Source organism: Lygodium microphyllum, chromosome 1 (assembly GCF_053477565.2).
Source record: "Lygodium microphyllum isolate KBCC chromosome 1, Lygodium_microphyllum_v1.1.10, whole genome shotgun sequence".
Lineage (NCBI taxonomy): Eukaryota > Viridiplantae > Streptophyta > Polypodiopsida > Schizaeales > Lygodiaceae > Lygodium > Lygodium microphyllum.
The window spans coordinates 53244117-53316205 of NC_141135.1; the positions used below are offsets into that span (position 1 = coordinate 53244117).

The 72089-nt window shown below is 41.0% G+C and overlaps 3 pseudogenes across 1 annotated transcript; all 3 read right to left on the reverse strand.

Annotated features, from left to right (window-relative positions):
* The window catches only part of LOC148041117 (asparagine--tRNA ligase, cytoplasmic 1-like), a 4264-nt pseudogene extending 511 nt beyond the window's left edge, over positions 1–3753 (reverse strand).
* A 19107-nt stretch (positions 3754–22860) lies between these two features.
* LOC148041118 (uncharacterized) lies at positions 22861–37311 on the reverse strand (annotated as a pseudogene). Its single transcript, XR_015690669.1, has 3 exons — positions 37300–37311; positions 37189–37195; positions 22861–23533 (listed from the first exon to the last, which is right to left on the reverse strand). The product of XR_015690669.1 is annotated as an uncharacterized LOC148041118 (transcript).
* LOC148041119 (uncharacterized) lies at positions 37202–37984 on the reverse strand (annotated as a pseudogene).
* Positions 37985–72089: the final 34105 nt, after the last annotated feature.

Consider the following 72089-nt stretch of genomic DNA (forward strand, 5'->3'; position numbering starts at 1 on the left):
GTGAAATTACTTCTTCACTGCAGTGCCTATTAACTGTACATAGCCTCCATCTAGAATCCATCTCTATGAAGGCACTTTATGCAATCCCATCCAGAAATAAGATCACCATGATTCATCCCAATTTGTTCTTCTAGTTCATCACTGTCTATCACTATTTCTTTTGAGTTAAACAATTGTTACACCACATACCTTTGGCACAAGAACATCCATTACAGCCACTGTTCGTCCATCATCATTGAGATGCATGTAAAATGCCTTTATCTCCTTGAGATAATTGTATACTATAACAAGTTTCTTGTATATTTCCTTAGTCAAATACCTACAAATAAAGATGTTAAAGGCACACAATAGTCAAATGAACCTAATAGGACCATCGAGCATGACAACCCATACATTATAGGTGCACCAACCACAAGATAACAATAGTTGTAGACTTGAAACGCCTCTTCAAAGTTCCTATTGACAGACCGCACTATAAAGCTTCTAAGGACTAAGGCCTCAGCCCTTAAAACCCTTATTATTTTTTGTAAGTGGGTATATTGTTGATGGTTGGTCACTTTCATGGATCAGGCAAGGTGTTTCAAATTGGTATCTTCATGCTGCAAAGCAGAAGAAATTTTCAAACCATGTTTAAGAGCATTAGGCTTGATTCACTTTTTTCATTTATGTCTCTACATTTGTGTGCCCAGTGTGAGTGTGTCTTTGTAATAAAACACTAGCCTTTTTCCCTTTTTCTTATATGTAAGTGTGTGTGCATGCATCTAGGAGCTTCCAACAAGATTGTTTGGTAGAAAAGGTTTACAGATATATTTACCTCCTGTCTTACTATTAATCAAATTGTCCAAGCCATAACACCATTCCATAGACAGCACTTATAAACCACCCACAAATACAAGAAAATACTAGGCTGGCAAAATACAATCCTGCCTTTAGGAAATTAAACATAACCAAGAATAAAAATAGCTATTCTATAGTAGCAAGAAATGGGTACCTTTCGTGCTCAGAGGCTAGATCCATTCCCCATTTCACTTTGTTTTCAAACTTCTTACCCGTCACCTATCAACAAGCAAAGGTAGGGTCACATACACTTGACAAGCAGTCATTGCCATCCACATAAAAAGATATTTGTGGATCTCTCCACACAAACATAGCAATATTCCACCTTTTCAAGGATCTCAATTGCATCAGTGTACGTAATTCTTACAACAGGTGTAGCCGCAACAAGTCGAAGTCGGTCAATTGCTGTCTTATCAAACATCTTTGCCATGAACTCCATATCATCTAAGCAATGGTCAAGCAACCACTTGCATAAAAACCTCACACAATCTTCTGCACAGTTCATATCATCCTGGAATACCAAAACATTATCTAAGTTCATCAAAGAGGAACTTGTAGATGTATTAGACCCCCTACATCAAACACAAAGCAATATATAATAATGGTTATTTTGCATGACAGCATGTCTAGATAGAACACAAAAAGCCTCTATAAGAAGCACATATACTCCTCAACAACAAAAAGCTTCAATTTATCATGCATAGTACACACAATAACTTGCACAAAGACCATTTGTTGAATCGAAATGTTTCTTGATGACCAGATCTCTCTTGATGCCATTCAATAGTAGGTGTTAATTATGATAACTCAGAATCCAAATTCGGACCACTAAAGTCATAAAATCTATGTTTTTGCTAGAATTATAATTAGATGAACAAAATCTATTCTTAAAGTCAAATAAAATAAGGCATTAGATGCACACCACATAGTGGAAGGTGTCAGTGTTGTATTATTACCACCCAAGTCAGTCCGAATCCATAATTATAGCAGATGAACAAAATCTGTTCACAAGGTCAAACATAATAAGGTATTAGTTTAGATGCAGACCATGTAGTTGAAGGTTCCAGTGTGCTAGTATTATTACCACCCAAGTCAGGCCAGATACATGCGCCGTTCATTGAGTCATGCCAGATCCAGCATGATGGTATTATTATCACCCAAGTCATGCGAGATCCATGCACCATTCATTCACTCACAAGATTTGGCCTGTCACCTTTTACCTTCCGACTATTTCTCTTTCCTCCAGGTTATTTGGAAACTTAAATCAAAGTGCATTCAATTCAACGTAGTTTTATTATCTGGTCATCCCCTGGACATTCAAGAGCAGTTTGTCACAGATTGTGTGCTGAGTGCCACATGGCAATGCAGGACAGTTTTGCACGTACAACAGTCGGGCAGGCTGCATTAGTAGTCACATGTCGTAAAATAAGAGCACTTGGCTTTGCTCATATACAAGGACATCATTTTACAAAATTATGATATTGGCGTTTATTGCAGACCAGATCACAATGATGATGTGGTAGCTTGCCATTTTCAGCAGTGATAAGATGGTAATTTTTTTCCTTTTTTTGGTAGGTTTTTATGCAATTAGCTAAATCTGGCATAGGTTGGCGAGATTTGGTAGGCCAACTGCTATTTTGGCTGGCCCATATTTTGTGCTATAAGTAGTAGATGTTCAGCACACATTCAAATACATCTGATCGCAGATTACAGGGCTGAGACCATGCACAGATCATGGTAACTGTTGCAGACTTGGAGGTGTACAATAGGGTGGCATCATTGAAGTGGAGATACGCTGACATACGCACTACACCCATGTACATATCTATATTCCTTATTCAGCATTCTTCATATTGCAGATCTATGTTCTTCTGTCTCTTTCTCTCTCTCTCTCTCTTTCCTCTCCGTGTTCACTTTATCTCTCAATCTCAGTCATAAGCCTCTCACCGCTGCAATGTGACATGGTATCAGGGCAGCACAAAGACTAATTGATTGTGGGCAGACCTAAAGAGGAGTTTTCAACGCGACACAAGATTGCGTTTTTAGCATTTGAGGGCGAGCAAGAAGGTTGCACATCAGAACAAGGCTGAGGCGAGCATGGGTATGCAGGAAAGGAGCAATGTTGCTGATTCTACTACAAATTTTTGCTGTTCGAGAAGGAGGAAGGCTATTTTTTTGAGCCTTCAAGTGCAGATTTTACCTTTCATCACCTCCAGTGGGTGAAGAAGGTGTGGGATGAGCTATACTCAAAGGGGTTTGCTTGTGTTTTTTACAAGCATAGTAGGTGAAGATGTATTCTAAGGCCGATATATAGTTTAGGGAGATTATGGATTGGAAGATGCCCGTCCAACTGGCTCTTCCATCAAATCAAAAACTCCATGGCGAGAACTATCGCACTTGGCACATTATGATGCTTGCCATCTTGGGAGTCCTATGATTCGGCAGAGCTTGTTACGAAGGCCATTGACCGTCCTACATTGAGAGACAAGTCCAAACTTTTTGCAGACAATCATGCAAATTTGGCAAAGGCTCAAGTGCATTGGGACAAACTAAATGCCCTCATCTGCTCATTTCTCTTCTTCTCATGTACTACATCATGATTGTCCATATTGAGCACTTGACAATGGTTGAGGACATATGGTTGGAGCTCAATCAATTGTACAACCAAATGATCACTTTGAAACGGGTGTCTTTGAAGGTGCATATGGATGTTGGACCCTAACAAGTCATCTTCTATGTGGGAGCATGTGAATAAGCTGTCAAGGACATGCCATGATCAAGTGTATGGATTAGTTCTTGCTTATGCCATATGAATCCACACCCCATACAAACACACCCTTAACAGGATATCCTCAAGCCAACCATATGAACCCACCCTTTCCACATCATCATAGAACCTTCTAGAAGATACGCCATGTCTTGGTATCTAGTCTTGACTTGTCTTTCATTATACTCCCGTTGTCTAGTCGCCTTGTAGTCTCATAGTATGAGATCTTGTCTATCACTGTCTTGTATCTTGTTTATCCCTGTTGAGGGAGATTTTGTAATTCTGATATCTTGTATCCATACCTATGGTCTCGGGTTGTGGGATTCTTCATATCCTATCGAGTCCTATTGTCTATACCTACAGTCCTGAGTTATGGGATTTTTTGTATCTTGTTATCACTGTATCTTGTGCCCCTACGTGGGATTATCTTGTAATAAGAATTCTTGTAACAAATCTTGCACTAGTCTAGTCTCTCGAGCACAGTCTAGTACTCGCATAACAGTTTGGCAAGACTACTTTCTAGCCCTATTGAGCACCATGGACTTGCCCTTGAAAGAATCATGGCCTCCCTTCAAAACCTCCAACAACAAATTCAAGACTTGAATGAATGACAAGTGCAACATCAAATAGAACACCCTATGCATCTAGGCCTTGCGCTTTAAGAGATGCAAAACCAAATCCAAGACACTTAGAACAACAGAGAAAGTGATGAGATGATTCTGCATGTTTATCTGTTAGCCTGCCCTATTTTGTATGTCAATCTATCATCTCCTAATTGTGAGCTCTTGTTAGAGGATGGCAGAAGACAAAGGAGCTCTGTCAGTTTGTTCAACATTTATGTGTTAGTGCATTTCATTTTTGAGTGGCCATTGGCCCATTTTTAGGTTGCATTTTCGGTCGGCCCATTTTAGGGCAGTCGGCCAATTTTGACAGGCTGTCAGTTGGTTGGCCAAATTTAGGAGAGGGCTATTTATAGCAACCCTCTCTTGGTCACTCTCACTCACTCTTTTCTGCAGATTCAACACACACTACTCCCGTTCCTCTCCAACATTGGTGCTACCACTCATTTTAGCCTGATCTAGTGCCCTCACTAACACTCGTGGGCTACGTGCAAGGACTGATCAGTCCACATCCTTGTATTCGGCATACATTTCAGTCAGTGCAGTATTTCTTCCTTCATTCTCTGCTTTCTGTCTTTGTATTCATGTTCCTTCTTCCATTGTACACTCTCACATGGTATCATCGCCTATGTGAGAATACAAATTTGAGATCTTCTTCTGTGGTGACCGCCCCGGCTGCCCCAAAATGCAAGCAAAATCACATGTGTTTTTTGCACCTATGTAGAGGCGACGCTCTCTAGAGGCAAGGAAGTAGCATCCACAACTAGGGGACCTCATTTTGAGGCTTGGTGGCCACATTCAAGTGGCACTTGTCATAATCTAGGGCTCTTTCAGCCTCTCCATCAAGCGACTGTCCCTTTTCCTTGGCTTTTGTTCCTTTGCTCCAGTCGTCCTCTTATGTGGAGCAATCGTCACCTTCACAGTCCTTTCCCTTTGCAAACACAATATTTCTTGGGTGTGTGCAAGATGTCTTACCAATTTTGAGGCTTTGATGACTCGAAGGAGGAGCTTCTTTCTTGACACTCCTTTGAGCAGAGATGTGACTATTGGGAGTTTCGTGATTGACTACAGGAGGACTCTCCTCAAACCCGTCCCTCTTTTGTCCATGTATCTCAAAGGGCAGGTACCCATTCTCCCTTCCTTTCCCAAGGATGACAAGTTGGATGGTTCCAACTATTCTCTATGGTCATGCAAGGTGGAGTGTATTCTCGACACTTTCGATCTATGGGCGCTTGTTTCTTCACCTATTGTGCATCCTGTGGAGGACCCTAATGATGGGGTCTCCATGGACCGTGCAACCTTATAGGATCGGCTCAACTCTCAAGCCGGTTCCTTTCTCTTTATGAGTCTACAAGATTCTGTTCTTGTGCATGTTCGTAGGTTGTAGACTGCAGCACAAGTGTGGAAAAAGCTTGTGTCTTTGTATCAACATAAGACATTTTCCCACAAGATCTCCCTTGAGAAGAAGTTGCAATTGCTCAATCTTGATGATTATCGAGGATGCAAGGTGTGTTCAAAGTCAGAGACAGAGACGGAGGTAACAATGTAGAGTAGTGTGCTCTCTCTCACTTCCATTATCCATTCTCACACATAACTAAAGTGAATAGTACAACCTAAGGTCTCAAGGACCATTCACACCAAAGACTACTAAGTCCTAAAACACCGACTTATTCAATGTCCGCATAGTGTGGTATAACTGGACATCCTAAGTGTCAGGTACAGTCATAACTGAAGACAGATAGATGAGCTTGAAGTCTAACACTCCCCCTCAAGCTCAAGACAGCATTTGGACACCAAGCAGCTGTCTAAAAACACTAAACTTATCTTTACCTAGAGACTTGGTAAAGACATCTGCAACTTGCTCATAAGTCTTCACATGGTATGCTTTGGAAAAAGTAGCAGTGGTATACTTGGATACATAGAAGTGGACTATGTAGGAAATATTGACAACAAAAAGGTTAACCATAGAATATGTATTTACCTTGTATGGTGGTGCAATCACATGGATATCTCACTTGCAAAAATATGTGGCATTATCTGCACTCAAGCTAAGTATACTGCAACAATAGAGGCATGCCAAGGAGCCATATGTCTTATTCATCTAGTGGGAGACTTGGGTCTTGGTGAAAACATGCAATTGTTTCACAATGATAGTCAAAGTGTCATCATGTTAACAAAGAATCATATATTTCACACAAAAACCAAGTGCATAGAAGTGATTTATCACTTCATTCATTAAGTGCTTGAGAATAAGTGGGTGGGGCTTATCAAAGTGCACACTTATGATAGCCCTATAGACTCTCTCACACCAAGAGTTTTCCCTCTAAAAAGTTTGCAGATTGCAAGGAGTTGATGGGCATTGGGTAACTCATATATATTATATCTCACACATTCTCTCATTCTTTTGTCTCCCATCAAGGCACATTGGCCTTTAAGGTAAGAGGTTGTTGGGGTAAAGGCCAATGTGGCCAATTGCCATCTTATTCACTAATCCTAACTATATATGTACATACTCCATTTGGATCTAGCAAGGGGCTTGCTTAAGATTAGGCTTTGCTTATTTGAAACAAGAGGTCTAGTTGTGTCTAAGATGACACCTTATAATCCACATGCAAATGGGTAGGTTGGAAGTACCAATAAAAAGCTTGTGGGTATTCTATCGAAGATAGTATTAGAGAAGAAACGAGATTGGGATAAGAAGTTATATGTGGCAGTGTGGGCATATAATACGACCTTTAAGCAAGCTACCGGCCACACCCCATTCAAGTTAGTTGATGGTGAAGAGTGTGTACTACCCCTAGAGATCTAGTTATCGACTATAAGATTTGCAATTAACCATTATTTGGGGAACAAAGATGCACTCTTTGAGTGCTCTACAACTTTAGCACACCTTCATGAGCTCAAATTGCGAAGTTTGTTACATCAAGAGGTAGCTAATAAGCAGCTTCATGATTTAAAAGCAAAGAACTATACCTTCAAGAAAGGACAATTAGTTTTATACTATGATGCCCGTAGGGAGGTGTTTTTTGGGAAACTAGAACCTAAGTGGGATGGTCCCTACAAAATAGTTAGAATTGGAAAAAATAAGTCCATAGCATTACGAGTAGATTTGCAGGGAGTGGAGTTTAGAAACAAGGTTAATCTAAATAACGTTAAACCTTATTATTTTTAGGCATACTAATGAGATAATTGTCTTGCAAGTTAAGGTTGGACCGATTCAAACTTCGAACATCCATATTTGGAAACTCGCAAGAGAGGCTGAAAGTTGGTTGATGGGGTGGCTAATTCCCTACTTTAGAACACTCATATTTGGAACGAAGATACCATTAGGGAAGATTTGTTTGGTGGAGGAAAGTTTATAAAGTGCAGATTGAGCAAGAGGACGGGACATTTGTTTGGTAGATCAAAGTCTTCTGCCATTATTGCTTAAGGATTTTGACAACGTCCCTATTGGATTCAATGAAGAAGGTGGGATAGAGGCCTTGGTTCATGAATCCTATGAATACACTAAATTTTGACCATCACATTACAAATGCAGGAGCGGATGATGGCTGGATGCGTAAACCCTTTATGGACATACACGTTATATTTTAATGGACCATCCAGGGGTCCCAAGAAGAAAGGGAGTATTGGGGTAGTCATTAGAGATCCCCAACATAGAATCATGATGAAATTAGCTACCTACCTTAGGGCAAGATTTACTAATAATAAGACAAAATATAAAACCTTGATCACATGGGATTGAATATTGCTAAAAAAGGTGGTATTTACTAGCTACTAGTAAAAGGGGATTCCCAATTAGTTATGAATTAATTGAATGGGATGTACATACTACGAAATCCCATTCTTCGTATGTATTATCACACTGCTATGAACCTGATTGACGAGTTTGAAAGAGTGTCTCTTGAGCTAGTTCCACGATATTGGAATCAATTTGCCAATTCATTAACAAATTATACTTATGAAGAGGACCTCTTTCTCAATTGCGGTCCTTATTTAGATCTCTTCATTGATAATGAGATAGGACCTAGTCGAATATGGGGACTTTTATTAGACCATGCTTTATATGGTAGGCGATGGTTAGTATGGGTAATGCAAAGAGTAGTCCGGACCCATCTACTATTGTTATCTTGGAACCATAGTGTGACTAAACGACATTTTATGCATACACCTATCTTGTTGTATAGGAGGGATATGTATAAGATGTTTTTTTTTTTAAACTTTAGACTAAGAGGGCTCATTGTTTTGGATGCATAATGCTATATTTCATTAGGCCAAGAGGACCAACTCGTTTGTTGTGAATGTTATATTTCATTAGGCCAAGAGGGCCATGTATCTGTTTGGTGCGAGTAGGTTTAATGGTTTTCGATTTTAATGTTGTACCAAATAGATCTAATGGAGTACTTGGAGCGAGCCTTTTGCTGTGCCAAAGCTTCTGGTGGCCAAGTCTAGGTGATCTTCTTCCTTTATGAGTTCTTTCCCTTTATGCTGAGTGGTTATATGTATGTGGAGATTTTCATTTTCTTGGGGGGCGGTGATCAAGGCATGAAGCCCCAAAGTTTAGGTTATGTATGTTTGGGGAGGTCTAAGGAGTTGTTTACCTCCCATTAAGACATTGTGTCGAGCACTCTAAGAACTATTTTAGAAGCTAATCCTAGTAACCTTGTTCTGCTAGCCTACTAGGCGACTATTTCTAGTGTGTTTCTACTAGTTGTGAGGCAGCTAGAGAAGCTTGCTTAAGTAAAGAAAGAGAAAGAAACAATGAATATATCTGAAGACTATAGTATATGGAGGTGTGTAAAAAGGAGTTCTAACCCCTGAACAAAAGAAAAAAAAATGAAGAAAAAGAAAAATGAGAGAGTAAATAATCATCGCCTTGCGAAGGCTTGGTAGGTCACTGGGGATGAGTTAGCAAACTTGGGGGACCAATGCCTTGTTTTCCTGGGGGTGATATCTAGCCGAATAAAATAAATAAGGATGGTTGGAGTAAAAATAAAAGTGAGTGCAAGAAAAGGATTAAGTATCACCTTGCGAGTGCTTCGTAGGTTCTTGGGTGCAGAGTTAGGACCTGAGGTCGATGCCCATTTTCCTTGGGTCTTAACACTTAGCTTCCTCCTTTTTACACGCCCGAGTATAAAGACTAGAATTACATAAAAATTGATGAATCATAAGTATCTAAAAATGCAAGACCAAGCTATAGGAGACCTTGCCTAATAGGAGTTCCTGGTCATGTTCTCTTAGGGTAGGTAGCTAGTTCAAACGATCACTCAAGATGATCTCTTTTGGATAGTTCTTTTTAGCTATCTGTGTTGGAGCAATTGGTTAGCGACTAGATTTGGATATCTGTTAGATTATACTTGGCCTATCCCTTGAGGATTTTCATGCCTCAATTTTGTCAAGGGGGGTAGGGTGAGAGCTATTTGTCCTTTTGCTATGTATTCTACTTTATGGCAGCTTGATGATTTTTATGGTTGTTGTTTGTGCAAATCAGTTCATGGATTGGACCGACTGAGTCACCCTATCACCAATATGAGAGCGGGATTTAAACACCCAAAAAATGCCGAATAAATGTGGAATGATGCAAATTTAAAGTGGAAGATGCAAATCCGATAATTTTAAGTGGTCGTGGAAGAGGAGAATGCAAATGACTTCAAAAGACCGATCTTTGCAGTGGTTGTAGATTTCTCATAATTTTTTTGAGTACCGAATTGAAGCATGATAAGTTCCTGGCCATTCAGGACTTCAAGACAGATGTGTAGGATTTTTAAGATGTGAAATCAGTCTTCGCGGAATGCGGGAGAAGGGGGAGGCCAGATGGGTTGAATTTGACCAAGATTTGATGATTCATGGACCAAAGGAGCCTCTTAGCCCAAATTTTTCACGTGATGGGGAGGGGGGGGGGCATTTCTTTGATGATGTGAACCAGGATGATGAAGGGCCCCATGATGTTTTGGAGATGAGGGGCATTATAGGCTGCAAAACAACTGATAGAATTGAAGATATCAGCCTTTTCCATTTTCTTTCTCACCATCACTTATCTTCACATGGAGAATGGCTACTTTGATGAAGAGAATAGAAATCAATAGTTCTCTCTCCTCCCTCTCTCTCCTCTAAGAGGCAATTCATATGGGTGGAAGGAAGAGGAGAATGGGATGAAGAATGCTTGTCCGACGACATGTACCGGATTGTTACAAGATATTGAGAATTGATCTTTAATGTTGTGTAGAGATTGATGGCAGGTCCGATGGCCATCCATGCATTCAATTTCCATGACCAGAAATACACAATTTAACGGTAAGTCTATTTTATAAAGAAAAATTGCTTGTTTTTTACCGTTTATGATCCAAATGAAGTGCATACGGAATGAAAATTTGTACGAACCTTTTCTGACATGTCTTTGAGGGCTATGAGTAATAATCTATAGAACCCATAATTATATGCAATCATTATTAATAATTGAAGGCCCAAAATGCAGTATTTAAGTGGAAAAATAAGGGTTTTTATTGTTTTGGGTCAGAAAATCATGTTCTTATAGAATGGAATGAAATATAGTGATGAATCTCGATTATCCTAATCAGGTTGAATCAAAAAATAAAAAACAATAGTAATTTATTAACAAATAAATAGATAAAATTCAAAGAACATGGAGAAAAATAGGATTTATATGCTTAAAAATTATGAAAAATTTATACATGTATCCGTGGATGTATGATAGGGATGAAGCATAGGGTTTGGCCTCAATTTATCCCTATTTCTATAATAGAGTGTATATTTATTGCTTTCCATGCAAAACAATACATTGAAATACTCTCTAAACCTACAACCACATGCACAATACTTAACAGTAAGAAGAGGGAGATTTATGAGTGTTGAATATAGGCTGAAATATGATTTCTATTATGTGCTTTACATATAGGGTGTGTTTATTTTGAATGTTAAAGGGTTCAGTAGCATGAGGATACTTGTTCCCTATGCGACAAGCAAATACGTTAGTATGAAAAGCATAAAGAGAACTACTTGCACATTATCACAATGATGTTTCAAATAAATAAAATGGTTAAGCACAATAGATAATCTACTCTTGCATTGCATTCATTACATGGTATTGGAAATACATATCATGGATGCATAACACTTGCTTTTATGAATGTTGACCTACATTGAGAGAGTAACAAGTCATGAGCTATAGGAATAGTGATTTTTTCCTTTCGGGACTTATTCAATGAGAATTATACTTTATCTCCTAGAATGATTGATAAAAAGAGAGGACTATGTATCGTGTGTGTTATAAGTTTGAATGAAACATCTTGGGGCCAATCTTGGAGGTGTAGGAGAGCTGAAGTGAGCCATAGAAGTAAGCCGAGGGGTGCTCCTTATGTATCTGATATGATTCTTTTTGGGTACTCCCAGTGAGGAGTTAGGAAGGGATTTATTGAAGTATAAACGATACAAACATGTATTTAATTTAGATTAGTGTGTGTAGCCTCTAGATGCTCCTAGGCCGTGAGACCGTGGGGTGTTTTGGTTTAGCATAGAAGCCCCATGGCGGCTAGAGCCTTAGAGCTAGTGTTGGGTGGCCCATTTTTAGTCCTGATAGAAAAAGAGCTAGAACTCAGAGCCTGATTGAGTTTAACAAGCGATTGCTTCACTGTCCAATGGACATCTTAGATACTCATGACAACTTGCTTCAATTTGTGCATGTTCTTACTTCAAAATCTTGCCTTTGATTCATGAAATCTTGCTAAATTGACCCCTCGGATACTACATGACAGCATACTACAATGTATGCAAACTCTTTTTCCACAATTCTTGCTAGGTGTGTAGAGTGTATCTGAATGAAAATATTGACACAATAAGTCTAGCACCCTTAGTTTAGTATTCAAGTGCTCGAATTATTTGGTTTTAAGCTACAGGAGTGGTTCACCCTTTGCATTCACCCTGGGTGTACTATCTACTAATTTAGATTTGGATCCAATGAAGGGTTGGTGCCCTTTAACAATGTAGAATTTATCTTGTAGATGTTTTTTAAAATTTGAAATAGATATTAGAGATTCCACTCAGTTCTTTTGAAATATCCAACTTCTTTCCAACATTTGGGTGAATGATTTGCAAGCTACTACTTCCTTTGCATACAATATTAAAAAACACATTGCCAGACAATATCATCCAATATCTAGAAGCCAATAGGTGCACTACCACTTTGTGAGAGAGAAGATACTTACAGGAGAGATTGACTTGGTATATGTCAGCACACAAGATCAGATAGCTGATATTTTCACAAAGGCATTGGGTGTAGAGATGCTTCGAAAGTTCTGAAGATTACTTGGAGTTGCAGAGATAGAGTTGAGCTTGAGGGGAGTGTTGAGATGGCAAGCTCAACACATGCAGAAATTGATAATGGACTGCTTGGCTAGATGGGTCCGCACATCTACACTTAGCACATTGGTGGTCATTATGATACTCACATGGCCAATGACTTACCACTTATTATATTTAGTTTGTTACACCTGCCTATAGCTGGCAAAGACATAGCACCAGTTGATTAGTGTAGTCTGTTATGCACTGTTTGACTTAGTAGGCCACTTTCCTTTATGTGGTATCTTATCTATACTTTGTGTACATTGTATGGTGTGTAAAAGAAGAAGAAAAAAATCAGCAAAAAAATGTTTTGCCCTCCATCTCTCTTCTTCTGTTCTTGAGTGAGCTTCCTCTTTTTTATACAGTGTGTGTTTGGTGCAACAGCTCAAGCAAGTCCCCCTATCATGCGATTCTTGAAAAGTGGCAAGGTGGCCGTGTGGATTTTTGGGCAAAACTTAAGTCTTTATGAACCTATGAATTGTTCCAGCAAGGGCAGTGTCATCAGCGCGAAGAGTAATAGGTCTCTTCAAGATTAGTCCTTGATTCTCACTCAAGGCCTATTCAAGTTTATATTATAGAGTCAACACATCTTTTCCCAAGCACTAAGTATCCAAAGGCTAGATATATGTCATGATATTGTATCTCATCAAAACGTTCCTTAGATTATGATCATGTGCTCTTGTTCAATATGGGTGGTACTTTTCTTGCATTGGTAAATACTTGTGATGAAGCAAGCTTGAACAAGCTTTGTGTTCCTGAACTATATTGGACATCCACTGTTCTTTTGAAAAGGGCTTGTATCCTCAAATGGCTACTAGCTATAGACTATTGCTATCTAGCGGACTTGAGCATGGCACACTTAATTTCATCTCTGTTTTTTCCTAGCTCAAGTAATATTTCATCTTCATGTGTCCTTCCCTCTGAACCAGCAATAACTAGATCAACACAAGTTCTGGCATATTGCTTTCAAGTGTTGTTGTGCAGCGAATCTTCTACTACTGTAAGGGGCAGAAGAGGCAGGGACAATGGCTCTTGAGATGACAGCTACTACTTAGCATGGAGATGATCTCTTTGGGCTATGAGCTATGCATTGTAAAGCTATGGCAAGTTGTTTTCTTTGATGTTCTTGCTCTCATGCTTGAAGGGTGACCTACAGTTCTAGAAACTATCCTTTCAATGCCAATGGAAGGTCCTATGGCAATCTTTAGAGTAGAATTGGTAGGCAATTGCCTTTCCCTCTATCCATATAACCCATTTGAGCATTTAGGGGTTTGTCTTCCTTATGCATGACATTGTCTTCTTGATATTGGATAATGTTGTCCGGCAATGTGTGTTTTTATATTGTATGCAAAGGGAGCAGTAGCTTGCAAATAATTCACCCAAATGTGGGAAACAAGTTGGATATTTCAAAAGAACTAGGTGGACTCTCTAATATCTATTTCAAATTTGAAAAACATCTACAATAGCAATTCTACATTGTTAAAGGGCATCAACCCTTCATTGGATCCAAAGTTAAATCAGTAGATACTACACCTAGGGTGAATGCCGAGAGTGAACCACTCCTGTAGCTTCTAACCAAGGAATTGGAGCACTTGAATGCAAAACTAAGGGTGCTAGACTTACTGTGTCAATATTTTCATTCAGATCCACTCTACACACCGAGCAAGAATTATGGAAAAAAAATTGCATTTATGGTAGTATGCTGTCATGTAGTATCTGAGGGGTCAATTTAGCAAGCTTTCATGAATCAAAGGTAAGATTTTGAAGCAAGAACATGCACAAATTGAAGCAAGTTGTCATGAGTATCTAAGATGTCCATTGGACAATGAAGCAACCACTTGTTAAACTCAATCAAGCTCCTAGTTCTAGCTCCTTTTCTATCAAGACTGAAAATGGGCCACCCAACACTAGCTCTAAGGCTCTAGCCACCATGGGGCCTCTATGCTCAACCAAAACACCCCATGGTCTCACGGCTCAGGAGCATCTAGAGGGCTACACACACTAATCTAACTTAAATACATGTTTGTATCATTTATAGTCCAATAGATCCCTTCCTAACTCCTCATAGGGAGTACCCAAAAAGAATCATATCACATACATAAGGAGCACCCCTCGGCTTCCTTCTGTGGCTCACTTTGGCTCTCCTACACCTCGAGGATTGGCCCCAAGTTGTTTCGTTTAAACATATAACACACATGATACATAGTCCTCTATTTTAATCAATTGTTCTAGGAGATAAAGTATTATCCTCATTGAATAAGTCCCAAAAGGAAATAAATCACTAATCCTATAGCTCAGGATTTGTTACTCTCTCAACATAGGTCAACATTCATAAAAGCAAGTGTTATGCATCCATGCTATGTATTTCCAATACCATGTAATGAATGCAATGCAAGAGTAGATTATCTATTGTGCTTAACCATTTTATTTATCTGAAACATCATTGTGATAATGTGCAAGTAGTTCTCTTTATGCTTTTCATACTAATGTATTTGCTTGTCACATAGGGAACAAGTGTCCTCATGCTATTGAACCCTTTAACTTTCAAAATAAGCACAGCCTATATGTAAAGTACATAATAGAAATCATAATTTCAACCTATATTCAACACTTATAAATCCCCCTCTCCTAACTGTTAAGTATTGTACATGTGGTTGTAGGTTTAGAGAGTATTTCAATGTATTATAGAAATAGCAATATATACACACTCTATTATAGAAATAGGGATAAACTAAGGCTAAACCTTATGCTTCATCCCTATCATACAACCAAGGATACATGTATAAAATTTTCATAAATTTTTAGCATATAAATCCTATTTTTGTCCATGTTCTTTAAATTTTCTCTATTTATTTATTAAAACATTGCTATTGTTTTTGATTTTTTGATCCAACCGTATTAGGATAACCGTGATTCATCACTATATTTCATTCTATTTCATGAGAACATGATTTTTCAACCCGAAACAACAAAAACCCCTATTTTTCCTCTTTATTTCTGCATTTGGGCCTTCAATTATTAATAATGATTGCATTTAATTATGGGCTCTATATATTATTACTCACAGCCCTCAAAGACATGTCAAAAAAAGGTTCATATATTTCTTCATTTCGTATGCACTTCATTTGGATCATAAACGGTAAAAAACAAGTACATTTTCTTCATAAAATAGACATACCGTTAAATTGTGTGTTTCTGGTCATGGAACTTGAATGCATGGATGGCTATCAGACTTGCCATCTATCTCTACACATCACAAAACATCAATTCTCAACATCTTGTAACAATCTGGTACATGTCGAACAAGCATTCTTCATCCCATTCTCCTCTTTCTTCCACCCATATGAATTGCCTCTTAGAGGAAAGAGAGGGAGGAGAGAGAATGACTAATTTCTAAACTCTTCATCCAGGTAGCCATTCTCCACATAAAGACAAGTGATGGTGAGCAAAAAAATGGAGAAGGCTAGTATCTTCAATTCTATCAGTTATTTTGCAGCCCACAATGCCCCTCATCTCCAAAGCATCATGGGACCCTTCATCATCATGGTTGACGTTGTTTAAAAAATGCCCCCCCCCCCTTCCCCATCATGTGAAAATTTTGGGCTAAGGGGCCCCTTTGGTCCATCACTCTTCAAATCTTAGTCAAATTTGACCCATCTAGCCTCCCACTTCTCTCGCGTTCGGTGAAGATTGATTTCACATCTGAAAAATCCTACGCATTTGTCTTGAACTCCTAAATGGCCAGGAACTTACCATGCTTCAATTTGGTATTCGAAAAAATTATGAAAAATCTACAACCACTGCAAAGATCAGTCTTTTGAAGTCATTTGAATTCTCCTCTTCCACGACCACTTAAAATTATCGGATTTGCATCTTTCGCTTCAAATTTGCATCATTCCGCATTATTTGGCATTTCTTGGGTGTTTAAATCCTACTCTCATATTGGTGATAGGGCAACTCAGTCGGTCCAATCCAAGAACTAATTTGCACAAAACAACAACCATAAAAAGCATCAAGCTGCCATAAAGTAGAATACACAACAAAACCACAAACAACTCTCACCCTACCTACCCCCCCGACAAAATCGAGGCATGAAAATCCTCAAGGGATAGGCCAAGTATAATCTGAAAGATATCCAAAGGTAGACGCTAACCAATTTCTCCAACATATATAGCTAAAAAGAACTTTCCAAAAGAGGTCATCTTGAGTGGTCGTCTAAACTAGCTACCTACCTAGGAGAACAGGACTAGGAACTCCTACTAGGCGAGGTCTCCTATAGCATGTTCTTGCATTTTTAGGTACTTGTGATTCATTACTTGTTATGTAATTCTAGTCTTTATACTCGGGTGTGTAAAAAGGAGGAAGCTAAGCATAGTGACCCAAGGAGAATAGGGCATCGGCCTCAGGTCCTAACTCCACACCCAAGAACCTACCAAGCACTCGCAAGGTGACACTTAATCCTTTTCTTGCGCTCACTTTTATTTTTTCTCCAACCATCCTTATTTATTTTATTCAGCTAGATATCACCCTAGGTAAACAAGGAACTGGCCCCCAAGGTTTGCTAACTCATCCCTAGGGACCTACCAAGCCTTCGCAAGGCTATGATTATTTGCTCTTTGATTTTTCTTTTTCTTCATTTCTTTTTCTTTTGTTCAGGGGTTAGAACTCCTTTTTACACACCTCCATATACTATAGTCTTCAAATATATTCATTGTTTCTTTCTCTTTCTTTACTTAACCAAGCTTCTCTAGTTGCCCCACAACTAGTAGAAACACACTAGAAATAGCCGCCTAGTAGGCTAGCAGAACAAGGTTACTAGGATTACCTTCTAAAATAGTTCTTAGAGTGCTCGACACAATGTCTTCATGGGAGGTAAACAACTCCTTAGACCTCCCCAAACATACATAACCTAAACTTAGGGGCTTCATGCCTTGATCACCAGTCCCCCAAGAAAATGAAAATCCCCACATACATATAACCGCCCAACATAAAGTGAAAGAACTCATAAAGGAAGAAGATCACCTAGACTTGGCCACGAGAAGCTTTGGCGCAGCAAAAGGCTTGCTTTAAGTACTCCATTAGATTTATTTGGTACAACATTAAAATCAAAAACCATTAAACCTACTCATACCAAACAGATACATGGCCCTCTTGGCCTAATGAAATATAACATTTCACAAAAAACGAGCTGGTCCTTTTGGCCTAATAAAATATAGCATTATGCATCCAAAACAATGAGCCCTCTTCGTCTAAAGTAAAAAAACCAGTACATCTTATACATATCCCTCCTATAAAACAAGAGAGCTGTATGCATAAAATGTCGTTTGACCACACTATGGGTCCAAAATAACAATGGTAAATGGGTCTTGGCTACTCTTTGCATTACCATAAAATGTCCTTTGACCACACTATGGGTCCAAAATAACAACGGTAAATGAGTCCTGGTTACCCATACTAACCATCGCTTGCTATATAAAGCATGGTCCTATAAGAGTCCCCATAATCGACTAGGTCCTATCTCATTATCAATGAAGAGATCTAAACAAGGACCATAATTGAAAAAGAGGTCCTCTTCATAAACATAATTTGTTAATGAATTGGCAAATTGATTCCAATATCGTGGAACTAGCTGAAGAGACACTCTTTCAAATTCATCAATCAGGTTCATAGCAACGCGATAATACATACGAAGAATGGGATTTCGTACTATGTATATCCCTTTCAATTAATTGACTAGTAACTAGCAAATACCACCTTTCTTAGCAATATTCAATCCCATGTGATCAGGGATTTATATTTTTCCTTATTATTAGAAAATCGTTCCCTAAGGTAGGTAGCTAATTTCATCATGATTCTATATCGGGGATCTCTAATGACTACCCCAATACTCTCTTTCTTATTGGGACCCCTCGATGCTCCATCAAAATATAATGTGTATATCCATAAAGGGTTTATGCATCCAGCCATCATTGGCTCCTTCATTCGTAACTGTGATGGTCAAAATTTAGTGTATTCATAGGATTCATGAACCAAAGCCTCTATCCCACCTTCTTCATTGAATCCAATAGGGATGTTGTCAAAATCCTTAAGTAGTGATGGCAGAAGACTTGGATCTCCCAAACAAATGTCCTGTCCTCTTGCTCAATAACTTTATAAACTTTCCTCCACCAAACAAGTCTTCCCTAATGGTATCTTCGTTCCAAATATGGGTGTTCTAAGTAGGGAATTACTCACCCCATCAACTAACTTTCAGCCTCTCTTGCAGGTTTCCAAATATGGGTGTTCGAAGTTCAAATCGGTCCAACCTTAACTTGCAAGACAATTATCTCATTAGTATGCCTAAAAATAATAAGGTTTAACATTGTTTAGATTAACCTTTTTTCTAAACTCCACTCCCTACAAATCTACTCGTAATGATATGGACTTATTTTTTCCAATTCTAACTATTTTGTAGGGACCATCCCACTTAGGCTCTAGTTTCCCAAGAAATAGCTCCCTACGGGCATCATAGTATAAAACTAATTGTCCTTTCTTGAAGGTATACTTCTTTGCTTTTAAATCATGAAGCTTCTCCTTAGCTACCTCTTGATGTAACAAACTCTGCAATTGAGCTCATCAAGGTGTGCTAAAGTCATAAAGAGCTCAAAGAGTGCACTTCGTTCCCCAAAGAATGGTTAATTGCAAATCTTATAGTCGATAACTAGATCTCTAGGGGTAGTACACACTCTTCACCATCAACTAACTTGAATAGGGTGTGGCCGATAGCTCGCTTAAAGGTTGTATTATATGCCCACACTACCACATATAACTTCTTTTCCCAATCTCGTTTCTTCTTTGTTACTATCTTTGATAGAATACCCACAAGCTTTTCATTGGTACTTCCAACCTACCCATTTGCATGTGGATTATAAGGTGTCATCTTAGACACAATTAGACCTCTTGTTTCAAATAAGCAAAGCCTAATCTTAAAGCAAGCCCCTTGCTAGATCCAAAATGGAGTATGTACATATATAGTTAGGATTAGTGAATAAGATGGCAGTTGGTCACATTGGCCTTTACCCCAACAACCTCTTACCTTAAAGGCCAATGTGCCTTGATGGGAGACAAAATAATGAGAGAATGTGTGAGGTATAATATATATGAGTTACCCAATGCGCATCAACTCCTTGCAATCTACAAACTTTTCAGAGGGAAGACTGTTGGTGTAAGAGAGTCTATAGGGCTATCATAAGTGTGCACTTTGATAAGCCCGAACCACTTATTCTCAAGCACTTGATGAATGAAGTGATACCTCACTTCTATGTGCTTGGTTTTTGTGTGAAACATATGATTCTTTGCTAACATGATGACACTTTGACTATCATTGTGCAACAATTGCATGTTTTCACCAAGACCCAAGTTTCCCACTAAATGAGTAAGACATATGGCTCCTTGTCATGCCTCTATTGTTGTAGTATACTCACCTTGAGTGTAGATAATGCCACATATTTTTGCAAGTGAGATATCCATGTTATTGCATCACCGTACAAGGTAAAGACATATTCTATGGTTAACCTTTTTGTTGTCAATATTTCCTACATAGTCCAGTTCTATGTATCCAAGTATACCATTGCTGCTTTTTCCAAAGCATATTCACATATCTCTTGTACCATTGAAGTACCTCAAGTCCCCTTTACTACTTCCCAATGCTTCTTCGCAGGATTTGACATATGCATGCTCACTATTCCCAAAACAAATGCAATGTCCAAGCAAGTGGCAATCACAACATGCATGAGACTACCCACACATGATGAATATGCGACCTTGGCCATTTCATCCATCTCCTCCTGATCAAATTTGGGATAATTAGCAACAATAAATTTTACATATGGAGGCAATTGAGTACTGATTGCCTTGTCCGCTCCATATTGAAATGTTGCATTACTTCACTAGCATGATCCTTTTAGGGACAAATAGATCAATCTCTTTGTTATATCCTTGAATATGCTCATGCCAAGAATGTGATTTGCATGTCCCAAATCCTTCATTTCAAAAGTTTCTGTTGATCTTTTCTTCAAGGCATCAATCTCATACTTATTTTATCAACATATCATTCATTTAAAGGATCAACACTATTAAGCTTCCATCTTTAACCTTTCTAGTATGTTGGCTAGGCCTTATAGCCTAGCAACCTCAATACTCTGTCCTTGGCTAGGACATTGTATTTGGGCACTGCTCGACTCTTGGGCCGCCCAATCACTTTATTCTTTATTTGGACAAAAGTAAACACAAATGCTAAAGCATGTTAATTGTAAAATTGGGCCATTTTTTAGCTTTGAGATGAATAAATTTATAAATACATGCTTTGTGGAGTGCTCACACAAGGCATAGGGGGAGATTGTACCTAATTGGTCTTTTTGCCTCATGTCATGCAAGTCTATTCTCTTGATTTTTTAGCTTAAAGTAGAGTTCTTTGTTCTTGGGGACCTTCCAGCACTTACTACGTATGCATATAGTATTCGATTTGCGCACCAGTGGTATGTGAGCCAAGTTGAGATCAAGGGCTCCCAATCGCTCACCATCTCGTACGAAGGTAAAGCTCTTGGAAAGAACTGGCCGCTCTATGGTGAGTCTCGTGACAATCCATCAATACCAGCATGTTCCTGGCGGTGAAGAACTCCCTGTTGTGCTATTGGATCGCGAAGTACTAGTCTCTGATGACGGAGGTCCACTTCCCAAGCTCCTTCATCAAAATGTTTTTGTCAGAGAAGAAGATAAGTAAATTTTCATTAGTTTAGATATTACAAAGGTTAGTAAGATTTATAAAAAGCTTAAGCTCCACGATTTGATGATCTACGGCGGGCAGCAGCACATTCTGAACGGTGTCAAAAGTGGCATCAACGTCCTCTTGTCTCGGCCGTTTGGTGACGAATTGAGTAAGATTTAAGTTCAAAAGCTCAATACTAAGCTTAGTTAAAGCTTAGAAGTTTTATTAAAAATCTCCTACATAGCAGCTTTTCTTATTGTCATACTCTCGAATCAATTTTACACCTTCTTGCAAGCCTCTGTTCACACCCGTGCTGTAAGGAGATACTTTCTAGCAAGTAGATTGCTACACGTAGTCTTCACGAACAAAGTATTCGTCAAAGAAGGATTTCAGCAACTTCGGTATCCGCAAAGAATAAAGATCGCTAAAAGCCATATTTTTTTTAAAAAAAGAGCAAGCCTTTGAGCTATGCTCATCCCACTAACAAGATTTCGAGTGTGTGAGGTTGTTTGAAATTTTGCAGGATGACCGGTGTCAAAGAGTTCGTGCGAGGGCTGCAGAACACGGGGTTCAAGGAACAGCAAGGAAAGAGACTAACAGGAAGATCTCAATATTTGATCCCAAAGTTCACTTTATAACAAGAGAAGAGTCAAAATAAATGTCACTCAGCTTTACAATAATCATGAGAGCTTGGTTTTCAGGGCACCAAATAAAACAATCAGATTCTGGATTTAGTCATAACCAGCCTGTTAAAACTCCAGGACCATTAAGAAGAACATAATATGCATCTGAGGCTCAATAGGCAGATTCAGCTGATGTTAATCAATAATGTCCTCTATAAAGGGTATATAGCTGAGAATGAGTATAAAGCTTAGAGAGCTGATCACTACAGCTTGGCAGTTCACAGGTCTTCCCTGGAAAGCAAAATTTAGACATATATCAAAGCTTTAATCTTCATTGTCTACTTAGCTACAATCATCCATTACATCCAGGATGGCCTCCTGTCTCAGAAAACTCAATAGGATTTACACTGTTTACAAAGAACCGGGTACTACCTCTAGTACCCACAACTTATACATAAAAGAGTGATAGAAGCACTAATCGGCAACTTTGACATATATTGCTTGTGTGATGCACCAATTGTACCAGGAAATCTCTCCATACAAAGGATTTTGATACAATAAATCTCATGTCCAATTTGGTACTAGTTTCTGATGGATATGGAATAGGGGTAAATAAACATACGGTACTAATTCATGATGGACTGAACGTTTAACCAGAGAACTGCAGTCCAGTAGTCCAAGTCTATGACAACAGTCCCGCAGTTGAAGGTGATGATAAGAAAAACTGAAAAGAATGCTTGGCTCCCAACTTCCGATTCACAAGACCAAGGCCTGTCAGGGCTTTCCCATCATTCTTTCTACCATGATTCTGATGGTAGGCTTTTATCCATCTGAAGCTTATCCATCCTTGTAAAGAAGTTTAGCTGCTCCTAAGCCCACCATATCCTGACCAGTGAACTGGAATAACACCAATGCACCACAGACTCCATAAAATCAGCAGCTTAGAAAGTATCAACCAGAAGTTAGGTACACATCCGCTCTCACACAAGGAGAAGACTAACACTGATGGACATTTATCCAGCACAGTTGTATGAAATGTCACTGCTCGTTTTTATCAATGCCCTAGCCAGTGAGCTAGAGAGTAATATATTTCAGCACTGCACCACGAATTTTCTCCATAAACATCACAGCTTGGGCCTGCCCCTGTGAATTTGCTGCAGCTATGTTTTCATCCAACAGTGCTAGAAGCGAACGATCTACCTTATTCTTCTCTAGCATCTCCAGCAATGTTGCTTTCTTATCGTTTGAGGCCAGAAGTCTTGCGAGCCTCTATTTAGCTCCCAACATATCCTTCGACATCTTGTCGTAAGCTTCCATGCCTTCTTGTAACACTTTACTAAGTGCCTCAAGCTCTATCAACCGATCCTCCTTCTCCTTTGTACGATTCACAGCAAAACGAAGAGAACTGATTTCAGGTCTGAGTTACTTTCTGGGACAGTTCGAGCTTCACGGGCAGCTCTGCGGGCTTCTCTCTCTTGTATGAGCTGCTTCTCCCAGGCCTCGCGGGCTGCCTGGTCTTTTTCAAGAGTCTTCTGGAAGGCTCGCCGGGTGATGTCGCCGCCTTGAGGAGGACCGCCAATTCCTTACTGCAAGTCGCGCATCCTGATGAAGACCTTCATAGACTTCTTTCCAATCCCTTTCCAATCCCTTGATGATGGTGATGGACCCCTCTCCTGTGTGTCTTTCCCCCAGTTCGTCTATGCCATCGACTCCCCCCCCGATTCGAACGCGTCCTGCTCAGTCTTTTTCCCCCTCTTTTTGCCATTCAAAAATACTCTTTTTCCCCAATTAGTCTCCTTTTTCCCTTCCTTTTCTCCTCTATCTTTAGTTTTTCTTCCTCTTATTCACATGTTAGAATTAGGCAAGCGTCCTTCCTTTTTACCCCACCACTATGACACAGCATCATCATCCACTTAATCTCGTAATAAGGGCATTAATTTTTGTTTATGTTCCTCTGTTCATCTCCTTGCTTCTAACGTAGTGATTTACCGCAACCTGATCAACCACTATGACAGCCTTTGACAGGTTATATATTATCAATCTCTCATGTGGATTTCAGTGAGAAAGGAGCAATGGTGACACATCATGCATCCAAACAAAATCATGCGCATGCACTAAGGGAATATATACATTGGATGCGGATTATTAAAATGCATCAAATCACACGCAGAAATTAACACAAATGCACAACAAAAATGGAGGTGTATACGGCTCGGATGCACAGCATCACGACATCCACCCCCTCTAAACCTGCGCATCCTCCGGATGTGCCAACTATCCAGGATCATTCAAGTCCACAAACAGATCAAGTCCATCTTCTGATTCTAGTGGACCTGTTTCTCCATCGGCTTCATCATCTATGTTTTCTGTCTCTTCAGCTTGTCTTTCATCTACCTGCTCTTGTTCTGTCAATGCTTCAAGTGCATATTCTTCATCTTCTCTTCTCTTGAAAATCTTGACTCGTTTTCCAGCAATAGGCACCCTCAATAATGCTCCATCTAATTCAGCCAGCTCATAAGTACCATTGTCAAAAACCTTTTTCACTTCATACGGTCCAAACCATCTTTGAACCATTTTTCTCATGCTACTATGTTGATTTTCTAGACTACTGTCGTAGACTAGAACCCAATCCCCTTCTTTTATGGCTCTAGGCCTCAAGCGATGCCTTAAATCAAACCTGTCCTTATTTCTGAGACGGGCTGCCTTCAAACGGTCAATGGCTAGCTGCACATCTTCAGTCCTTCTCTCTAATTGACGAATCCGAAGGGCTAACAGCTCTTCCCTTGATAAATTCTCATGCCAAGGAAGAACACTCCAAGTGAGAGCACAAATTTCAGTAGGCATGACAGGTTTTTGGCCATACATCAACTCCGCAGGCATGTATCCAGTAGTCACACTATGTGTAGAGCGATCAGCCCACAATGCAAAAGGTAGCAATCTCGGCCAATCTCCAATCCGACCTTTACAAGATTTTGCCAATGCTTTAACTATAGGCGGATGTCCTCTTTCACTTTTGCCATTTCCCTCTGGATTATAGGCAGTAGTAAGAGCCAATTTAATCCCAAGCCGTGAGAAGAATTCTCTAGCTTCATCAGCATCTAGCTCTCCACGATCAGCTGTAATCTTGCCTATACATCCATACCTGCAAAATATTTCTTCCAATAAGAATTTACATACTGTAGCGGTGGTCTTCGTCCTCAGTGGTTTACCCTCAACATAGTTTGTAAGATCCTCCCTAGCCAAGACAAGATATCTCATCTGCCAAAGTCCCACTGGCAAAGTAACCAAGTCTACTACCCACTTGTAATGCATACATAGTGGATAAGTCGGATGCAACTCATCACGATGTCGCACTAAAGAGTAAAGCTGGCAATCCCTGCAAGTCTCCACAAAGTGAGAAACATCTTTATACATCCCTTTCCACCAGTACCTTTCTTTGATTTTCTCATAGGTAGCCCACACACCTCTATGTCCTGCCCATGAGCTCTCATGAAATTCTCGCATAATCTGTATTTGCATGGCTTCATCACAAACTACTCTCAAGGGCAATCCTCTGTTAGATATGATCAATGCCCCACCCTCATTAGGTGCTACCAATGATCCATGGTGCTCAAAGTTGTAAGGCCCCCATTATGAGGAGAAGCCAAATGTGAGCCCGGACATTGGTTGAGTCCTGACTTGTATATCAGATGAGGTCTATGTGACCGGATGGCAAAAAGGTGACTGTTGTGGGTCTAATCTTTGGGTTAGACGGAGTGGTTAAGCTGGTAGCAACTCGAGGCACATTGCATTGAGTTGCGTGGTAAGGGAGTTAAAAGGGGCCCCTATTGTGGGGTCCGGGGGCCGCGGAAGCGGCCCCTGGCTGGGGGGTCCCAGGGGGGCCAGCGGCCCCCCTGGCGGGGGTCCGGGGGCAGCGCCCCCGGCCCGATGGTAAAGGGAATATTCCCTGGAATATTCCCTGGCCGACTAGTGGAGGCTCATATGGTCGGTCAGCAGGCCGACCTAACAACCTTCGCGGGCTATAAAAGCTAAACCCCTTCGCAGCCATCTAACACTCATCTTTCACCCAGTCAGAGTTGTTGTTCCAGCTAGCCTTAAGCTCTTCACCTATCTTCTGTCTAGATCGCCATCTAAGCTTCACACAGTGGAAGCGCACGGGTGGACAGAGCCATCTTTGTATCAGTTGTTTGGAGTTAAAGAATTTTACTGATTCTCCTCTTATCTGTTGTGTACTCTCTATCTCTTTCTCAGATTCTGTTCGCTGCGCCTTGTAATATTTTACATGGTATCAGAGCCCAGGGGGCTCTAGAGATCGGAGAGAGTGCAAGAGGCAAAGGCTTCAACAGCAAAGAGAAACGATGTCGACTCCGGGAAGCAGTTCTGGCGCATCAGGAAGCGGTGCAGGAGGTGGTGCTGCTGTACCGGCTATTCAAACACTGAGGATTCGTCCACCAACCTTCAGCGAAGGCAAGTTAGATGGTACAAACTACACCTTGTGGAAGTTCAAAATTACTACTATCCTTGATTCTTATGAGCTTCTGGAGACTGTGCTGGGGACTGACGCAGAACCACAGCCTACCCCCGACCCATCAAATCCTAGTGTGATGATTCCTCCGAATGCAGATCTTCTACGAGCTTGGAAACGAAGGAATGCAGATGCATTGTGTGCCTTAGTTACAAGCTGTTCTGACAGTGTTTTGACTCTGATTCAGCATACAACCAAAGCGTCAGAGGCTTGGAATGTACTAAGGAGTCAATATGAAACACGAAACCAAACAAGGATTCAAAACTTGGAGAATCAACTAGCAGCGGAGAAGTTTGCTGAAGGAGAGACGGTTGAAGCATTCATCACTCGGATTAAGAATCTGCGCGACCAGATGGCTGGCGCTGGGATACAAAAGACTAGCGAAGAGCTAGCTCGGAGGTGTCTTCGGATTTGTCCACAAAAGTTTGATGGACTAGTAACTGCCCTTAATACTCAGGTGAGACCTCAAGCTTTGACTTTTGAGGAGTTTTGTGCATTATTAATGGAGGAGGAGTTGAGGCTGAAAGCCCGAGAAGGAAGCAACAATGGAGATGCTGCATTCTCTGCCAATGCAAAAGGCAAAGGTGTTTCCTCCACCAAAAATGATGGTGACAAAAAGAAAAAGGGCGGCAAGAAGAAGTTTCAAGGAGAGTGCTTCTACTGTAAGAAGAAAGGACATGCAATTGCAGATTGTCGTGTCAAGAAGGCAGATGAAAAGAATGGTACCCTTAAAACTAAAGGGAAAGAGACAGCCAATACGGCTGAAGCAGAGTTGGAATTATTCATGGCGACCATTGAGGAAGTGTGCTCCTCGGCGCAAGAAGAATCTACCACTGACTCTTGGGTGTTGGATAGTGGGGCCTCCCGTCACATGACCAACAAGAAAGGTCTATACAGTTCTATGCAGCCTCTACAAGAATCCATCACTGTGACGGTTGGAAATGATGCTAAATGCCCTGCTGCGGGCACAGGTACTATTTCTTTTGTTGCTGCAAATGGTGAAGTCAAAAAGCTTTCAAATGTGTTGTATGTTCCCGAAATCAGGAGAAATCTCTTATCAGTTGCTGCCATAACTGATCTTGGTCATGAAGTGAGGTTCAAGAAGACAGGTGCAGAAATTATTGATAGTGCTGGCACAATTGTTGGCAAAGGAGAAAGAAGGAACAACCTGTATGAGCTAAGTGCTCTTACAGCCACCGCTGGAGTGGGCACAAGTAAGCTTTGGCATGAAAGGTTTGGACACATCGGATTTGCAGTATTGAAGGAGATGCAAAAGCAAGGTATGGTTGCTCACCTACCTACAATAACTGAATTGAAGGAACCATGTGAAGCTTGTATGATGGGCAAGCAACAGAGAAAGGCATTTCCACAAGAAAGCAAGAATAGAGCACATGCTCCTCTAGAGTTGGTGCATGCTGACTTGTGTGGTAAGATGCCTACACAGGCCTTGGGGGGATCTTCTTATTTTATGTTGATTGTCGATGACTACAGTAGGAAGATGTGGGTGTACTTCCTTCGTGATAAGGCTCAAGCTTTTGGTAAGTTTAAAGAATGGCTAATACTTGTTGAGAATGAAACAGGGAAAAGTGTGAAGAAATTTAGAACAGATGGTGGTGGTGAGTTCAACTCAAAGGAGTTTGAAGGCTTTTGCAAGAGCAAAGGGATCAAGCGTCAATTGACGACGCCTCACACACCTCAGCAGAATGGTGTTGTGGAACGCAGGAATCGTACCATTGTGGAGATGGCAAGATGCATGCTAAAGGGCAAGGGATTGCCTAACCATTTTTGGGCTGAAGCTGTTAATACTGCAGTCTACATTCTAAATCGGAGCTTCACAAAGGCTCTCAAGGGAAAAACACCTCATGAGGCTTACACTGGTAAGAAACCATCTGTTTCACATTTCAGAATTTTTGGATGTGAATGTTATGCACATGTTCCAGATGAGAAGAGAAACAAGTTACAACCAAAAAGCAGAAAATGTATCTTCTTGGGTTATAGTGATGAGCAGAAGGCTTACAAGTTATATGACCAAGAGGCAAAGAAGATCATCGCGAGCCGTGATGTGGTGTTCAAGGAGGAGCCGCATACAGTGGAGGAGGAGAAGGCAAGGTCTTCCACTTTATCATCAAGCGAAGAAGTAGTCCACTATGAACCTGTCCCGAGAGCTATCCCTATCCTTAAGGAGGAGGAAGCATCATCTTCAGATGATGAGGAAAAAGTTCACCAACCTGACATCACCCCACCGGAAAAGCCATTGCCGCGCTGGGTGAAGCAGCTCTATGACCACAATAATCCTATGCCTGCATCTGTTGAGGAGAAGGCAGACGGACCAAGGAGGTCTCAGAGAATAGAGGAGCAAAGGAGGGCTTCTGCTCACATAGTCAACATGGCCTTGATGGTTGAGATTATGAGAGAAGTAAAGGAGCCAACTGACTTAGAAGAAGCACTTGCAGATCCATCATGGAAGGCTGCTATGCAGGCGGAGTATGACAGCATAATGAAGAATGACACTTGGGAGCTAGTGGATCGGCCAGCAAAGCGGAAGATTATTGGCACCAAGTGGATCTGGAAGGTAAAGTACAAGGCTGATGGTACCTTAGAAAAGTACAAAGCTAGACTGGTTGCCCAAGGATTTTCACAAGTTGAAGGGTTTGATTTTCAAGAGTCATTTGCCCCAACTGCCAGAATGACCACTATTCGCACGGTACTTGCAGTGGCTGCCCACAAGAAGTGGCCAGTGTACCAAATGGATGTTAAGTCAGCGTTCTTAAATGGTGACCTCAAGGAGGAGGGGTACGTGGCTCAGCCACCAGGGTTTGAGGCCCCCCATTCTGAGAACAAAGTGTGTAAACTGAAGAAGGCATTGTATGGGCTGAAACAAGCCCCCAGAGCATGGTACCAGCGGATAGATAGGTTCTTTTTAAACCTAAACTTCAAAAGATGTGCCTCAGATGCTAACTTGTATGTTTACAGGGATGGTAAAAAGTCTGTAGTGATTGTCCTATATGTGGACGACCTTCTTATTACAGGTGACTATGAAGATATGATCAACCAAACTCGAAAGGCTTTGAGTTTTGAGTTTGAAATGACAGACTTGGGCTTGCTGCACTATTGTTTGGGGATTGAAGTCTGGCAAGAGCCAGGAAAGATCTTCATCTCTCAGAAGAAGTATGCATGGGAGATCTTGAAGGCATTTGGCATGACCGAGTGCAAGGAGATAGCTACACCTATGGAGGTGAATGTAAAGTTATCCGTTGAGGATACATCAGCACTAGCAGACATTGGGAGGTATAGGAGGTTGGTCGGCAGTCTAATCTACTTGTGTAACACCAGACCAGATATCAGTTTTGCTGTTGGTGTTTTGAGCAGGTTCTCAAACAAACCTCATGAGAGTCATTGGAAGGCTGGGATGCGGGTGCTCAGATACTTGAAGAAAACTCTTGACTATGGTATCACATACAGTTTCGGAACTTCTCTTGTGGGGAACTGTGACTCAGATTGGGCAGGAGACATTGATTCCAGGAAGTCAGTTTCTGGTTATTGTTTCTCTTTGGGTTCAGGAATTTTCTCTTGGATTAGTAAGAAGCAACCAACAGTGGCATTGTCTTCTACCGAAGCAGAGTACAAGGCAGCTTGTTTTGCTGCATGTGAGGCCGTATGGTTGAGAAGGATTCTATGGCATATGGGAGTGCAAGATGAAGAACCAACTGTGCTGAGATGTGACAATCAGAGTTGCATCGCCATTGCCAAAAATCCAGTGTTTCATGCACGCACCAAACATATAGAGATCCAGTATCACTATGTGCGTGATTTGATGGAGGATGGGATAGTGGAATTGGTCTACTGTCCAACAGAGGAGAATGGAGCAGATATCTTCACCAAAGCACTTACAAAGGATCTGCTTCAAGTTCATCTTCAGAGACTCGGCATTGGGCCGAGGAGATAGTTCACCTATGGGTGGACATTGAGGGGGGGTGTTAGATATGATCAATGCCCCACCCTCATTAGGTGCTACCAATGATCCATGGTGCTCAAAGTTGTAAGGCCCCCATTATGAGGAGAAGCCAAATGTGAGCCCGGACATTGGTTGAGTCCTGACTTGTATATCAGATGAGGTCTATGTGACCGGATGGCAAAAAGGTGACTGTTGTGGGTCTAATCTTTGGGTTAGACGGAGTGGTTAAGCTGGTAGCAACTCGAGGCACATTGCATTGAGTTGCGTGGTAAGGGAGTTAAAAGGGGCCCCTATTGTGGGGTCCGGGGGCCGCGGAAGCGGCCCCTGGCTGGGGGGTCCCAGGGGGGCCAGCGGCCCCCCTGGCGGGGGTCCGGGGGCAGCGCCCCCGGCCCGATGGTAAAGGGAATATTCCCTGGAATATTCCCTGGCCGACTAGTGGAGGCTCATATGGTCGGTCAGCAGGCCGACCTAACAACCTTCGCGGGCTATAAAAGCTAAACCCCTTCGCAGCCATCTAACACTCATCTTTCACCCAGTCAGAGTTGTTGTTCCAGCTAGCCTTAAGCTCTTCACCTATCTTCTGTCTAGATCGCCATCTAAGCTTCACACAGTGGAAGCGCACGGGTGGACAGAGCCATCTTTGTATCAGTTGTTTGGAGTTAAAGAATTTTACTGATTCTCCTCTTATCTGTTGTGTACTCTCTATCTCTTTCTCAGATTCTGTTCGCTGCGCCTTGTAATATTTTACATCCTCCTCTCTTCCTTGGATGCTTCCAAAGAAAACCATCTTTCAAGAAATACCCATAAGCCTTTCTTCTGATTTTCTTGAATTCATCATCTGTCCAATCAGCTCTTCGAGTCAATGAACTTAGATACTGTCCAATTTGCAGCCACTCATCAACATAAAGCTCTTCAATAAAAGCTTCAACAGTAGATACATGACAATCATGAGTAAGGACAGAAGTAGCAAACTCTGTCTCATCATCTTCTGCAAGCATTGACTCCTCATCCTCATATCTCGCTCTAGAAAGCATGTCAGCAACTGGATTATCTTTCCCTGCTATGTGTCGAAATTCTGGATTCAATGATTTGATATAGGCAATCCACCGAAGCATCGCTATATCTGGAGTCGAACAACTAGTAATCATACCAAGCAAAGGCAAACAATCTGTTTCCACAACAACTGAAGCTCCAATGAAATACCCTTTATCACACTTCAGTGCAGTGACTACTCCCCACAACTCTCTTTTGATCTGTGGATATCTCCTTTGTCGCTCATTAAGAACTTTAGCTCCAAAGCGGATAGCATACCTATTTCCCTCAGCATCATCCTGTCCCACAGCCCATCCTATGCCAATAGGGCTAGTATCAACTGTCAACATGATCGGCCGTCCACACTGATAATCCGCCTTGCGTAGAGTAGGAGCTGATTGCAACAGCTTCTTGAGCTTACGCATGGCTCTTGAATGCTTCTCATCCCAATGAAATTTCTGCCCCTTTCGAAGCAGCTGATAGAGAACATCTGCAATATGAGCAAAATGAGGAATCCAAATCATGTAAAATACACAAGCTCCCACAAATCTCCGCACCTCTGAAGTAGTTGAGCAATACTCTGCAATCCTGTTTATGGCATCCACCTTTGCAGGAGAAGGCTTTCTGCCATAATATCCAACCATATGCCCAACTATGATGACTTCATTAACAGCAAAGACAGATTTCAGCCCTGAAAGTGTCAAATTTACCTCCTCTAATCGTGTCAATATTTGCTCACAAGCATTCAAGTGATCAGCCACAAACTGTCTACATCCACGCAAATCAAGACTTTCATTCTTTTCTTCTTCTGCACAACCCTTAATAGGCACATCATCTAGAAATGGCATGGTATACTGCGGAATATAGTCTCGAAAAACTATATGCATAGCATTCATCATATGAGCAACTGAGTTTGTAGCACCTTGAGGCAAGGTACACATTCTCACAAGACCAATAGGTGTCCGCATAGTAGTAATATCCCTGCTTTCCAAGGCAAGCTGAAACTGATCATAACCTGAATACAAGTCACCTAGTGAATAGATGGCTCGTCCTGCAAAAGCCTCAGCAAATTCATCCACAACTGGACCTGTACCCACATTCCTGATTGTCACTTTGTTCACGGGCTGCATATCCTGAATAAATCTCAAAGTACCATTCTTCTTTGGTACAGTAAACCACCTGTTAGAATAGGGTGCAGAAGAGGGTTCCAAAATCCCCATTTTAATCTTCTCATTCAGCAACTCAATCAGCTTTGGCAAGTGTGCTTTAGGCACAGGAATAGGACGTATATTCCATGGTACATGAGGAACAGTGAAGATGACCATAGGTGCAACCAATTCGGGACTAATGCAGCCAATTTCATGTGGAAAGAAAGCAAATGCCTTACCATGACGTCCAAGCATCTCTCTAAAGCATTCTTTTTCCACTGGAAGCAAAAAATCTTCATTTCCAATCTTCAATTCTGCAAGAGTTTCAGCAGTAAACTTATGTCCAATATTTCCAGGATCCCTCAACATAGGCTGCTTCATAGCTTTCTCAATCTGTTCATCACTGTCAGAAGGAAGCGGGCCTGCAACCGGCTTAACCTTCTTATCAACTGTTTTATATTTTGTGTCAACCTTGGCATCATTCAAGCACTCTTTCCTTTGCTGCAATTTCTGCAAATTCTCAGCATCTTTCAACTCTGTTGGCTGAAAAATTTCAGCCTTTAGCTCTATGGACTGCATGGGTGCAGCCTGAAACTCTGTATGCAGAAATTTTTCTGCATTCAACTCTGTTGGCTGAATGAATTCAGCCCTCGGCTCAATGGACTGCATAGATGCATCCTGAAACTCTATATGCAGAAATTTTTCTGCATTCAACTCTGTTGGCTGAATGGATTCAGCCCTCTGCAATTCTGTTAGCTGATCAAGATCAGCCATAAATTCAGTTTGCTGAGTTTTCTCAGCCTCTAACTCTGTTTGCAGCATAAAACCAGAAATTTCCTGAAACATATCCAGGGTTTGCACAGGTATGATCTTTGAACCCTTGCATACATCAGTTTTCAGCATTGCACTCATCTCAAACAATGTATCTGCATAAGACATCCCTTCATACAATCCATCCACATGCTCTTCTGCTTGCAAAATACCTGCATTCTTCAACTCTTTCTCCTTACAACCAATGTACTGCCTGGCAGCTCTAGGCAAATCTGAAATTTTCTGATAACTTACCGAACTATCTGAAGTAAACCCAACAAAGTTATTGGAGAAAAACTGGCTGCCAGGAGGCGAGATCTCCTCTTTCCTCCGCTCCGTACCACTGGCGTCTCGCAAGACAGCGGTACCTAATGAAAATCCAACTCCTTCGCAGGTAGTGGTGCCTCACGCAAGGAGTCCCTGTTTCTCGGATGATTTACCCCAACAGTCATAAACTGAACAGCTCGCATACCATCTTTACTGCGTATCCGCGCATAAGCCGATCCGTCATCCATCACTTTTGTTTCCATTCTTGCTTCTGTAATGAAAGGCTGTCCAAGAATAATCGGATAAGAGCATGAATCCTGAACAAAGCAATGATAATCCTCTTCAACATTACCAATAGAAATTCTGATACTCGGACAAGCAGCATACATATCACCAGAAGTATTGTTGGCGGCTCTCATGCGCCAGCCATGCTCTGCATCCATAGGCCACTTGCCACTCTCATAAACACCTCGTGCAATAAGATTAATCTCAGAACCATGATCAACTAAAGCAATCAAGGGAATTTGTTTCTCTCCAATCCTTACCACTGTCTCAGTGGTCGCTCTAGCCCAATGACTTCGTGAAAAATGGCTACGAGGAATGAGAATAGGGGTCTCATCATCTTCATACTGCATAGGCTGCACTATTTTCTCCAATTGCGGATTAACAGAAGCATTCTCAACCATCACTGCATCATCATCATGCTCTTTCTCAAGAGCTCCATGCCACAATCCCTGTAAAGCAGGTCCTTCCATCGCATGTCGTTTCCTCCGCAAAAGATCCTGCATCTGATCCTGTATTTCTCTTCTAGCAATCCCAAGAGCCTCTCCAACAGTAAAAGTGACTTCACTATTCAAAATTCTTTCATGAAAAATCTTACTCATATCCGTTTGCATATCAAGGTCTGACAAGAGCTTGAATCCTGGCTCTTTTCTTGATTGCTTCTTTTCCTTCTGCTTGTCTTCCATTGGCTGATCGGAACCTGTTTGAGTTGGAGAATTTGACAAAGGTGGAGCTGAAATAGGTGGTGAAACAAAGTCACCCCCTCTAGTCTTTTTGGAGGTACTAGGACCCTCCTCATCTCTTCTTCTCTTTTCTTCAACCATGGCATCTAAACCCTGTGTTTTAGCAATATAAGCAAAAATAGAATACCTGTCAACAGGAGAATCCCATCCGGTCTCTCCTCGGATGCTAGAGCCCACACAAGTCATAGTAGAAGTTTGAACTTTTCCTCTTTTCGCTATCTCCAAGGCAGAAGACCATAAAGCAGAGTCTCCATCGGATTTCTGCTCAAGCTGGACTCCAAAAGCCGAAGCATCTCCTCTAACACTCACATAAGCTGATCGCGCAGCCATATCATCAACAAGCTTCTTCATACCTCCCTTACCAAAGTTCGTGTCAAGAGGAGCGCCAGTCTCTGTAAGCCATATCTTCCCATCTTGTCCCCAGAACACTACATTCTTCCTACGTGCTTCCTGAAAAGCATCACAATCTCTGCAGTGTTGGTGCTCTGTACTATCACACCAAATACATCGTCGCCCTTTTCTTTGACCAGCTGGAAAAGCAGTCACTGGAGCAGGTGCTACAGCAGGAACTGTCATAAGTTGCTCCTTTAACTTACCAACTTCAGCTTTGACTGCTTCAATCGTCAAATCCGCCAAGCCTTTAATAACATCATCTACAGATAAAGGCACTGGAGCAGTAGGAACTGGTGGAACTGGTAGATGCATAACAGGAGGAGTAGGCTTAGGCAAAGAAGCAGCAGGGGTAGAAGAAGAAGTCTCCAAGGATTTTTCAGGAACTGATCCTGTATTACGATGCAATCTAACTCTCCTGCGCTGCTTCTTGACAAGAGCATTCACAGCATCAATGACATGTCTCCACTCAGTCTTTAAACCTGAATCAGTAGCTTGATCTTCCAAAAGATCATCCAACTTTTCCTGCAAATCAGCATCTGCAGCTTGCAAAAACAACTCCACTTTCTGCATCTCCAAAGCTTGTTGTTCAGTCCCATCCAACTGATCATAACGGCTTTCAAACTCTCGCAAAAGAGCAGTAACAGAAAGTCCCTTATTAGGCATAGAAACCCATGCTAAAAAATTCCTGCGATTCATAAGACCTGTATCCTCCAAGAAATACTCATCTTTTAATGCCTTTTTAAATTCAGCCCAACCTGCATGTGCCTCTTGAATTTCTGCAATTCGACCTTCAAGAGCGCGCACCACGATCCGCAAGAAGTAGCGGCTCCAAACATCTTGAGAAACTCCAAAAAACTTCATCTTTTCTTCATACAAATGCAGGTAAGTTGACACTTGCTGGCCATTAAACTGCTTCATCTCCTGTTGGACAGCTTTCAAAGCATCCATAGCATCACTGTCACGTTTAGCATGAGCTTGCTGCTGCATATACATGGTAAATGACTGAAACAGGTTCTTCATGACATTATCATCTGTCATCTCTTCTTGCGAGTCTCCCATCTTGCTGATGACGCAGCACTTTCACGTCGGGTTCACCAGAAATGTCAAAGAGTTCGTGCGAGGGCTGCAGAACACGGGGTTCAAGGAACAGCAAGGAAAGAGGCTAACAGGAAGATCTCAATATTTGATCCCAAAGTTCACTTTATAACAAGAGAAGAGTCAAAATAAATGTCACTCAGCTTTACAATAATCATGAGAGCTTGGTTTTCAGGGCACCAAATAAAACAATCAGATTCTGGATTTAGTCATAACCAGCCTGTTAAAACTCCAGGACCATTAAGAAGAACATAATATGCATCTGAGGCTCAATAGGCAGATTCAGCTGATGTTAATCAATAATGTCCTCTATAAAGGGTATATAGCTGAGAATGAGTATAAAGCTTAGAGAGCTGATCACTACAGCTTGGCAGTTCACAGGTCTTCCCTGGAAAGCAAAATTTAGACATATATCAAAGCTTTAATCTTCATTGTCTACTTAGCTACAATCATCCATTACATCCAGGATGGCCTCCTGTCTCAGAAAACTCAATAGGATTTACACTGTTTACAAAGAACCGGGTACTACCTCTAGTACCCACAACTTATACATAAAAGAGTGATAGAAGCACTAATCGGCAACTTTGACATATATTGCTTGTGTGATGCACCAATTGTACCAGGAAATCTCTCCATACAAAGGATTTTGATACAATAAATCTCATGTCCAATTTGGTACTAGTTTCTGATGGATATGGAATAGGGGTAAATAAACATACGGTACTAATTCATGATGGACTGAACGTTTAACCAGAGAACTGCAGTCCAGTAGTCCAAGTCTATGACAACAGTCCCGCAGTTGAAGGTGATGATAAGAAAAACTGAAAAGAATGCTTGGCTCCCAACTTCCGATTCACAAGACCAAGGCCTGTCAGGGCTTTCCCATCATTCTTTCTACCATGATTCTGATGGTAGGCTTTTATCCATCTGAAGCTTATCCATCCTTGTAAAGAAGTTTAGCTGCTCCTAAGCCCACCATATCCTGACCAGTGAACTGGAATAACACCAATGCACCACAGACTCCATAAAATCAGCAGCTTAGAAAGTATCAACCAGAAGTTAGGTACACATCCGCTCTCACACAAGGAGAAGACTAACACTGATGGACATTTATCCAGCACAGTTGTATGAAATGTCACTGCTCGTTTTTATCAATGCCCTAGCCAGTGAGCTAGAGAGTAATATATTTCAGCACTGCACCACGAATTTTCTCCATAAACATCACAGCTTGGGCCTGCCCCTGTGAATTTGCTGCAGCTATGTTTTCATCCAACAGTGCTAGAAGCGAACGATCTACCTCATTCTTCTCTAGCATCTCCAGCAATGTTGCTTTCTTATCGTTTGAGGCCAGAAGTCTTGCGAGCCTCTATTTAGCTCCCAACATATCCTTCGACATCTTGTCGTAAGCTTCCATGCCTTCTTGTAACACTTTACTAAGTGCCTCAAGCTCTATCAACCGATCCTCCTTCTCCTTTGTACGATTCACAGCAAAACGAAGAGAACTGATTTCAGGTCTGAGTTACTTTCTGGGACAGTTCGAGCTTCACGGGCAGCTCTGCGGGCTTCTCTCTCTTGTATGAGCTGCTTCTCCCAGGCCTCGCGGGCTGCCTGGTCTTTTTCAAGAGTCTTCTGGAAGGCTCGCCGGGTGATGTCGCCGCCTTGAGGAGGACCGCCAATTCCTTACTGCAAGTCGCGCATCCTGATGAAGACCTTCATAGACTTCTTTCCAATCCCTTGATGATGGTGATGGACCCCTCTCCTGTGTGTCTTTCCCCCAGTTCATCTATGCCATCGACTCCCCCCCCGATTCGAACGCGTCCTGCTCAGTCTTTTTCCCCCTCTTTTTGCCATTCAAAAATACTCTTTTTCCCCAATTAGTCTCCTTTTTCCCTTCCTTTTCTCCTCTATCTTTAGTTTTTCTTCCTCTTATTCACATGTTAGAATTAGGCAAGCGTCCTTCCTTTTTACCCCACCACTATGACACAGCATCATCATCCACTTAATCTCGTAATAAGGGCATTAATTTTTGTTTATGTTCCTCTGTTCATCTCCTTGCTTCTAACGTAGTGATTTACCGCAACCTGATCAACCACTATGACAGCCTTTGACAGGTTATATATTATCAATCTCTCATGTGGATTTCAGTGAGAAAGGAGCAATGGTGACACATCATGCATCCAAACAAAATCATGCGCATGCACTAAGGGAATATATACATTGGATGCGGATTATTAAAATGCATCAAATCACACGCAGAAATTAACACAAATGCACAACAAAAATGGAGGTGTATACGGCTCGGATGCACAGCATCACGACACCGGTCAAAATATGGAAGATTTTATGGCTGAAGGTGATTTACCGAAACCAGCGATGGAACAAAAATTGGACCTAATTATGATGCAACTTCAAGAGGAATGAAGAGCACGTCAAACTTTGTAGGCTCAATTGGCTACTCTTCAATGATCTACTGCCGATCAAGATGGACTACAACTTGAAGATGTTATAGGACGCACGATCAATGCGACACTTGAAGCACAATCTATCCAGAAAGAAGCTAAGATAAGTAAAATTAATTTCAAATTTTGTACTTTTAATGGGTTACGCGATGGAAATATTGTTCTCGCTTTTATCAATCAGTTTGATGATTATTGCCATGAAGAATGGTATACCAAAAAAGACAAACTCAAGTGTGTCACTAATCATTTAGTGGACAGAGCATCACTATGGTGGACTGTTGCCTGCAAAAGCATTGATTGTCCTACTACTTGGGAGACTTTTCAAAAGTAATTTTTGCAAACTTTTCTTCCATCCCAATTCCACGAAAAAGTAATCAAACAGTGTGATCTTCTGCAACAAAGAGATCACGAGCCTATTTCACAATATACTGAGCATTTTTGGAATGCCTTATTGCAACTTTGAATGCTCGAAGATGTACTTGATGTGACACATAACTGCAAGTTTATGTATGGTTTGCTAGGTCACTTCTATGCAGAAGTGAACATGTTCAAGCCAACAACTCTTGAGGGTGTGATTTCCTTGGCCCATGATGCTGAAGACAAAATTTGAGGATGGAGAAGTGACCACAACAATTTCCAAATAGCGATTACTTCGGTACAAAGAAATTCAATTCTAACTTTCGAAGATTCAATCCAAACCACTTTGTTCCATCTTCATTCTGTAAATCTTTGACATGATCTCCCTGCTTTACCAACAAACACAAATCCAAATCCTAAGCCATCTTTCCAGCAAAATCCCAACATTCCTAAACTTCCTGCTATTACCAATAATGTTTCCAAAGCCAAATCCATAGTCTGTTATAAGTGCCATCAACCTGGACATCTAGCATGAATTGTCAATCTAAAAAGCCAACTGTTCACATCAACTACTTGGGAGCGGACTGAAGATGAAGACCATGAAGAAATGCCAGATTTCACAGAAGACGATGATAATATCAGTACTATCTCAGATACTTTACCAGGTATGCGAAATCCCCATTCTTTATTAACGATAAAATGTCTTATGCATGGTAGAGAAAATATTGTTTTACATAATAACATGAGCACACATGATTTTATTTCTGCAAAATTGGTCAAAGAATTGAATTTACATACTGTTTCAACTCATTATCACACCAAGGCTGTATTCTTAGGTACTAGATACAATGGAACACAAGAAGTGCATGACTTAGAAATTAAAATTGGTGATTATGTCAAGCGCAAAAATTTCTTAATTGTGCCTTTGCAATCTAGTGATATTATTTTAAAAATGCCTTGGCATCATCAATATAATCCCAATATAGATTATTCCACACATTCAATGAAGATTCATTCTAATGAAAAACAAATCACATTGCATGATATGCACACTTTTGATAAATTTCCATTGCTTAGTCATACACACGCTAAACATGCATTCAGAAAAGGTAGAAAATCCTACTTAATATGGGTGAACGAAATAGAAGCTAAGGAAAATCAGATGCATCCTAGGCATGCAAAATTTCTTTCACAACTTAAAGATTGTTTTGCTGTTGATTTACCACTTGGCTTACTACCTACATGTCCTGAAGATCATAAAATAGACTTAATTCTAGGATCTCAACCACCATGTAAAGCACCTTATTGACATAATCAAATTGAACAAAAAGAAATTCAAAACCAAATTGAAGAATTGTTAACTCGAGGACTCATTGGGCCCAGTAGTTCTCCTTTTGGTGCACATGTCCTGTTAGTCAAGAAGGCAAATAACACCTATAGGATGTGCATTGATTATCGTGCCCTAAATAAGATGACTATCAAAAATAGATATCCAATCCCTAGGGTAGATGACCTCATGGATAAACTATAAGGGGCTACAATATTTGGTAAAATCGATCTTAAATCTGGATACCATCAAGTACGAATGGAAACATCTGATATTTTCAAAATTGCATTTAGGACTCAATTTGGGCATTAACACAATATTAGTGAGTTTGGGAATCTTCCGATTCCCATTTTTTGAATACTAAGAAGGTGGCACCCAGATAACATGCCCATAAGTTTCTCAAAACCATATGGTATGACCTATCATTGGAAAGCGCTTTAAAAATGGAATCTATTGAGCTATAGAGCGCTCGATTTGGAGTTATAGTGTTTAAGTTATGACAAATCCAAAGATTTAACCACGTGTCCCAAACTTATGGAAAATTCCCATATTTCTCAATATGGTGTTCATTATGAATTCCTTATTATTCCTTTTGGTTTAACTAATGCACCAGCCACATTCAGTCGTATGATGAACCACATATTTTTGAAGCATCAACATTGTGTCATTGTTTTCTTTGATGACATATTGGTTTTTAGTAAAAATGAAAACGAGCATTATGAACATTTATCCTTGGTTTTCAAATTATTGAAAGAGAATCAATTATATGCTAATCCTGAAAAGAGTGACTTTTTCCAAACCCACATTGAATATTTAGGACATGTTTCATCTAAAGGTATTACAGTTGATCCTAGAAAGATAGAAGTAATTTTGAATCGGTCCATACCTAAAAATGTTCATGAATTACATTCTTTCTTAGGTCTTGTTAGCTTTTACAAAAAAATTGAGAGAAATTTTTCATTGCTTGCATTACCTATGATAAAAGTATTAAAGAAATATATTGTGTATCATTGGTCTGAAAATCAACAAAAGTCTTTTCATTTACTGAAACATGCCTTAACACATGCTCCTGTATTGCAACTCCTTGACTTTAATAGACCATTCTTCTTAGTAGTTACTGACGCTAGTGGATCTAGAATAGGAGCCGTCCTTATGCGAGATTCACATCCCATAGCTTACTCTAGCTGCAAAATTAAACCTTCTAAACTTAACTATTCTGCCTATGATAAGGATTTTCTAGTTGTAGTACAAGCTTTACGACAATGGAAACACTATTTAATGGGATCTAAATTCATGATCAAAACTGACCAACAAAATATCAAACATCTCCTTAGTCAACCACAAATCTTTGACTGTCATATTAAATGGGCTATTTTTATTCAAAGTTTTCATCCACTTATCCAATATCAACCTGAAAAAGAAAATGTTGTTGCAAATGCCTTGAGTAGAAGACCAACTATTCACAATATCTCTATGATATATTTTGATTCCCTAATTCCTATGAAAGATACCTATGATCAAGACCACAATTTTCAAGCTGATTTGAATAAATCAATTGTAAATAACTGGATTCCAATCGATTCATTCTCTTATACTGATGGATTTATGTTTTGTGAAAAAAGGTTATGTGTAACTATTCCATTTAGATCAATTGTGTTGCACGAAATTCATTCTCCCCCATATCAAGGCCATAAAGGTATTATTTCCACTTTACGTACATTGGTTGAAGATTTTTACTGGCCATAGATGAAATCTGATCTTTCTAACTTTGTATCTGAATGTTTAATTTGTCAAAGAGTTAAGCAACACCATGGTAAGCAATATGGTTTGTTAATGCCTTTAGCAATTCCAGAACCACCATGGGAACATATTTCAATGGATTTAATTATTGGTTTGCCTAACACTCAAGCTAATCATGATAAGATTTGGACTATTGTAGATCCATTTAGCAAACAAGAATATTTCATTCCATGCAAGAAAACGTTAACTGCATCTCTCAAGCTATTCAATTGTTTTTGAAAACTGTTTTCACTAACCATGGTTTGCCAAAAGTTATTATTATTTATCATGATTCTAGATTCTACAATAATTTTTGGACTACTTTGTTTGCTAATTTAGGTACAAAGATTGATTTTTCATCTGTATTTCATTCTAAAACAAATGGGCAAACAAAAGCTACAAACAGTATAATTTTGGATCTTTTGCGTGCATACACAATTTCAAAATCACAAATATGGGATACACACTTACATTTACTTCACTTTGCATATAATAACACCCCACATATAGCTACATGGAAAGCACCTTTTGAAATCATTTATGGATATAGATTACCTACACTTGTTACCTCATTGTCAAACAAAGTTAAAGCTACTGATGATACTGCCAATATGCATGCTACTATTTTTGCTAAAGTCAAAGACATGATTGCGAAGGCCTAGCAATCATACACAAAACAAGCTAACAAGAAAAGAAAAGCTATGAGTTTCACAGTTGATGATTATGTTTGGTTACGCATTGAAAAGCAAAGATTACAAAGTGTTGAGAAACACCCTCTTATAAAGTTAGCTCCTAGATTTTATGGACCTTTCAAAATCATTCACAAAATCAATGACAATGCATTTAAATTAGAACTACCCCAACACTGGAAAATCCACAATACTTTTCATATTAGATTGTTACGACCTTTTAAAGGCCAATCACATGTCCACCATGTCTATGAAAATCCTCCTTTATTAGAAGAAGAAATTGAAATCCTTAAACTCAAAACTATTAGACATTGATTATATGACCACTCGAAGTGGCCGTAGATATTCTAGATATTTGGTAAAGTTTAAAAACCATCCTGTCGAAGAGGCCCAATGGATGGTATGCCACTAGAAGTGGCCGTAGATATTCTAGATATTTGGTAAAGTTTAAAAACCATCATGCCGAAGAGGCCCAATGGATGCATACTTGTGACCTAAGTGCTTACCCCTCACTGCTTGCTCCACATTAAGCTAATAGCAATTGAGAACAATTGCTATCCCACCCTGGGGGTATGATTCCAAGAGGCATATTTCACAGTGGATTTTGTGAAACCATGGTGGATTCCATGAGGTTTTGCGATGGATTCCATAAAACTATATTTATTTGCTGCGGCTCATACACAAAGTGAATTCTTTGTGCGAAAAGTTGATGGGGACGCCTGTCCTTTTCGGGTATCACGTTAATTTAATGTGCAAGTGGGCGATTCCATAGTGGATGATTTCGCAAAATACATATTTAAATTAATGGAAGTTTATGAGTTTAGAGTGCGCACTCATATTAAATTAAGGTTAGGACAGAGTTCCAACCTATTTATTTATTTTGTAGCTGAAGACTATTAGGTATTCACTTTTGTTGATTTAATTTTATTATTTTCTAACAATTGTGAATGCTTTAGTTGATGAGTAGAGCAGGCGGCAATGGCGTTGGGAAGCACTGGGCGATGGCATGTATTCAAGTTATTTAGCAAAAATTATCATTTTTGATGGGCGCATCTTATCATTAAAGGCGTGGCACTAATATTTATTTAGGCTCGCTTATTTATTGAATCCTTTGATATATATGTATTATTTTGTATGTGCATGGACGCACGGTTTAAATATTCATTATTGGACATTGTATTTGGGCACTGCACGACTCTTGGGCTGCCCAATCACTTTATTCTTTATTTGGACAAAAGTAAACACAAAAGCTAAAGCATGCTAATTGTAAAATTGGGCTATTTTTTAGCTTTGAGATGAATACATTTATAAATATATGCTTTGTAGAGCGCTCACACAAGGCATGGGAGGAGATTGTACCCAATTGGTCTTTTTTCCTCATGTTATGCAAGTATATTCTCTTGATTTTTGAGCTTAAAGTAGAGTTCTTTATTCTTGGGGACCTTCCGGCACTCGCTACATACGCATACAATATCCAATTTGCGCACCAGGGAATCTCCCAATTCCCATTTTTTGAATACTAAAAAGGTTGCACTCTGATAACATGCCCATAAGTTTCTCAAAACCATATGATATGACCTATCATTCGAAAGCACTTGAAAAATGGAATCTATCGAGCTATAGAGCACCCGATTTGGAGTTATAGTATTCAAGTTATGACAAATCCAAAGATTTGACCACGTGTCCCAAACTTATGGGAAATTTTCATATTCCCCAATATTTGAGCACTTTAAAGTATTAATTTGTGTACTTGTTAAAGAAAATTTTAAGAAATTATTTAATCATTGTTTAATCCTTATTTAAGTATTATTAAAATAGTTTTAAGAAATAGAAAAACAATGAAAAAATAGGGAAAAAGTATTGTAATAGAGCTTACCATTTTGGTTGAATTGAGTATTTTTGGAAAATTTGGAGTTTATATGCTCAAGTTATGGCCTCCCAACCAAAAAGTAACCTCAAAAGTTCCAAAATGGTAGCGTCATCCTCATTAGTCCTTATAAAATATTCATTAGAATCCCAAAGATCTTAAAAGGCCCAAAAGTGAGTCCAAATATCCCCTAGTGGGTGCCAAGATTCCTTGGAGCTCTTCTCTATGGAGAGAACAAAACAATATGAGGTTACTGGAGAAGAATTGGCCAATTGGGATGCAAAGGCCATGCTTGTTGTCCACATGATGAAGCTAAGTGTTAAGGATGACATTCTTAATCATCTAATGGATGTAAGAACTCCTAGGAAATCTTAGGAAACCATGAAGAATATATATGAATGAAAAAGTACATCAAAGTAAATAGCCTTGAGAGCTGAGCTTACCAAGAGAAAGAAAGATGAAGTAGAGAGTCCCACAAAATTTATCAAAAGAATCAAGGGTCTACATCAATGATTGATTGCTATGGAAGTAAAAATGAGTCTTTTATGGTTTAAAGGAAGGATATAAAGGACTTGTGCAAGGCATCATCCTTTGGAGCCAAAAACCTTCACTTGATGAAGTGGAGTAGATTCTCAGAGATAAAGATCAAAGGAAAGCAGCTATGAAGAACATCCATAATGATAGCTCTAAGCACATTAGCAAGTACAAATAATTAAGCCCTCTTTTCAAGAAGAAAATGAAGCTTTGATACCCAAAGAAGAAGAGGAAGACGATGGTATATATCAATAATAATTATCAAGTATATAAAGAAGTTAATTAATCTTCTTGCCAAATAGGAGACCATTCTTGTAGAGGTAGAGGAAGGGAAGAGGTAAATGTAATCATAAATCAATCCAATGTCATTATTCTTAAAAAATACAGTCATTTTGAGAAGGATTGCAAGAAGAAGTTGATTGGAAGATAAAATCAGCTAGCTTTGTTAATGGAGAAGGAAACTCTCAATGCTTCTCTCAAGTCAAATCTCTACTCTCGATTATTGAAGACACTAGACAAGCCAATATTGTAGACTTTGGAATCAAAGAAGAAGCATGGTGAACCGATAGTGGCGAAAGCTCCCATATAACTTCTCATGCTGAATATTTCTCTAAATTGGATTCTACTCACAATGGTAATATCTCTACTACAATACTCCTAATGCTATTATAGGTAAGCAAGTCATAGTTGTCGATCTCAATACAACACTAAAAAAAGAAACCTAGAGATGTTCTCTTAGTACGCTCATTGACTAAGAATCTAGTCTTAGTTGGAGCCATGACTAAAAAGTGCTTCAAAGTGATGCTTGAAGGCCAAAAACATGCCTCATCAAAGACATAAAGGATCACTACAAAGTAGTAGCTAAAGAAAAGTGGCATTGGAAACTCTTCAAATTTGATGGGTCACCTTCCACATTTGTAGCCATACGTGATCAAAGAAAAGCTCCTCTTTCTACACTATGGCATAAAGTGCATAGACACTTGAACTTCGAAAGCATGCATATACTGAACTCTCAAGGTATGGTTCTGAAAATACCATTGACACTACAAAGGATCAGCAAAGTTTTTGAAGTATGTTACATTTGGGAAGTAGCCAAGAAACTAGGTTCTGAAGAAGTACAAATAAGTCAAATGAAGTCCTCAATCTCATTCATATAAATGTATATGAAATCCATACACCTTCAATAGGTGGATATACATATTATGCCCATTTTATTAATGATTTTTCCAAGTATACTTGGATATTCTTCATGAAATCCAAGGTTGAACTATTTTATATTTTCAAGCATTTTCATATTATGGTTGAGACCATAAAAAGTAGAAGAATCAAGCTATTTAGATTAGATAATGGAGGAGAATTCTCATCCATTGGATTCAACACTTCCATATTATGGTTGAGACCATGTTAGGTAGAAAAATAAAGTTGTTAAAATTAATTAATGGTGGAGAAATCTTATCCTATAGATTTAACTCAGATCAGATAATAGAGGATGTCTTATCCAACAGATTCATTCAATACCTCCTTAAACATGGGATAATCCTAAGATTTGGATACATGCTCTTCCACACCTCTTAAAGTGTAGGTACCAACATCCATGGAAGAAGACACTATTGAAGAACTGGAGGATGAAGATGAAGAGCATTAAGTAGTCTTAAAGAGATATACAAGGCAAAGAAGGTCACCTCGAAAATTGACATATCAAAGATGCAACAAATCAAATTTGAAACAATGCAATCTTTCCATTCTCACCTTAGTCTTACATGTTAAACTTACAATAAAGAATGCATGTGATAAAAGCAAATGGAAGGATGCCATGGTTAATGAAATGTCTACATTGCATAGGAATGAAATTACATAGGAATGATACTTATGATTTATATCAATGCCTATCCAGGAAGAAAGCCATAGGATCATACAAAGGCTGATGTTGATCATCAATGCCAAGTTAACAAAAAGCAAGCATGCATCACCATAAAACGTGCCAAGAGACAGGGAGAGAGAAAGTAATGTGGGTGACTAAGGTTATAAAAAGCCTTGAGCCTTAAGGCTTAGGACCATTGATGAATTGTTAAAGAGTGCACATGTGCATGCACAAAGAGAAAGAAAGAAAGAAGAAAGAAAGTTATATTAACGTCTTCTAAAGACCAAAATTGGCCCATGAGACAAACTGTGATACAACTGATGAGGTCCAGCTATCCAAAATAAAAGTGCTGAATGAAAAGCTAAAAACTGAAAATTGAAAATACAGTGCTGTGAGTGTGATAAGTGTCGTGTATGTGTATGTGCATATGTAGCTCTAGTACTCCAGATAATGTCTACAAAAGGAGAACAAATGTCGGTTGTGATAGGGGAACAACTGTCAGCTGTGATAAAGTGGTGCGATGTGTATATGTAACAGATGCAGGGAGATATACTATCCTGGGATGTAGTAGTAGTCATCGAAGTCGCTAATAGCAGGTGATCCCTCCTGGATGCAGGATGTGGTACATCGGCGGTGGAGAAAGAGCAAACTGGAGATCTGAGATCCAATGTGTCGAGTGTCGTCGGATCTCAGTCTGGTCGATGTAGATCAAGAATCCTCCAGATCCCCTGTCGGTGTGGCTGTGGGGTCCGAAACCCACGGATCCTCGTGCGGCGTTGGGTACGCTGGTCCTCAGCATGCTGTAGTGTGAGCCCGGAGGTCTAGCTAGAGGATGGTATAGTAGCTCTCACTCTGTCTGTCTGAAAGAACTGTGTAATAGCCGTCTGGGTGGGCCCCTCTCTCACTAGGACCCGCTGTGTGCTCTGCTCTCTGATGTGCCATGCCTCTCCCAGAAAACGGCCAAATGATCTCTGATCCATATCATTCATACATCCCTGAAGTGAGCTGCTCAATGTGTATCTAGATCTCAACTCTGAGTATGCCGGGCATCTGAGAACAAAATGCTCCTCACTCTCCACCTCTAATCTGCAAAGGGGGCATATCCTCTCCTCCCGTGGGATGCCACTGGCTCTGCCACTCTCAATCATAAGCTGATGTGATGATACCCTGAGCTGTCCAATAAGAACTCTCAATTGATGTGGCATATAGATCTGCATATATCTCGGAATCTCTATGAATCCCTGCTCTCATATGCTCAAGAACTGTGTATAATAATGTGCCATCTTCGATGGCAGTGGCTGTGCAGGGCTGACCCATGTCCTCTGTATATAAATATGCCATATCTCTTGTCTGATGACTCTGTTCCTCTCAGAGAGAGAGAGGGTGTAAGTGGGAGCCTGAGTATCATATAGAAGAAGAGAGAGAGAGAGAGAGAGAGAGAGAGAGAGTGTGTGTGTGTGTGTGTGTGTGGTGTTTGAGAAACGAGTACCAAACCGCTTCATCCCATTCTCCTCCTTCCAAGTTACTTTGTCCCCACAAATCACTCCTTGCTCCGGTCTTCTATCTTCACATGGATAAGATCTATCTTACCTCCAAGTACCATTTCCCTAATGAAATGGTAATGCACTTCTATGTGCTTTGATATTGCATGATAAATATGATTACTGGTAAGAAGCACGCTTCTCGTGTTGTCACAATATAGATGGATTGGTTTTTCCACACATGTACCCAAGTCATTCAACATCTTAACTAGCCATACAACTTCATATGCATATAATAAGTCTACACCTCTGTATTTTGCTTTAGTACTCGAGAGAGCAATAGTGGGTTTCTTTTCACTGTTGTAGCTAATCATGCTGCTACCAAGACCAAATGCATACCCACTTGTCCATCTTCTACCATAGGCACATCCATCCCAATCTACATCACTATAACGTCTCAGTTCAAGAGTCTTACCATACTATTAGAATAGCCCATAGTGTAGCCTTTACGTACCTCATAATTCTTCTCCCTCCATCTAAATGAGGTTTCCTTGGCTATTGTATGAACTAATTTATCAACCCAATTGAATAATTGAGATTCAATTAAGTGATGTTAAGATAAATCAAGCTACCAACCATTTGTTTATATATAGTCACATTCTCAATCTCATTTCTTGTATCAATTGTCAACTTGACATTTTTCTCTACTGGAGTATCCATGGGCTTCCATTCTAGCATACCATACTTTTTCAACATATTATATGCATATTGCTTTTGCAACATCCAAATTCCTTGAGGTGTCCATATGACCTCAATACCAAGGAAAACTTTCAGCTCTCTTAAATCTTTTATCTAAAACTCTTAGTGCAACATATATTTGATATCATCAATGCCCCGTGTGTCATCACTTGTAATGACCAATCATCTACATAAACCACCAAAATCACATAGCCATTCTCTATCTTCTTAGTAAAAAATCTATGATCATATTTATGTTGAGATATCGAGCTCACTCGTGATACGCCAGGGTGACCGTTGTGTATTTATGTCACCGACTTGTCAGTTGCAGATGCGGTTGGTACACCGCCCATGAATAATAGCTACATGACAGCTATCCTTATCTACTCTAGTTCGTGGCTCAGCTAGTATGCCACCTTAGTTAGTTGAGTTTGGTTTAAGACCCATATATAGGATTCTTCTATTTCTTTGTAAGAGAGTTCTTTTGGCTTACACAACCAAGAAGAGGAAAACTGTTTTCAGCCTCCACACTTGTGTGTATTCCCCCATTGTGCAAGCAAGAAAGCTTCAAGTGAGACTCCTTCCTTCTCTCCCACAATCTTGACATGGTACAAGAGCCTTGTTCGTGGTAAGGAGCTCAAGAAAGCAAGCCAAGCTCGCGGTGTTCTGGTAAGAGGAGCAGTGTTGCTTTCATTTTCTGTTTTGGGAGCAGATCTCTACAGGTAGCACGGCCGAAAAGTGCAGGAGTGCATTGTCTCAGGTTGAGACGCCCTTCGCGGTGAAGCAAGAGGGTAGTATATGCTGCGGGTGAGGGCTTTAGCCATTGGCGACCCTGTTTTTTTGATTTGAGGCCATTTTAGGGCCTGTTTTGGAGGCGGAAGTTTTCTGCACGCACTCAGGAAAAGACCCAGTTTTATGCTGTGCAGCCACTGTTCTACAGGTCGGTGAAAAGTTACTGTAGAAATTGCATCGTATGCTTGTGCGCAGAGACATTGGGAGTTACAGAATCATCCCTGTTGCCTATTGATGGAAAATCGTCACTAGGAAGTGACTGTGTGGTTAAATACCACTTTCGTCAGTTTTGTAGATTTGCCCTTGTGAGGCTGAAGCTATGTTCTCTGCAGTGAAAGAATTTTTTGCGGTATTCTGTAATGGCGTCTGATTCTCTTTCATAGATTGTAACTGAAAAGCTTGACAAGAACAACTTCCAAGCATGGAAGTTTAGAATGACGAATTTCCTTATGGGAAAAGGATATTGGGAATTTGTTGCAGGAAATGAAGAAGAACCAATTCTTCCTGATGTTTCCAATCAATAGCAAATGCAGGCATTTAAAGCATGGCACGAGAGAGCCAAGAAAGTTATATATTGGCTATCTATCAGTATTTCAGACTCTATGATTGTGCATATTCAGGATGCAAGTACGCTAAAGGAGGCATGGGATACTTTGTCAAAAATGTATAGCACAAATATGCAAGCTAGGAAAATGCAGCTCAAGCAAGAGTTGCATAATGTGCAAAGAGAAAATATGAGCATCAATGACTACCACATGAAGGTGAAGAAGATTGCAGATGCACTTGCTTCCATTGGGTCGCCAGTGGAAGATGATGATTTAGTTTCCGTGACCTTGAATGGTCTAGGAAAGGATTATGCACAGTTCTGAACATCCATTTCCTTCCATGAAAGATTTCCTGATTTTGAGGAGTTGATTGCTCTTCTAATTTTTGAGGAGCAGAGAAATGGTGGTGCATCCTCTTCAGGAGGAACTTCAAAAGAAGCTGTCTTCTACTCAAATGCTCAAAGAGGTAGAGGCAGAGGTAGAGGAGGCCGATTTGGAGGCCATGGTAGAAATCAGAATATGCAGCAAACTCAAGAAAACCAGTCCTATGGAGGAGGACGTGGTAACTCAAGAGGCAGGGGGAGCCAAAGAGGTCGTGGTGGATGGCAAAGAGGCCAAAATGCAAACAGTAATGTTGAATGCTACTATTGTGGTAAAATGGGTCATATGGCTAAAGACTGCTATAAAAAGCAGAATGACATCATGAATGGAAAACTGCAACAAGGGAATTATGCATCTTCTAGTAGACAGGGTGATGACAGAAATGAGCATTTGTTTATGGTACAGCACATGAACAATTCTGTGACAAGTGCAGAAGAAACCAATGATGTATGGTATGTTGACTCAGGTGCATCAAACCACATGATAGGTCATGCAGAATGGATGGAGGATGCAAGGAAAATGGAAAAACTAGGATTTGTGGAGACTGGTGATGATACTGCACATCCTATTGTGCAGATTAGAAAAATTCCTTTGTCTATGCAGGATGGAAAAAAGAAATACCTGTCCGATGTATTTCATGTCCCCAATATCACCAAGAATCTGGTTTCTGTTGGTCAAATGGTTGAGCAGGGCTTGCAGGTCAGATTTAATCCTCATGGATGCTTTGTTGAGGATATGAAAAATAAAGGTCGCTTGATAGCAAAAGGAAAGAAGAAGGGCAGAATTTTTACATTGGATGCAGACATGTCTGAATTGAGTGCAGCAATGTTTGCACATGGGACCGGTGTAGTTGCAGATATTGATATCTGGCATAAACGCATTGGTCATGTTAATGTACAGCAACTTAAATCAATGCAGGCCCAAAATATTGTTGCAGGATTGCCCAAATTCAAGGTTGCAGAAATGCATAAGGTATGTGAAGCCTGTCAGTTTGGAAAATAAGCAAGGAAACCATTTCCTAGACATGTTCAAGAGAGTAAGAAGCCATTGGAATTAATCCACTCTGATGTGTAGATAACTAAAGCTGCATCTCTTGGAGGCTGTCATTATTTTGTCAGTTTTATTGATGACTATAGCAGAAAAGTTTGGGTGTATTTTATGAAAAAGAAAAGTGAAGTTTTTGGGCATTTCAAAACTCTTAAAGCGATGGTTGAAAAAGAAACAGGCCTGCAAATAAAATGCCTAAGGTTAGATGGAGGGGGAGAGTACCTCTCAAATGAGTTTGCAAGGTTCTTGCAGGAGCATGGCATAAAGCAGTAATATTCATGCAGTCATACCCCACAATAAAATGGAATTGCAGAAAGGAAAAACAGGCATATTGGAGAGGTATCTCGTGCCATGCTCAATGAAAAAGACTTGCCAGATTTTTATTGGGCTGAAGCAGTTGCTACAGCAGTCTACATAATGAACAGGACTCCCACTGCAGCAATACATGGAATGACTCCAGAGGAGAGGTATACTGGTAGGAAACCAGATATTTCTCATTTGAAAATTTTTTGTTGCATTGCCTATGTACATGTGCCAGATGAGTTGAGATCCAAGTTGGATCCAAAAGCTGAGAAGTGCATCTTTATTGGTTACTCTCAGCAGCAAAAAGGGTATAGATGCTATAACCCTTCTACTCGTAAGTTTACTGTGAGCAGAGATGTTGTTTTTTATGAGATGAGTAGCTGGTATAAACTAGTAAATGTGATTGATGATGTAGATGCACAAAATGGTAATGCTGCACAGAATTCACAGCAGCAGTCATAAAATATTAGTGGACCTGGAGTGTCCTCTAGCAGTGGTTCACATTCTTCACCATGGACAGGCAGATTGAGATCAGGAGAATCTTCTCAAAGCAATGCAGATAGTGGTATGCAGGTATCACGAAAAGGAAAAGAGAAGGTTGATTAGCCCATGTTTGATGTGAATGCAGGTCACTCTTATGTGGATGGTGAATCCAGTGGCTCAGAACAGAGCATTGATGATGAGTTGGGTATTCCTTCTATTTATACACCTGGAGTAAGGAAGACCAGGGATGTTTTGAGAGCACCTGGGAGTAAACATATTTTGCGCAGGTCTACGAGAGCTAGGTATCCTGTGGATAGGCTGAAATATGATGGATTTACAACCATTCACTATGCATATATGGTCAAAGTGATACAAGAACCAGAACCCACTTCTTTTGAGCAAGCCATGGGAAAAGAAAAATGGGAGAAAGCCATGGATGAAGAAATGGATGCCTTGGAAGCAAATGCTACATGGGAATTGGTACCTTTGCCTAAAGGTAAGAATGCAATTGGCTATAAGTGGGTTTTTAAGGTGAAGCACAATGCAGATGGTTCTGTGAACAGATACAAGGCAAGATTAGTAGTCAAGGGGTATGCACAAACATATGGCATTGACTATGAAGAAACATTGAGTCCGGTTGCAAGGATGGCAACCGTAAGAGCAGTCATTGCTATGGCTGCATCAAAGGGATGGTCTTTACATCAGATGGATGTAAAGAATGCCTTCTTGCATGGTGATTTGCAAGAAGAGGTCTATATGGAGCAGCCACCAGATTATGTGCATGCTGTTCATCCTGAGTTTGTTTGCAGGTTGAAGAAAGCCTTGTATGGTTTGAAGCAAGCACCTAGAGCATGGTTTGACAAGATAGGACAGTATCTTGTCGCTATTGGCTTTCAAATTTCCAAGGCAAATTTCTCACTTTATGTGGGAAAAACAGAGAAAGGTATTATGCTACTTGTCATTTATGTTGATGATTTGATTATGACAGGTGACAGTGATGAAGATATCCTTCATGTAAAAATGCTATTGAAAGAGAAGTTTGAGATGAAGGATTTGGAAGAGCCGCGTTATTTCTTGAGCATTGAGGTGATTAGATCACCAAGTGGGATACAGCTCTTGCAGAGGCAGTATGGATTAGACATGCTGTTCAAATATGGGATGACAGGCTGTAAGCCTATTTCAGTTCCTTTGGAGCAGAATGTGAAGCTGAGCATAGATGCAGGTGAGCTTCTAAAAGACCCTTCAATGTACAGACGCATAGTAGGAAGTTTGATTTATATGACTATTACCAGGCCAGATTTGAGCTATGTTGTTGGATTGGTAAGTCAGTTTATGCAGGCTCCAAGGAAACCACATTTGGATGCGGCTAGAAGCATACTCAGGTATGTGAAGTCCACATTGCAGTATGGACTATTTTATGAGACTGGGGTTCATATACAGTTGCATGGATACACTGATGCTGATTGGGCTGGTAGTATTTCTGATAGACGATCTACTAGTGGATATGTGTTCTCTTTTGGGAGTGCTGCAGTCACTTGGAGCAGCAAGAAACAGCCTACAATTGCCTTGTCGAGCACAGAGGCTGAGTACAGGGGTGCAGCAATGGCTGCATGTGAGGTAGCTTGGTTGCATAAGCTACTTTATGATATACATCAGTCTACAGATGGGCCAGTTGTCATTTATTCTGGCAACATGAGTAGTATACACTTGGCAAATAACCTAGTCTATCATGCTAGAACAAAGCACATTGAGGTGCATTATCACTATGTCCGAGAGAGGGTTTTACTAGGTCTTATTGATCTAGTTTATGTCAGCACAGAGGATCAGGTAGCTAACATATTCACGAAGGCATTGGGCGCAGAGAAGCTGCGCAAGTTCAGAGACCTGCTTGGTGTGCAGGAATTGGGATTGAGCTCGAGGGGGAGTGTTGAGATATCGAGCTCCACTCGTGATACGCCAGGGTGACCGTTGTGTATTTATGTCACCGACTTGTCAGTTGCAGACACAGTTGGTACACCGCCCATGAATAATAGCTACATGACAGCTATCCTTATCTACTCTAGTTCGTGGCTTAGTTAGTATGCCACCTTAGTTAGTTGAGTTTGGTTTAAGACCCATATATAGGGTTCTTCTATTTCTTTGTAAGAGAGTTCTTTTGGCTTACACAACTAAGAAGAGGAAAACTGTTTTCAGCCTCCACACTTGTGTGTGAACCCCATTGTGCAAGCAAGAAAGCTTCAAGTGAGACTCCTTCCTTCTCTCCCACAATCTTCTCCACTCATGATACGCCAGGGTCACCGTTGTGTATTTATGTCACCAACTTGTCAGTTGCAGACGCGGTTGGTACACCGCTTATGAATAATAGCTACATGACAGCTATCCTTATCTACTCTAGTTCATGGCTCAGTTAGTATGCCACCTTAGTTAGTTGAGTTTGGTTTAAGACCCATATATAGGGTTCTTCTATTTCTTTGTAAGAGAGTTCTTTTGGCTTACACAACTAAGAAGAGGAAAACTGTTTTCAGCCTCCACACTTGTGTGTATTCCCCCATTGTGCAAGCAAGAAAGCTTCAAGTGAGACTCCTTCCTTCTCTCCCACAATCTTGACAATTTACACGTCTTAAATCCAAGATTCTATAAGAATGATTTGATTTTTGCATTCCATGCCTGTGGTGCTTGTTTGATTCATACAATGCTTTCTTCAATCTGTAGACATAAGATGGATATTCTGCATATACATATCCTTTTGATTGGTCCATTTAGACTTCTTTCTGAATCACCATTCAAGAAAGAATTCTTTACATCCATTTGAGATGTAGATTCCAACCTTTGGATGCAACTAGTGCAATAATAGTCCGTGCAGTTTTGCTGCTTTGTAATAGCACTAAAAGTCTCTTCATAGTCCATCCCATACTGTTGAGAATAACCCTTCACAACCAACCTAGCTTTGTATGTCTCAAGCAAACCATTTGATTCACATTTTACTTTGTAAACCCACTTCTATCCAATAAACATCTTGCCTTCATGTAGCTTAACTAAATCTCAAGTTCCTTTTTTCAACAAAGCATCACACTCTTCATTCATTGCTTTATACCAATTCTTGTCCTTAACTACTTCTTCTGCAAATGATTTGGATTCTTTGCACTTCATTACTTCTTTTATGTATGCATAGTGTTTAGTTGAGTAGCCACTATATGTAAATCTGTCAACAAGTTTTCTTCATTGCATCTTTCAACTTATGAATATTTGCATCCAATGTAAACATTCTGCCATGTCTTTTGCCCTTTGCAATCAGCTTGTAACCTCTACCATTCCTCAATAAAATAGCCATCTTTTTTAAATCGTACACCTACAAGTTTTTTTCAGCCATTTGGCCAACTAATAATTATAAATTCTTCATGATGGATGGAACATACAAAAGATCAATAGCATCAATGGGAGAAATAAGAAGAGAAATAATAAAGGAGATGGGAAGAGGAAGAAGCAAGCAGACTAACAGAAGAGGCATTTTAGATGTGGAAGGAGGAGGAATTAAGGACAAATGTAGCTAAAGGATGATGAACATATAAAGAAAGCACTGGCTTTTGCCCAAGTTTCACTACTCGCTACCAAGGCTAAGCATCAACCTGCTATAGATGCTTTTGATGAGCCTATTGAGGTTTTGAATACTTATGTAGCAAATGCCTATCATGAAAATACTAAGGTGTGATTAGCCCTCCAAAGGATGCCTATGTAGTGACTAGTGATGCTTTGAGCTGCTATATTGATGAAGTATTTATCAATATTATTGATGCTTTGAGTCACCGCATAGATGGTGCTTTGCTAAAAACTATTAATGTTGTGAGTGCCCATGCAGATGATACGTTAGAGGAGCCAAACACAGATGGGATGGACCATGTATATGCAGATTTTTTGAGTGCTTATGAGGAAGGCTATGAGGCTCATGGACTACTTGATGTAGTAGAGACTATTGATGTGTTGACTAGTCATACCACAGATGCCTTTGAAGAGCATGTAGTGGAGGATTCACCGTTGCATATGTAGATTTGTAACGTGTCCGCTCGTCCGCTTGTGGGACACGTCTTAGTAGCCCATCGGGAAGAGAGTCTAGAAAGTGCTGCCTGGCACTCGCAAGGAATGTCACAGGGTTTGTGATCTAGGTCTTCCTGAGTCTGCCTTGAGCGGAAGTTTGCGGCCGCTTCCACTTAGGATGGACTTGAAATCAGGGTTCCTTTCCTATAAGCAAAGTCTCTAGGAAGTAGCTAGCGTCGAGCTCCACATGGACCACTTTGCGTAGGAACAACAGAATCAAAGTGGATTCATGCTGCACTTGGTTCATTGGAGAATGGGAAACAAGAGGGATGCGAAGATCAACCTCTCTGCCGTAAGGCATAGTCACATTCCTTTCCCCTAAAACAGCATAAATCGGGATTCTAACTCTACTGATGCTAGGTCTTCACAGTATCGTTTTCACATCTTTTGAGAAAAGTTCCTAGCTAATTGGGACCACCCTTCCGTAGGACGGGGACCCAATTCACGTCCACCACACTTTCCTCGGTTTGCTTAGTTATCTAATTACCTACCACATTATGTTTGACATGCAAAAGCAGCTTCCTTAATTAATCAATTTAAACATCGGTTCCTTCACGTAACTTAGGCACTGATGCAAAAACAATATCAAGCAAGTTCCTTTTTGAAATATCTGATCTTTATTTATCATAGGCCCGAAATACATCAAGCATCATGCTCGAAGGCTATCCCAACAATCTATAGGATTGCTGCTCCAAGTTCCGCCCGTAGACTACTACATGGGCCTTGAGATCCCATCTTGAGTCACATCGGCCTCTTGTGCAGGATCTGGAGGCAAGGAATTTATAGCCAGAGCCTCCCTTGGTACCTAAGCGTCCTCTTGCTCCAAGCAGCACCCACAGAGAGACCTCTCGCGGGGCAAGTTAGGTCCATATACCCGGCACGGCTAAATAATCCCCTTGGATAGGGCTAGTCAGACAGTCGGAGGTAACTGGACCTGCCTCTCCCTCCAAGATTTTAACCTGAAGCAGTAAGTTTTTTTCCTTGAATTAGTTCCTTGAAGAAAGAAGTTCAAACAATGTACTTGAGTGTACAATCAGGATCATTTTGGAGGCCGTTAGTATGACCAAATGCTAAGGTGTGATTCCTTTTTCCTGAATGCTCCCAACATTCAATCCTGGATCATTCATGACTTGGCAAGATCCCAAGGGCTTGGCAAGCTAGGTTGCTTGTTCCCCCTTTATCTTCGGGTAAGGGTTTGTACCCTTCCGACCCTAGTTATCCTTACCTTAGGTTTCTTGGTAAAAATAGGTCATGGACAACCCCGTTGTCTTTGGTTGGTCAACTTGCTGGTTATCTCCTAGATCCCTTGAAATATCTATGTGATCTTTCCTTCGATCCCTAATTGAACAAGGATACTTTTGGTGATACAAGAATACCTGATCTGAACCCCCTTTTTCAATAGTACTCACATGCACTAATGTTTGCCCCTTTTCTAACCCTTTCTTTGAGCTTGTCTAACTACATTGATTAAGACAAGTATTAACTTTACTCAACAATTTCAAGGCCAATGTACAAAGCATGAATTCAAGCACTCTAATACACATTAATTTCATGCAATCTTTCTATGTGTGAAATCTTGATATTACCCATGCATGCAATAGTTCCTTCGTAAGCATCTAGTAAGGATGCAACATCCATATCACTTGATTTCGCTAATCAATTCTAGAGAAAGACCCTTAAGATATGTCTACCGTTCCATGCACTTATCTTTTCATGATCATGCAATTAAGGTATGAAAGAAACCCATGATAAATACTAGTCACAAGCAATAGTTTTGTACGACACATGCGAAGGTCCTTTCAATGCATGCGACTTAACATGTTGCTTGTTTATGCGAGAATCTTTCCCATGCATGTAGAAGTTTTCCTTGCATGACTGTGATACTTTATGCATTTCACTATCAATCTCAAGAGAAGACCCTAGGATATGCCATTTCCAATTCAATACACGATGGAGCATAATTAATATATTTGGGACACGAAGATAATACTGAGTCATTCCATGAGTGCAGCTGACTTCCATGAAATCACCCCATGTTTGCAAATATTCGTGCAACTTATGCACTAGACTTGTTTATTAAATTCAAGAGAACCTTTTTAAACAATGCAATGAAACAATTTTTATGAGAGTATCTAATGCAAAAATTCCCTATGAATTTATTCGATACGTATTTCATGAACTTTTTATATACGAGGTTATGTAATCATTTAACATATTGAGTTCATCGACAAGGAGTGTGGGACCATGGACCAAATTCTTGACAATCAAAACCCCGTTTAGCAGCCACTCCTCCAACTTGTCTCTAAACACCTGCAAAGTTGCTAGTTGCGTGCCTCTTGGGTGCCATCTTTCACTGAAATCTAGTGGCCTTCGTGTGCGGGGATAGCTATTAGATGCGCAGGAATTTCCTGCAAATTGTCCAGCAGCTTCCCACCAATCCTCACTGTCTTTGCACTTGAATCGATATGGTCACGGATTAAGGAAAAATTAAGCCGGGTCTTTTGGATGAAACATCTCCTAAAGGAGATCCTTTGGAAGCTTCTTGAAAGCTTCCAAACTCCTTTCTCTTCTCTGACAGAAAAAATTGATGGCATCCTCTCTCGTTCTCATTTTCTCTCTCCCTCTCCTTCTTCTTCATCTTCATCTTCTTCTCTTCTCCTTCTCTCTCTCCCTACTTCTTCTTCTTCTTCTTCTTCTTCTCTTCCCCTTCTCTCTCTCCCTTCTTCTTCTTCTTCTTCTTCTTCTCTTCTCCTTCTCTCTCCCTTCTTCTTCTTCTTTTCTTCTTCTCCTTCTCTCTCTCCCTCTTCTTCTTCTCTTCTTCTCCTCTCTCTCTCTCTCCCTTTTTCTTCTTCTTTTCTTCTCCTCTCTCTCTCCCTTCTTCTTCTTCTTCTCTTCTTCTCCTTCTCTCTTTCTTCTTCTTCTTCTTCTTTTCTTCTCCTCTCTCTCTCCCTTCTTCTTCTTCTTCTCTTCTTCTCCTTCTCTCTTTCTGCTTCTTCTTCTTCTCTTCTTCTCCTTCTCTCTTTCTGCTTCTTCTTCTTCTCTTTTTCTCCTTCTCTCTCTCCCTTCTTCTTCTTCTTCTATTCTTCTCCTCTCTCTCTCTCTCCCTCATTCTTCTTCTCTTCTTCTCCTTCTCTCTCTCCCTGCTTCTTCTTCTTCTTCTCTCTTCTCCTCTCTCTCTCCCTTATTCTTCTTCTATTCTTGTCCTCTCTCTCTCCCTCTTCTTCTGTCTGCGATGATCACCAGGGGGTCCATTTCAGCCCACCGGGGGGGAGGGGCTATGTTGTTTCACGATGAGAGGGGTGTGCTAGCGTCGACTTCACAGGGGGGGCGCTGTCCAGATGGAAGGGGGGGGGGGGGGGAAAGACGGCGCCACCCTCCATCTGGGGGGGCTGCATGCCCCCCGTTGCATTAACTCCCTACTCACTCACACACTCTCTCTCCCTACCATGCAGACGGTAAGGGGAGAGAGAGTGAAAGTAAAAAAATTTGAAAAAAAATTAAAAAAAATTTAAGGGGGGTGTTCTCATGGGGGGAGGCACGGGGGGAGCACGGGAGGGGGGGAATATTATATCCTCTCCCCCTTAGAGGAATCAAGATGTCCTCATCTCAAGACCTGGGGGTATTGTTGATTGAGAGTATTTTCATCCATCTAAGTGGAATCCTCTTTGGGGTAATCTTTCCATTGGATGAGGTATTCTCTCAAGGTCTTGGTTCTCAAATGCCTCTCCCTAACATCTAAGATTCTATTAGGCCGTAGCTCAAGGACTCCTTGGCTAGGCATTACAATTTGCTGATCATCAAGTACATGATTCGGATTAGGTAGATACTTTTTCAATAGGCTAATGTGGAATACATTATGAATCTTTAGAGTTGTGGGTAGTAGCTTAGTCTGTAAGCATTAGGTCCTAGGCACTTAGTGAACTTATAAGGTCCACAATACCTTGGACTTAGCTTCTTGTACTCTCCCAAGGATAGCGAACTCTTTTTAGGGCGTACATGGATGAAGACCATATCACCTTCAATGAAGGATCTGTCTTGCCATTTAAAGTCAGCGTATGCCTTCTGTCTATCCTTGGCAGCCTGAATGTCTTATCTTATTGATTTTATTTGATCATCCATGTCTTCCAACATCTGCCTTGAAGCTTCTACCCTCAAGATTGGATCCAAGAATTTCAAAGGGGTACGATAATCATGCCCATACAATGCTTGGAAAGGGGTCATTTGAATACTCTATTGGTAAGAAGCATTGTAGCCAAACTCAACTAGTGATAAGTATTGAATCCACTTTTTGGGTTCGCGACAATAGTATGCCGTAAGCATATCTTCAATGACTTGATTGACTCGTTCTGTTTGACCATCACTTTGGGGATGGTAAGCTATACTGAAATAGAGTTGAGTTCTAATAGCCTCAAAGATAGCCCTCCAGAAGTGTGATGTGAAAAGGGGGTCACGATCACCAATGATTCTTCTAGGTAACCCATGAAGCTTGAATATTTCCTTGATGAATAATCTTGTGATGTCTGAAGTTTTATAGTTCGTCTTGATAGGGATGAGATGTGCGACCTTGATGACACTACAAGATATAGACCTTATAGCGACGTTTAAAGCGACGAAAATACAAACAACAAAATTTTCCCCCGTCGTCGCAAAAAGCGTCGTTATTGACAACGCCATAGAATCGTCGCTATATACGTCGCATTTGCGACGTAAATAGCGACGCATATAGCGACGGTTATAGAGAATTTGCGACGCTGATAGCGACGACAATAGCGACGCGTGCAGTAAATTTGCGACGCAAATAGCGACGGTAACTACACTGCTGCATACAAAGCGTTTGCAAACAAAAAGAATGTATACTGAAATCATAAAACTGATGGATGAAATAAATACATGATATCGCATAAAATGCGATTGGTACAATCATAAAACAATATCACTAATACATAGAAAATGTCTACATAGATCGGGCGACTAAAAACTAAAGGTATGTGAGCTCTAAGGATCCAAGGGTGAGCTACAAATCGTCATCCCCCGAAAGCTCTTCCCGCTGTAAAGGAGCATCAAACGGATTCTGCAAAAAAAGAAACAACATATCAATCCACCATACAATAATGCATTAAAATATCTCATGGTAACTACGGACAAGAAAGATGAGTGACTTACTGGGCCGCCGCGTCTATACAATCGGTCAATCAATGATCTGAGACCGTGCCTCTCCGCATATCGAGTCTCAAGGCCTTGCGGATCAGGATTTGTAATGGAGTGCTGCAAAGAAAACAAAATGCTAACTGTTAGAAACATGATTGTAAGTACAAAGAATATCTCAAAAAAACAAATAAGCAAAACAAAAGAGAATCTTACAAAGTCCTCCAAATATGTCCTGTGGCCGCCACTCCCAAGATGATGTACCGATCCAGCCTCGATTCGTGCCCTCACCACCTCCCGCTGCTGACTCCAACGTCCTGGCGAATTTGTAGCCTCCTCCCTCAGTCGGTGCCAGTCGTCTGCATCTAACCACTCGGGCTTTGGAGCCCCACTCTTGATTGCCTTGCGTGCATCGGATCGTCTATGTGACATGTATGCACGCATGCAATCCATCATCCAGCCCGTAGAGAATCTATCCACTGCGGCTGGCACCGGGAACTCCTCGTGCAAGGATGCTACTATGTACTCCTTGCTCCCCTCCGGTATGTTCCTCCAATGATCCAGGACGTTGTGCCGAAAAACTTGTTGGCACAACTCCCTCATGCGAGCCATCACCCTCCCCTCATCATTCATGATGATGGCTCCTGACCTGCCATCCACTAGGTATCCATAATCCCTAGGAGTGTGCCTTGTATGGGCCCTCTCCCATCTCCGTCCACGCTCCTGGGCATATCCAGGAGACCCCTGAACATCCGGTGTATCGACGGGGGTACCCTCTCCCGGAGTGCCACTCAAAGGGGTGCCACCAGAGGGTGTGCCACCAAAAGGAGTGCCACCAGAGGGGGTGCCACCAAAAGGAGTGCCACCAAAAGGAGTGCCACCAAAAGGCGTGACATCTGCCGACGGCTGCGCAGAAGCCGGAGTAAGTGGAGTGGACGTCCCCACAGGTGTGACAAATCCTGGAGGTGACCGAGCTCCAGCTGAACGACGAGACGGAGACACAGCGTCCGTGTCTCCACAGCAGCATCCCCCTGATCCTCCTGTAGTCGCAGTCCCTCCCTCTGGCCCAAGTCGCGAGTGTCGAGATCGTCTGCTCGAAGCTGAAGCATCTGATCGCGCTGAAGCTGATCTAGCAGAGCGCCCTGACGAAGAACGAGACAGCTCTTGATCTGCTATCTCTCTGAATCTCGCGAGCTGATCTGGAGACATACGTGCCATCATCTCCTGAAACTCCTCATCGCTCATCCCTCGACTCATCCTGAAAATGTCGATACCTGCACAGATAAAAAATAATTTTAGAATAATCAATTTAAACTATACAAAGCACATTAATATAAATCATTTTTGAAAAATCCCTCTTAAAATGCATATCTTATCTACCTTTATGGAAGATCTAAACAACGAATTGAGTAATACAATTCTCCAAGAATGAAGTATTCTATGGTCCCATGTTAATCTCCTGACACAACTCTGCATACACTGGAAGGTCGATAGACATGTCACCACAAAATAACGAGTCTATCTCGTTCTCAAAAAATTCTACGACTTCTGTATTTCCATCATTGTTAGCCGATGCGGGCTCCAAGCTTGCGGTGGCCTCCACCCCTTGTAATTTCGATCCCTCTATTTGCATATTTTCTTCATCTATGCCTAGAACATCGCTTTGATCGTATACTCTCGCACCTCGAGGAGTTGAAGGTATAACATACCACCATCGAGGTTGTCGGGGACTTGGATAGAAGATTACCTGTTCACAAACACTTACAAACCGTCTTCAAACCATTGTGACATAAACCATGTCGTATTACAATTAGCAAGCAAATGCCTAGTTGTACCTGTTCATAATGGGCCGGCAACATAAAGGTGTCGCGCAAATCCATCCATTTTTTTTCGGAATCTATTTCGAGAAATCCAGATGGACCTCGTCGAACTATTGCGCCAGCTCCTCCAAGTACCACTTTGAACCACTGCACGTCGAATATTATCGTGGAGAAGCTACGGTAATCCACCGTAATAATACTTTGCAAATTCCCAAAATACTCCATCTCATCCACAACCGTGTTCGGATCCGTTGCTCGTCGCCGGCTCTCTTGCTCAAACCTTGCCATGACACCACAGTCCATTGTGGAGCGCATTTTGTCAATACGCTCCACCCGAAAATGCCGTCCGTGCGACCACGCTGCACTATATATTTTGTACTGCACATTGAAACACTCAAATTAGATGTAGCAAGCAAATTTAGATACGACACATTCTAAACCCCTCATTACCTTTGGACTACATCCCCTCGAGAACTCCCACTCCTCCATTGAGACCTCTGTCCCTTCGTTGGATGCTGCGGTCAAGGCTCCATGCAACCATCGTGTTGACATAAACCGCGGCATCTCCTCCATGCCTTCGCGATATCGAATTGGTCGGTGACGCGTACTGCGTCGGAATTCAGCTCGCGCTTCCTCTCGATCTTGCCTTGCAATCTGGTACTTGGCGAGCCACGTCTCCATGGAGGCATGGTGCAACATACAAAAGCGATTCACCTTCTCTTCCATTGAGGCATCCATTCTTTTTTCTACCCCATTTCCAACCACCACATCTCCAGTCAGCCTGTCATCGTCCTTCAGCGTCCATAGCATTTCATTGTCTGGTTCCACCGTTGGTAGCCATTGTGAGATATGCACTAACGCCTCTGACACCAACCAACCTTCCGCCATGCTACCTTCCGGATGAGCTAGTTGTCGCACAAAGCCTTTCAGGGTTTTCATGAAGCGCTCCAGGAAGAACATCCATCGCGTATGGACAGGTCCAGCAATCTCCACTTCATCCACAAGATGCACAAGAAGGTGAACTTGTATCGTGAGCATGCTAGTGGGCAGATATTTCTCAAAGAGACAAACCGTCTCAACTGCTCCCCGCCTTGCGGATTCAATAGAGGACGTCTTAATCTCTTTCTGTGAGATCCATTGCACCAAAGTCGACAGCTTGTAAATGGCCCTGCGAATTTCTGGAGTTAGGCATCCCGCGATCGCGATCGATAGGACAAACTGCCACAAATGAGAAAGCATTAAGAATAATGGTCACTTTTCAAATTTCAAAATGTCCACGCTAATTAAAATCCATTCTGTTCACAAACCTGACATATCTTATGCCAATCATGGGATTTTAGCCCAGAAATCTGGTCATCTTTAGAAAATGCGGACCTGAGAGAACACATCATACCCGTCGGAGTGCGGATAGACTTGATTACTTGCTTCACAATGCGCTCTTCTTTGGTAGACAAAACCCAGGGAGCGTGAGGAAGCTGCACTCCCCCTTTAGCACTCAACTGCGGCCAAAGCGCCTCCATCTTACCTACCTCCTTTAAATCCATTCGTGACCCTATAGTGTCTCTCTTTCCTGTGATGTGGTCCCCTAGCAAGCTGCCCACATTTTTTAAAATATGCATGGGATCCAACAAGTGGTTGACCTGTAAGTGGGTCCAATATGGCAACTCGTAGAAAACTGAGAACCGTCGCATTCCATTTGGATGTGAATCCGGGTTTACCATTTTCAGCTCGTACCAGCTTGCAGCGTTCATGCGTGCTGGAGGTCGTCCAAGAAAACCTTCCCTGAGTTCATGATCCTCCGGTAAGAAAGCGGCGTGTCCTTGATATACCATCTTCTTCATGGTTCGTGACCTTCGGGAGTCTAACCGTGGCCCACACAATGGACATGCATGATAACCTAAGGTAACGAGACCTGCAAGGCAATCCACGACCTAGTGAATACTTGATTGAATGAAATAAAATATAGATATTACCGGCGAGAACAAAGGTCTGCTCACCTGAGCACTCTCCCAATCCCGGAAAGTCATGCATCGTCCACATGAGAATGGCTCGAATGTTGGCTGACCGCCGACCATCACGCCTGCTCATTTCTTGCACCGTGACCCCCTCCTCCCACAAAATCTTAAGCTCATCGACTAATGGACGAAGATACACGTCCATATTTTTTACTTTGTAGCGGCCCGGGACGAGCAAGCTAAGGATGAGATGTCCTTTCTTCGTAGAAAGCCATGGAGGAATGTTGTAGTTGACAAGCACTATAGGCCACACACTGTAAGAAGTCGAGCGCAGACCGAATGGGTTCACACCATCCATGGCGAGACCGAGCCGAAGATTCCTTGGCTCTCGCGCAAAGCCTGGGAAGGTAGAGTCAATGTGGCTCCATGCGCGCTAATCTACTGATATTTGTTGCACTCCATCCGTGGACCTATTCTGCACATGCCACGTTGTCAAGCTTCCCATGGCAGACGTGCGAAACATGTGGTTTATGCGGGGGATGAGCGGAAAGTGTCTGAGGACTTTTTGAGGGATGGTCTGCCCTTGCAAGTCCTGTCGATACCTGTGAGCACCACACTTTGGGCATGTCTCCATAGTCTCGTATTCATCTCGAAACAATATGCAGTCATTGATACATGCATGGATGTTATTGTAGTCCATGCCAAGCTTCCGTAAAACATGTCGTGCATCATCACGAGACTCAGGCATGGTGTTTGCAGGTGGCAATATATGATATTTCAATAACCTGAAAAAATCATAAAACACCTTGAAAAATCCATCCATGTTTGCAATAATACTGTTTATAAAAAAAAACAATGAAGTCTGTGTGCAAGGTACCTGAATAACTCAGTCACACTCGTATCGCTCCAACCGTATTTTGCTTGCACACTTAAGAGTGCAAGCAATGTCTTCAACCGAGATACTTGGCACCCATCATATAATGGTATGGATGTTTCCTCTCTAAGCGGGTCAGATGTCTCAACATCCATGGGAATCAATGCATCGATCATTGCCTCCATCTCATGCTCCAAGATTGTAGACAAGTCGGGAAGGTTGTCTGTCTCCTCTCACATTGACGGTATAGATGGGCCTTGCGAGTGGTCGATTGGCTCCTGCAATCCATCCATCGCACGTCCACGAACTCTTCTAATTGGCCACAAAGGGTGCACTCCCCCTTGGGTCGAGACATCACCCCCCTGGATACAAAATTTGCCAACAAGACCCAATCTTATTGTGTATGGTTTTCAATTAGCTTGAGAGTACAATGCATGAAAAATGCTAACTTCAAATTACCGTTTGTTGAAAGTCTGCAATCGCCTGATCAATGATCTCAGATTGAAACTCGCCAAATCGTCGTACGTGTTCTATAGACAATCGGCGTTTTCGTCTAATTGCCAACTTGCATTGAGAGCAAGGACATGGGACACACTGATTAAGATACGACTCGCAGTCTTGAACAATAGGACCTTCTTCGTTTGCCATCTTATCTACATTACAGCAAACAAGACTTAAATGGATAGCTTTATGGAGATGTACGTCAAGTTGCAAGTTGACCATAAACCTTGCATTGTATATAGTAGTCGAGAGATTTTCCGATGTTATATCTCGGCCTTGTATCATGCTCAACGACTTGTTTGTCCCGGTAGATAATTTTTTGTTATATCTCGGCTTTGAGTATAAGTAATCCATTTTAAAATTAATGCGCGCCATCTATGAAATTTTATAACTATAGTAATAAAATTTATTTCAATCAATTCTACTCATAGTCATAAGACCTGAGAGAAATTATCCTATACTCAATTTAAGGGTTTCTTCTTCTATAACAATAATTTTGGGTTCATTTTGATGAAGTACGTGGCCGTATGCAAAGCACATTGCATACCATTATCAATACGTATATTATCTTAAATTTCCTTCCCTTCCCTCTCCCTCTCTTTCTCTCCCTCTCCCTCTCTTCCTCTCTTTCTCTCACCCTCTCCCTCTCCCTCTCGTTCTCTTTCTCTCCCTCTCTCATTTCCTCCCTCCCCCTCCCTCTCCCTCTCCCTCCCTCTTTCTCCCTCTCCCTCTCCCTCTCCCTCTCCCTCCCCCTCCCTCTTTCTCTCCCTCTCTCATTTCCTTCCCCTCCCCCTCCCTCTCCCTCTCCCTCTCCCTCTCCCTCTCCCTCTCTTTCTCTTTTTCTCCCTCTCCCTCTCTATCTCTCTTTCTCTCTAATTTCCTAAACAAGCAAAAAATAAAGTGATTTAAACATCCTCCAAGCAAAAGGGAGAGGGAGAGATACAATGCACTCTCCCTCTCTTTCTCTTTCTATCCCTCTCTCATTTCCTTCCCCTTCCTCTCCCTCTCACTCTCTTTCTCTCTCATTTCCTCTCCTAAACAAGCAAAAAATAAAGTGATTCAGACATTAAACAAGCAAAAGGGAGAGGGAGGGAGAGAGAGAATGCACTCTCCCTCCTTCTCCCTCTCTTTCTCTTTCTCTCCCTCTCCTATTTCCTCCCCCTCCCTCTCCCTCTCCCTCTATTTCTCTTTCTCTTTCTTTCCCTCTCCCTCTCCCTCTCCCTCTCTTTCTCTCTTACTCTCTCGTTTCCTCTCCTAAACAAGCAAAGAAGAAAGTAATTTAAACATTAAACAAGCAAAAGGGAGAGAGAGAGAGAGAATGCACTCTCCCTCTCTTTCTCTCCCTCTCCCTCTCTTTCTCTCCCTCTCTCTCCCTCTCCCTCTCCTTCTCTTTCATTTCCTCTCCTAAACAAACAAAAGAGAACGATTTAAACCTTCAACAAGTAAAAGAAAGAGAGAGGGAGACTCACCAATGAGATATGGCGAGCGTGGGTGGCTTCTCTTTGCAACGAGGGCTCCTCCTCTCCTTCGCGAACAACGACGGTGGCGGTGGCGGCGGCGGCAGCGGCAGCAAGTCTCTTCCTCCTCTTCTCTCACAAAGCCTTGGCTCTCTCCCTCGCTCTCTCCCTCGCTCTCGCTCTCAAAAGGCGAAGAAAACAAAATGAAAACAGCGCTCTAGTTTCGGCCGCGCTTTTTTTCCCTGCGGCGTCGCTATTTGCATCGCAAATGCGACGCAAATAGCGATGCATATAGCGACGCCAATAACGACGCATATAGCGACGCCGATATCCGCCGTCGCTAATCGGCGTCGCTATTGCCCCATTCCCTTGTAGTGTGAGCATATCTACTACAACCATAATAGAGTTATATCCTCCCTGAACTTGGGGTAGGCCAATAATGAAGCCCATACTAATGAATTCCCATTTCATTTGGGGAATGTCAAGTGGTTGCAATTTCCCATGCATTTTAACATGTTCTGCCTTAATGCGTTGACAAGACAAACATTTCATGACATATTTGAGTACGTCGCCCTTGAGCTTTTCCCAATAATAGCTCTTTCTGACTGCATTAAGGGCCTTGGCATAACCAGGATGTCCTGAGGAAGGGGAGTCATGGGCTTCCCACAGTATCTTCTGCTTGAGAATTTTGCTTTTAAGGATACATAATCTTGTCCTAAAGTAAACAAGTCCACTACTGATGGAGAATTCTTGATACTTCATCTTTAGCTTCGGGTCTTGATCATTGATAGGGATCTCCCTTAGCATTTTTTGATAGACTAGGTCATGATATGCCCCTTCTTTTGCTAGCTCAAGAATCGGGTTATATGGCATTAATACCTTTGTGGCTAGAGACCTTGCTGTTGATGGATCTTGCAAAATAAGAGAATTTAGAAATGCCTTGCGAGGACTGAGTGCATCGGCAACCACATTCTCTTTTCCATGCCTATATTTGATTTCAAAATCATATTCTTCCAACACTTCGATCCATCGACATTGCCTCATATTAAGCTCATTCTGGGTGAAAATCCATTTAAGACTCTTGTGGTCCGTTACCAAGGAAAATTTGTTATCTAGCAAGTAATGTCTCCAAAGTTTGAGAGCATGGATGATAGCCAACAACTCTAGGTCATGGGTAGCGTAATTCGTTTCATGGCTCTTTAATTTTCTTGAAGAATATGCTATGGGATGACCTTCTTGCATAAGTACACATCCTAAAGCAAGTGCGCTAGTATCAATTACCACTTCAAACTCCTTTTACTGAGATCAGGAAGTTTCAGGATGGATGCTAATACTAAGCTTTGCTTTAGTTTGTCAAAGCTGGTCTGTTCAGTAGAGGTGACCATGCAATTGCCACTTGCTTCTTTAGTAGATCAATCAAAGGTGCTACAATCAAAGCATAATCTTTGATGAAAATCCTGTATCATCCTATCAACCCAAGAAAACTACGTATTTCTTTGACAAAAGTTGGTGTTTGCCATTCCAAAACATCTCTAACCTTAGCTGGATCTATTGAAATTCCTTCTATTGATACAATGAATCCCAAATATTCAATTTGTCGCTTGAAAAATGCACACTTCTTCTTCTTGGCATAAAGCTTGTGTGCTCTCATTGTTTCAAGAACAATGCGAAGCTGGGGTTCATGGTCCTTTTCCTATTTCGAGTAGACTAGGGTATTGTCAAAGAAGACGAGTATGAAGTCATCAAGATAGGGCCTAAAGATATCCTGGATTAGCCTGTAGAAGGTAGTAGGAGCATTTGTTAGCCCAAATGACATCACTAGGAATTCGAAGTGTCCATACCCTGTACTGAATGCAGTCTTCTGGATATCTTCTTCCTGATAATCATAGTCCCATACCTTTCCCCTAAAATAGCATAAATCGGGATTCTAACTCTACTGATGCTAGGTCTTCACAGTATCATTTTCACGTCTTTTAAGAAAAGTTCCCAACTAACTGGGACCACCCTTCCATAGGACGGGGACCCAAGTCACATCCACCACACTTTCCTCGGTTTGCTTAGTTATCTAATTACCTACCACATTCTGTTTGGCATGCAAAATCAGCTTCCTTAATTAATCAATTTAAAAACAAGTTCCTTCACGTAACTTAAGCACTGACACAAAAACAATGTCAAGCAAGTTCCTTTTTCAAATGTCTGATCTTTATTTATCATAGTCCCGGAATACATCAAGTATCATGCCCGAAGGCCATCCTAGCAATCTACAGGATTGCTACTCCAATTTCTATCTGTAGACTAGTACACAGGCCTCAAGATCCCATCTTCAGTCACGTAGGCCTCTTGTGCGAGATCTGGAGGCAAGGAATTTATAGCCAGAGCCTCCCCTGGCACCCAAGCGTCCTCCCGCTCCAAGGAGCACCCACGGAGAGATCTCTCGCAGCGGGTTAGGTCTATATACCCGGCGCCGCTAAACAACACCCTTCAATAGGGCCAGGGAGTCAGTTGGAGGTAATTGGGCCTGCCTCTCCCTCCAGGATTTTAACCTGAAGCATTAAGTGTTTTGCCTTGAATTAGTTCCTTGAACAAAGAAGTTCAAACAATGTACCTAAGTGTACAATCATGATCATTTCAGAGGCCATTAGTACGGCCAAATGCTAAGGTGTGATTCCTTTCTCCCGAATGCTCCCAGAATTCGATCCTGGATCGTTCGCAACTTGGCAAGATCCCAAGGGCTTGGCAAGCTAGGTTTCTTGTTCCCCCTTTATCTTCAGGTTAGGGTTTGTACCTTGCCGACCCTAATTATCCTTACCTTAGGTTTCTTGGTAAAAATAGGTAATGGAAAACCCCATTGTCCTTGGTTGGTCAACTTGCTGGTTATCTCCTAGATCCCTTGAAATATCTATGTGATCTTTCCTTCGATCCCTAATTGACCAAGGATACTTTTGGTAATACAAGAATACATGATCTTTACCCCCTTTTTCAATAGTGCTCACATGCACTAATGTTTGCCCCTTTTCTAACCCTTTCTTTGAGCTTGTCTAACTACATTGATTAAGACAAGTATTAACTTTACTCAACAATTTCAAGGCCAATGTACAAAGCATGAATTCAAGCACTCTAATGCACATTAATTGCATGCAATCTCTCTATGCGTGCAATCTTGATATTACCCATGCATGCAATAGTTCCTTCGTAAGCATCTAGTAAGGATGCAATAACCATATCACTTGATTTCGCTAATCAATTCTAGAGAAAGACCCTTAAGATATGTCTACCGTTCCATGCACTTATCTTTTCATGATCATGCAATTAAGGTATGAAAGAAACCCATGATAAATACTAGTCACAAGCAATAGTTTTGTACGGCACATGCGAAGGTCCTTTCAATGCATGCAACTTAA